The 72089-nt window shown below is 35.6% G+C and overlaps 1 protein-coding gene across 1 annotated transcript; it reads left to right on the forward strand.

The window, feature by feature from the left end:
* The first annotated feature begins 14649 nt into the window (after positions 1 to 14649).
* LOC150099995 (synaptotagmin-4-like) lies at positions 14650 to 50813 on the forward strand. Its single transcript, XM_090402778.1, has 4 exons — positions 14650 to 14771; positions 26435 to 27234; positions 44574 to 44715; positions 47192 to 50813. The coding sequence occupies exons 1-4, from the start codon at positions 14765 to 14767 to the stop codon at positions 47503 to 47505; spliced, it is 1263 nt and encodes a 420-aa protein (XP_090258904.1). The 5' UTR covers positions 14650 to 14764; the 3' UTR covers positions 47506 to 50813.
* Positions 50814 to 72089: the final 21276 nt, after the last annotated feature.

Here is a 72089-nt window from a genome sequence, read left to right on the forward strand (position 1 = left end):
CTCTGTGTACGTGAGAGCAGCATGGCCACTTCGATCCCTGGACATCACTCCATGTGACTTTTGGCTGTGGGGGTATTTGAAATCCGTTGTGTATGTTGGTGGCGTTCCCAACTTGCATGTCTTGAAAGAGAACATAAAACAGGCTGTTATGTTCTTTATGCTCAGCTGTAGAGCATGTCGCACACCGGATGCAATTTGTTGCACACAAGAAAGGTCAGCACATTGAAAATCGTGTATATGGTCCAGAGGACCCTGATTCATTTAATTCTGATGAATAAAACATTATTTCCTCTGAGTTCAATAACTACATTAATCTCTGTCTCTCGCAAATTGTTGTTTTAGTTTAATTATTATTATTATTATTATTATTATTATTATTATTATTATTATTATCATCATCATTGTAACGCGCCACATATCCAGCTGGAAAGAGTGACGCGGCTGTCGCTTACACCGTCGAAATGTAATTATTCCATTTTATCTGCCTTTAATGTAATTATCCGCTTGTTTTCGGCTTCACTAGCGCCAAAATTTCCCCTATCGGCGACTTTTCGTACGAAATTTTTTTTTCGCGGAAATTATCTCTACATGCCTTCAAAAGTCTCAATATAAAATTTGGTCTCATTCCCTTTGTTGGTTTTAGCTACATGTGCCTCCAAAGAGGGAAAGTTATTTTATGGCCACCCTGTATGTAGCATAATAGAAGAAAAATCGCACATACCTTATCTGGATGTTGTTGCCTTTCTTCTTTCTGTGGAGTGCATACTTCTGCTGTTATGGTGTTGAAAGAGGAGTGGGGGGGGAGGTTGGCAATGTGGGAGAATTAATTTGAAAAAACCCGGGTTTTTTTATATAATATATACATATATTATATTTAAGGGTGGGCGGAGCATTTTTTGTAGTGTTATCCATTTTTGGCTTTGAAGTGTTCGTGTTATCGCCTATTGGTCGGGGTTGTGACCTAATTTTTATGTTACGGAGCTTCCAACACTCGGAGATTATGTAGAGTCGGTGGACGTTGATTGAGTTCTTGTCACATTTTAAAACATCGTTGAATTTAAAACATTCTTGTCACATTTTAAAAAATGATTTATCATGTTTGTTACTAATGCCAGAAGCATTCGGAATAACGGTAACGAAAATGTTGCTTTCATTGAGTTTATTTGCCCCAAAATTTTTGGTATAAGCGAGACATGGTTAAACGAGGATAACATCCTGACAGGAATAGAGATGGACTGATATGATAGTTTTTGCGAAGACAGACAGGGAAGAAAGGGCAGGAGTACTGTTAATGGTAGCAGATGAGTTCTGCCTATCTAAGGTGGATTTGCAAGGGGAAACTAGTGGCAGCTGTTTTGAGCAGTATAGTATGAAGTGAAGGTCAACAGGTTGAAATATTTTGTTGGGTGTTGCCATAGACGTGGTGATATGAAGGATAACGAGAAGGAAATGCATAGGCAAATTAACCTGATTAGCAAGAAATGAGTGATCATTATGAGTGACTTTAATTATGGTAATATAAACTAAAATCAAGAGACTGCATCTGGGGCAAAGAAAATGAATTTCCTGGAGTTTTGGCGAAATAGTTACCTGAGGTAGTACATAACAGAGGGTACACGAGGATGATGAAGAGTACTGGATTTGACCAATCATCTCATCAGACGATGTTAAAAATGGGGTGTAAAATCTTCCTCCAGTTGGTGAGAGTGACCATGAGGTAATCACTTGCAAGATGGCCAGCCACATGAAGACTTCTTAGAAAAGGATATATATATATATATATGGAGAATTATAAGGTCGATAATTATGAAAAGCTCTGAAAATAGCTTGTGGAAATAAATTGGAAAGATGAACTGGATGTAAAAAATATCAATGCTTTGTGAAGGAGTAACGTTGCATAATTCAATGTCTTGTAATGTCTCAATGACATCACCTAGATAGTTTCATATGCATTGCTCGAGATCGCGATGAGTGCGGAAACAGTGAACATATTTAAGGCATGGCATGATAAGCTCCGCGCGCGCGCGCGCGTGCGTGCGTGCGTGTGCGTGTGCGTGACGGTGGGTGTGACAGTAGGACCCACTGTGATGAGTATTTTGACTCCACGGTGGTTTGATAATAATAATAATTGCACTGTCTCCGTCCACCAAATATGGTTCTAATATTAATAAATGCTTTGAAATAATGTTTTAGGTATAAGGATTTCTCTTTTCCTCCCGAAAATGTGACATCACTTGAAAATAACCTCTCAGATGCTAAAGCAGTAATCCAATCTGTCTTCAATTTCTAACAAACCTATACGAAGTTAGGCGCAAATTCTATCAATGCATATAAATTATGTTTCTTTACTATTATTATTATTATTCAATAGACTATGTTGTTATTTATAAGATCGTTTTTTTTTTTTAAGTTGTGGAATTTACAAACCTGAGTTTTCTGGAAAAAATCATATTTTTCCTGTGCCAAAGATTGACTAACTCGGGAATTGGCTGTATTAAAAAAAAAAAAAAAAAAAAAAAAAAAAAAAAAAAAAGGCCTAGAAAGAGTTCTTATAGCAGGCGATTAGTGTCGAATTTATACATTCTTTCTTCTGTGGTCTAGTACCATGGAAGTAAACCCATTTCCACAGGGATATATACAGTAGTGAGCTATAAGGGGCTCGCGCGAGCACTTTGTTAAATTTTTCTCAAATTTGCGAGCCTCTTATTCTTCTTGTTTACTTTTTTATTTTTTCAAAAAAATAAAAATTTTTTTTGAACCATATTAAGCGACAAACTCATACGGTAACCCAACAAAAATCACTCTATTCGGCAGTGTATAGAGTGGAATTATTGTTTCAACTCCTCTATAACGAATGCGCCCAAGTTTGAAAATAAAATAAGCGCATGCGCTATCTTTACCCTTCTCCCTTCTGGTAGCCAATCGTATGGTAAAACCAGTAGCCAATCAAATGTTTGATAAAAGATTATAAAATCGATTTCATTCTCATTATATTTTGATAGTTAAAAAATGTTTTCCTTATGTAAGATAAATTAACACAGTTGATTGTGTGCAAATATCATGTTTAGATCATGAAATATTTGTTTAAAAATGGTAGCCTTTAGAGGTTGATCGTCCTCTCATACTTTTTGATTGGAATTTGTACATAAACTGTATTAATTAAAGTTTTTGTGTGAAATATGGCTTTTTTTTTTTTTTTTTTTTTTTTTGCTCGACGATGCGAGCCCTTTGTTAAAATTTCCATAGCTCACCACTGATTGTGCGTACATATATTATTAATGATGTCATTCCTTCTTCCTTTTATTCTCTTTTACCTTGCAGTGTCGAGGGTTTATTAATCATCGGACCTCAAACCGTTCACAGGATAAGGTAGTCAGCCCTACGCCACGGTGTGTCCTATATCTGTAGTGTTGAGTTCTTAAGACCGGTTTGCCTGCTTTCGGGATGATAAACCCAAGAAAAACTGGGGAAAAACCCTACTTCCCACGCCCAAGACCGGCTAACTTGGCTATGGCTGAGGAAGATACTTCAGCTACTCACATCTCCGACGAAATCGAACCTAGGACACCCCTTCCCCAGCATATGGTTGCGAAGTCCACAAGGATAACTGCGCGGATATAGTTCTCGGCTTCAACCATAAATGCAACACTAACGGCAAGATTTTTTTTTTCTAAGTTGGTAGATCTTTCATAAGCATCGATGTGAAATTGCAAGTCATTCTATCAAACAGTTTTTTTTATATACAGCTGTCGGAAGCCAAAGTGTTGTCTGTATCCCTTGAAATTGATAAAATTGCGTATCGTGCGGTTATAAAATCCTTTGTAAAAGAAGTATCAACGCCAAAAGAAATTCATTCGAAGCTCACTCATCTCCTTCGTTTTCGAAAATTAAGAAATGGGCTGCCGAGTTTGAATGCGGCCGTACTAGCCTTGAAGATGATCCATGTGAAGGACGTCCAAAAAGCGTAACAACAGACATCCTGATCAGTTCACGATATTGTATTGGATGACCGGCGAGTCAAAGTGCGTGAAATTGCTGAGACTATGGGCATTGCAAAAGAACGTGCAGGATATATTTTGCATGAAGAATTGCAAATAAAAAGGTTTTGGCAAGATGGTTGCGTTGCCGCACAGATCAAAAACGCACTCACATGAAAATCTCTGAACAGTGCTTGGAGCATTTTAACAAGAATAAAATTGATTTTGGGCGTCGATTTATTACTATGGATAACATTTGGATTCACCATTACACACCAGAATCCAAACAGCAGTCAAAACAGTGGACAGAAGCCGGTTGTTCAGCACCAAAGAAGACAAGGCCATGGCATCGGTGTTTTGGGATGCTAAAGGCGTTTTGTTTATTAATTATCTCGAAAAGGGCAAAACAATAACCGGGGAATATTATTCGGATTTTTTTTAGCCAGACTAGACGAAAAAAATCGTGAGAAAAAACCCGGTTTGCAAAATTAAAAAATCATCTCTCATCAGGACAATGCACCTGCCCACAAAGGTGTTTTGACAATGGAAAAATTAAGGGTCTGCATTATGAATTGTTGAATCATCCACTCTATTCCCCAGATTTGGTTCCCTCTGACTTCTATCCCTTCCCAAAACTAAAACTCATCCTCGCTGGTCAGCGTTTTTCTTCGAATCAAGAGGTGATTGCAGCTGTCGAGGGGTATTTTGCAGATCTTACTGAGAGACACTACAGGGACGGGATAATGGCGCTGGCGCATCGATGGAATGAATGTATTAGTCTTAAGCGAGATTATGTTGAAAAATAAAAATAATTTTGAAATTATAAATTCGTTTTTTCATTGCTTGGCCGATCCGTTTTCAGAGCCCCTCCACCCACGTATGTTAAAGATGCCAAGAAATTTTATAATTGGTTTTAATCCTTATTGCAAGGAAGGAAAACAATGTTTTGCGCATGAAATATATTCACGTCTGAGCTACTTGTATATAGTGGCTAATGAGTTCATATCATTTGCCTTAGTATGTATCCCATAATGCAAAGTATACACGCCTGAAAAAGGGGGGGGGGAGAGCCATTGCATAATGGCTCTTCCCATTATGCAAGGCATAATGGAAGGAGCCACTACCCAGACCGGTTCTACCTTTATTGAGGTACCATCAGTGGGAGCCAGACCCGGGAAAGATACCAACGTTGAAGTAATGTGGAAGGAGCGGCCCTTCTCATTATGCGTTGCATTATACACGCCCGAAAAGATGGGAGGTGCTATATTCAAGTAGTTCAGACGTAAATATATTTCACGCGCAAAACATTGTTTTGCTTCCTTTGGATAAGGATTAAAACCAATTATAAAATTTTTTGGTATCTTTAACGTATAATAAACCCAAAGTAAAAAACGTTCTGAACTAGCAAAGACATCAAAGTTGAAGATGAGATGATGAGACGCAAATAAAGGTCGAAAACCTTCTGGGTAGTGACCCTTCCCATTATCCATTGCATTATACACGCCCTATAATGCCTTGCAATATGGGATACATACCCAAGAAAGTGATATGAATCATTAGCCTCTATATAAAAGTACCTCATACACAAATATATTTCATGTGCAAACATTGTTTTGCTTCCTTGGGATAAGGATTAAAATCAAGAATAAATTTTCTTGGTGTCTTTAACGTATAATAAATCCAAAGTTTAAATATATAATAATAAAAATCACCTAACGCCTTTTTGCCATTATACCCTATTTAACTTTTGAAGACTGAGTGGGCAGTTCAATCTCCACCGATTTCCAGCCAATCAGAGATAGCTGGCCCATGTCTATCACTAATTATAGGTAGCCACCGATGAGGAAGCTGGAAAACAAGGGCTGCTGTCTCTTAGTACCTAACCCTCACAGGATATGTTATTGTCTGAAATAATGTGGGGTACTACGGTCGATTTTCTTGAGTTTAAGGGACAAAACACCCGAGTTTCTGGGAGAAAAAACCGCTTGCTCGTGCTAGAGATCTATTAACTCCAGAACCGGTCAAAAAGAGGCTTAGAAAAAGTTTCTCCAGTCGGCGATTAGACGCAAGCACCACTTTCACTAAGCTACACTGGCCTCGCCCAAAGTTTGTTAACCCAAAGACCAAATCCCCTCTGAAGGAAAGTAAATAACTTTAAAATTCCTTACCACACTTTTCAGCAAAATCATTAAATCAAGAAAAATACCAGAAGATTGGAGAACAGGAATTATCATACCAATTTACAAGAAAGGTGATAAGAAAAATTCATACCAATCATATTACTCAGCCATGCTTACAAAATATTTACAAGAGTATTACAGAACAAAATAAAGAACATACATGAGATCATTCTTATTGAAGAACAGGCAGGCTTCAGAAAAATAGCTCCACATTGGATCAGATCTTCGTAACACAAAGACTAGCAGAATTATACTGGGAACAGAACAAAAATATCTATTACTGTTTTATAGATTTTGAACAGGCATTCGACTCAATAAACGGATAACTTTATTAAGAATATTAAAACAGAAACAAATCGATAAAGATACCCTAGACTTCTTAGAAAATATTATAGCCTCACAGAAGCAATAATTAAATTCAACAGTATAACAACAGATAAAATAAACATCAGTAAAGGAATAGCCCCAAGGATACTCCATCTCCCCATACCTTTTTCAACATCTACTTAGAGGATATGGTTAACCAAGCCTCGGAAGGGGAAAAAAGGGTCAACCTAAATGGTTATAACCTTAATAACAGAAAATATGCAGATGACATTGTAATAATAGCAGTATAGCTAAAGAATGCAGCATGACCATAAATACAGACAAAACAAAAATCTTGATAATTGGAAAAAACGAAGTAAAAGTAAACTTCTGAATGGATCAACAATTGAACAAGTAAAACAATTCAACTATTTAGGAACAGGAATAACAGAACACTTAGATACCATGACAACTATTAAACATAGAATATCGACTGCATGGTCATCATTTAATAAGCTAGAGAAATCTGGAAAAATAATAAAATCTCCAAACCTCTAAAAATAAAATTATATAATGCAATTATAATACCCACTGTGCTATATGCTTCAGGAACTTGGACACTCAAGAAGACAGAGATAAGAAAACTGGAAGCTTTCGAGATGAAATGTCTCAGAAAAATAAATCAAACAAAATGGACAGAAAAGAAAACAAATGAAACTGTAAGATAAGATCTAAAATATAGACTCATTAATAGAAAAGATCAAAAGAAGACAACTTCAATGGTACGGACATTTTGAGAGAATGCCATCAAAAAGGCTACCCAACCTCATTCTGTATGCAAGATTAGAAGAAAAGAGAAAAAAAGGAAGACCAAGAACTAAATAGATAACACCTATAAAGGTCAACTCCGGATTACAAACATATAGACAGCTCACCAGCCATGCAAGAAACCGAGACTCCTGGAGGTTGTTGTGGAGACATGAAAGACTCAACCCGTCCCGGACGAAAGAGGGCAGTAAGTAAGTAAGTAAGTAAGTAAACCCAAAGTAAAAACTCTCTCTCTCTCACTCTCTCTCTCTATATATATATATATATGTTGCACTTGTAAATGTTCTTCCCCAAGCATACGCCCTTCTTCTACTGGTACCAAGAGTTGGCCCTGAGTGAGTTTTATTTTTATCCTCTGTCTTTTCTCCATATTGAAACCTATTTCATTAGATTAGCTGTTTCCTTATCAGATATTACATCAGTTTCACGGTGTTACGAATTTGATCACTATCATTCATTCTTCCTGTATAAATGGATGACGATATGCTGAAATATCCGTTTATGGTACTATTTCACTTCCCGTGAACTACCACTGTAGCCTTATATTAAATTTCTTATATGCTTGGCACGATTGTATCGAATAGAAAGTAATATTACAAACGAATATTGTACTACCATTCGACAATCATAAATCACTTTGCATGAAATCGAGTTTTCTAGATATATCACGTATTACATACCTCCATGGTATTTCGTGAGTTATAATAATTACTATTATAACTCACGCCCTCTATATGAACAAACGTTGTTTTTCAGTTACATCTATAAATGAGAGAAGAAAAAAAAAAGCCTCGTGACATACGTAATACATACGGAAATAAACTGAGATATGATGCACTAACAAACTGTGAACGGAACTTTTACAGGATATACTGAATTACAACAGATCATGGATCCTGAACAGTTCCGGATGTTATACTGAGGCGATTAACCCATCTGTATTAAGGCAACCCGAAAGTAAAGTCAAGAGCTTGGTATAATAAATAGCAGAAGACGAAAAAATATTTTAATCGTTTTTATCACATTAATTTAATTAATATTATTATTATGTTTTTCACGACTATGCATGAGTAATCAAACACTGCATAGACTATATATTCATTAATAAAAAGTGAAAACAGCTCAATTTAAAATGTAAAAAAAAAATAAATAAATAAAAAAACTCAACAAAATATATATTGATATAGATCATGAATCCCTTACAGCGAAAATAAACATCCATTTTCCAAGAAAAAATAGCACCCAAAGCAAAAATAATACACTTAAAAAAAAAAAAACAGTATACAGCCATCAGTATGGAAAACTGATTACAGGAAAATGTGAAGCAATAACAAAAGAAGAAAAGGAAATTTCTGGAATCGACTTAAACAATTACTAGACACAGCAGCAAAAATCCTGCGTTATTCCAAAAAGAGAACAATGAATAGATTATAGGAGACATTTTCGAACTAATAGAGAAGAGACAGATGAAAAGCAAGATATCACTAAAAAAAAAACTGAAAATAGAATCTCTTATACTGTAATTTTATAATTTACTCAAGAAATAAGTAGACAGAAAATGCAGAGAAAAAAAAACCAGTAGTTGAATGCAAAGTTGTATTTGAAAAAAAAAAAAAATTAAGCCAGAACTTTGCACAAAACAAGCAATCAAATTTCAAAGAGCTGCTTCCATTATCCAGTCAATATGCTTAATGGAAACAAGGTGACAGGAAACCTGACAGAAATAAAAACAACCTGGACAATATAATTTTCGCAGGTATTCAAAAATAAGAGATTGGGGCTAATCTGGGGCTAATCTCATTGGGCTATCATACTGTACAGACAGATCAAATAAAAGTCAACCTAAAACATCTAGAAGAAGAAATTATCAGGACAATAAAATCAATGAAGAATGAAGTCACCTCGATTGGACAACATCCCAAAAGAACTGTGGGAGGGAGGGAGGGAGGAGAAGGGACTATACAATATCTGAATCATTTAAATAACCTAATATTAGAAAAATAAAATCTCCGATCACTAGCGACTCAATAAAATCATTCCAATACATAAAAAAGCAGATAAAAGAAAATGCGACAACCATAGCCTCATTCATTGCTGAGTCATGCTTACAATATTTTTATTAGAATTATTCAGAATTGGATAAAAAAACATATGAAGTAATGGAAAAAAAAACAATGGGATTCAGAGATAGAAGAGGACCAGTGAAACAATCTTCTTTTGATAGAGACTTGCAGATTTCTCTAGGGAAAAGTAAAAAAGTCTTTATGTATGCTTTATGGACTACAAGTAAGTCTTTGATTGAGTTGATAAACGTGTATGACAAAAACTTTGCATGAAAAATGATTGAAACAATCCTATCTGAAAGTGCTATAACGACACATAGAAAATAGTCAAATTCAGAATATTGAAACCACAGAAGAGAGTCATGTAGTGATGCCTCTTCTCTCCCTACATATTCAACATGTTCCTCAGAGAGCTGGTTCGAGAATCCTTGGAAAAATGCCAAAGAAGTGTCACCCACTTAAAATATGCAGATGATGATCTGATAGCTGATAATTTACCGAACCTAAAATCAAGTATTTATATTCTAAATATAACCAGTTATAAATACAAATTGAAGATAAATGTCGATAAAACAAATATTATGGTAATAGGCAAAGTGAAACAATATATCAATATAAAAAACGGTATTAGGGGAAGCCGTTTTAGTTCAATCGCCCACTGGTAGCCAACTGTAGATAGCTGATCCAAGGCTATCACTTAAGCAATACGTAGTGAATTGATGGCTGGCAAATGCCGCCATCTCTTGATCCCTAACCCTAACAAAATATTTTTCATGTCTGAAATAGCGTGGGTTCTACAGTCTATTTTCTTGAGTTTATGGGACAATAAACCCGCTTGCTCGTGTCAGAGATCGACTAACTCGGGAACCGATCGAAAAAAAAAAGTTCAGAAAACCTTCCTCTAGCCGGCGACTAGAATCCAACTCACGACGCTCTTTCTTTAGGCGCTCTAGCGCAAAGGAGTGCAAACACCATTCCCACTGAACTCCACAGGTCCTCCTAGTGTCAATTATCTCGTATCATTAATCACTGAAGATCTAAGTTATATGAAAACTATCAAGCATAGAATAAATCTAGGATGGTCACTAATCAAAAAGTGAGATAAAATATGGAGAAAAAACAAACAAAAATTAGCCATAGCCTAATGACAAAACTCTTCAACTCAGTGATCCTTCTGATGGTACTATATTGAGTAGAGAGGCAAACAAGAAAAGGACAGATTAAAAGGTTTTGAATCAAAGTGCTTAAGAAGAATCAATGGCACAAAGTGGACTAACTCGGGAACCGGTCAAAAATAGGCTTAGAAAAAGTTCCTCCAGTCGGCGACTAGACTTGAAGCTAAGTCTAATTTCGGGCGACCAAGTGCAGAGGATGCAAGTGTCACTTTCGCTGAACTACACAAGCATCTAAGTTCTATCTGTAGTATAAATCAAGACAAACAAAGGCTCAGGAATCGACGGTCTAAGACCTAAGGATATCAAGCAACATGCGACTACCGTGGGCCCTATCCTACTAAAATTAATAAATAAAATATTTAAAACTGGGAAAATACCAAGTATGTTAAAGACAGTCATAATCACAAACATGGAAAAAGAAATTTAATCAATAAATACAGACCCATAGCAACACGACCAATTCTCAATCAAATTATGGAGGGATCGTACTAAGGAAACTCGCAACATATACAGAGAACTTTCATATTATCTCCAAAGTGCAATACGGTTTTCAGAAAAAATAAGGGAACAATATCTCTCTTGGAACATTTTACGGACGTAATTAATATCACCTTAGATAAAATAAAATTGTCATGGTAGTCTTTATCGATTTGACTAAAGCATTTGACACACTCACACATCAAACCTTATTAGAAAAGTTAAGACATGTTGGAATAGATGGGCCTCTGCACACGTGGTTTAGAATCTACCTTCAAAATAGAAAACATATCACACGTATGCTGTCAAACCGCAGTAGAGAGCTACCAGTAACCTGTGGAGTGCCACAGGGAGCTGTGTTCTCCCCAACTCTATTCAACATTTATACACACGATATTAATCAGCTACCTCTCACAGGTAAGATCTTCCAATACGCAGACGATACAGCAATAATATCCATCCATAATAACGCAAGAATAGCCAAACAAATATGCAACATGACATAAATCTGCTCAGAGACTAGCTCACCAAAAACTCCATACACCTAAACTGAGATAAGACAAAATTAATGATATTCAGAAATCCACTGGCTCGACCAGTTGATAACAAATATATAACCAGCCAACATCCACTCTCCAACACAAAAAAACACACAGACCAGTAAAACTACTACCATCACTCAGGTTGAAACAATACAATACCTTGAAAATTTACCTCGATGCAGATATGAACTGGAATAGCCACATAAACCATCTACAAAACAAACTCCAAACAATAACTGGCAAACTCTACAGGTTAAAAGACATAGTTCCCACACACCTGAAAACACTACTATACAAAGCACTATGCCAAAATATACTAAGATACGCAATAACAACTTGTGTGTTCTGTGCACCCTACAAACTAAATAAATTAATATCATTACAATACAAAATGATAAAACTTATATTTTGGGAATAAAGAGACAATACCGGCTTTATATACACCACAATGTCAGAAGACAAAATACTAACAGCAAAACACTTATGCCACTATGCAGCTATGCTAAAATATTATTTCCATGCCAACTAACTACAGGGCATGGAAATAATATAAATATAATAATAATCATATATAAATATAAACATATAAATATAATAATCATTACGGAAAATCCACTCGAAGCTTCTACATCCCAGACATGCTAACAAAACCACATTTTGAATACACTAACCTTACAATAGCCTGAAAGGAGCCTTAGGACATAGTATCAACAAGAAATACGCACCTTACACACCTTACAAACCTAATGAAACACAAATATTAGTTCAGACTTTCCAGTTCAGTGGCGCACCATGATATATCAAATGATTGTGTGTGTGTGTGTGTGTGTGTGTGTGTGTGTGTGTGTGTGTGTGTGTGTGTGTGTGTGTGTGTGTGTGTGTGTGTGTGTGTGTGTGTGTGTGTGCGCGCGCGCGCGCGCGTGCGTGCGTGCGTGCGTGCGTGTCCATGTAAATGAATTTCTGAACCTACGGCTGTAGTGGATATCAGACCTATCAAACATCAGCTTATTTCCAACACAGTAATCAAATCAATAAACAATAACTAACCGGTGTCATCCTCAGATAAGATTACTAAAAAGCTACGAGAATGCAAGCTGAGACATTACAACCCGACCGAGATCAACATTTTTTACACTTAAGTGCTGTAGTTAGAGCGCTTAAATACATTAAAGCAAAAATTGTAAATATATATAATTTATTGCTACTGTACAGATAACGTACTTTAAAAAATGTAACCTTATTCAACCGCAACTATAAATTTCGAACTATAGTAACTATTATTAATACATTATGCAAAAACATGAAAATTTGTATGAATTTTATTCAGAAACAAACCAGAATAATATGTTTTGTAAATGCATAATATATAATCATAATTTAATAATAAAAATTATTGATTTTTTTTTTGTTTTTTTATAGAAATCTAATCTGCAGCACTTTGTTCCTGTACTTTGTAAAATAACACGTGCCAGCAAAGGTTGGTCGATTGGTTGAGCCTCTGCTACTAATGGCTCACGCAAAAAGTTAAGCAAGTTTGAGCGCGGTTAGTAGTTGGAAGGTGTTCAATCGTTCGATGCTGTTGGCACACTCTCCCTCGATGAGTCTTTGGACTCCCTGGAGGTATCACATATAATAATAACATGTCGGATTGTCACTTAAGACGATTATTGTATATATGTAAATATCTCATTATATTTTTTTAATTCATAAAAAATTCTGCATAATCTTATTTGTTAATATTAAAAGAACATGTGTTGTAAATACAAACTATAGAGGTAAAAAAAGTATTATTAAAAACTTCAATTGAAATCCAATGTAGAAAATGAACCATATATGCAGCACACTTAGTGCTGAATTTTATAAAATTATAAGTTGAAATGTCACTCAAGATGATTATTGTATATTGTGTAAATATTTTAGAAATCAATAAAAAAATAAAAATAAAAATAAAAATTATCATTTTATTATTATTATTTTAAACACAAGCCTTGTTAAATCAAAGAGCTGTTAAGCTCGTCCGGAGCAGGATTTTAGAAACATTCATGCCCAAGATGGGATTGGAATTTATTATTATTATTGGTATACATCAGCTTCGTTCTATCTATCATGACACTAGACCGTAAAAAAAAAAGAAGAAAAACTCCAGTTTAACACGAGGTGTCGGTAGTTGCTTGCTGTACTCTCGTTATTTCTAAATCGACAAATATCAATAAATATTAAATCGATTGGTAGTAAATTAGCGAATATGAACTCATGGGGGGGGGGGGGGGAGTGAGTGCTAAAAGGGTTTTGCATTCTGTCTTTGGAAAATGAAAAATAACGTATAGGATTTATTTATTTTATGTTATTATTTTAATCGTTTGTTTATTTAATTTATTTTATAGAATTGTTCATTTTGTTAGAAATGTCTGAATTTACACTGTAACATATCGTCCAAACTATTTTTAATTCGGATATTTGGGTATTTTTCATTTCCAAATGATAGCTAAAGAAATTTATCTATCATTTTTGTAAATTAACAGTAAATCAAATTATTGCTTAAATAATGGGAACATTATTTAAGCAATAATTTGAACTAATGTTCAGTTTTATGCCTTTAACCAAACAAGTTCATTTTGTAATTGACTTTACATTGATAGCAGTGGTGCAAAACATTCTAGTAACAATTATAAGTAAACAAATTCCAGATCAATTGATTAATATATCGAAAGATTAATTCATTACATTAACAACGACTACAATTTCCCCCCCCCCCCCTGAGAATCCAAAGTCAGAAACGGTAGATTTGTTTTTTCAATGTAGAGATTCATTTGCACTTTTTAATTTTATTTATGCTTCTACTACGGCTGCCATTTGAGTTTACAAATTGTATCGAAAGAAGTTAGCACACAAAGGGATGAGGAAGTCGTGTCGACGGAAGCAGGCCGTTCAGTGAAATCAACTTCTTATCTCATTCTATCACGAGGCAAAGCTTTCAGAAAGAAACATCTCGTCTCTTAAAGCAGCCGCGCGCCTGTTTTAAGTCTTTTTTATAACCTCGTTCAGTTAACCAATTCCAGGTATTGCAAATCGCGAATGACGTTACGAAAGTTGCCGAGCCGAGGCGCAACAAACGCGTACTTGAGTACGTCAAAACATAAATATGAAATGTGCACGATGGCGTACGTGTTTTTGAGTTTCTAAGAGGCGAAGAAAGATACGAATAAAAATAAAGGAATGGCAGGTAAGATTTTGAAACTTTATAAATAAATATTTAACTTCCGACATTAGCAACAAATTTTTTCTCTTTGAAAAATCGGTTTAAATGCAGTAATTGTATAGTAAGTTATTTCTTTAATAGCTTTCTTTAAATAGATTTGGTCCTGTTATCCAGTTTCATATATATTATATATTATATTATGAACATCGGGAGAATTATACATTTATTACCTATAGGTGTGATTTTTATAAAATTATAAAAATATTAATACTTATAAACAACTTGTTACAAAGTATGAAATATATATATATATATATATTATAACCCAAAGTGAGTAAGCGAACACGTTTAGTCTTAACGTTGGGAAATCGGCAGGCAGCCGGTCTACACCCTTTGCCATTGCTACCATGAGTTTATTTTTACCTGCATTTTTGATGCCGAAAATGGCGAGAATACATCTCGCCATCACATGAGATGCTGACAGCTGATTCGAAAGTCTGTTTTCTGGATTGTGGGTTCCCCCTCATCCTCATCTCGCTTTCACTTGCAAAACTTGTAAAGATCTTCGTGTACTAGACGGGGTTTGAACCTAGGCCTTACCCATCAAAGTGGCATCTTCAATATAGACCATCGCAGGGTGCATATTTTACAGATAATTAACATTTGCATTTTCGTAATCTCAGTGGCTTAAGAATATTTACGGACCCTACTGCGAAAAGCATTCGATGGGCTCCTTAAGATCAGATCTTTGCTGGATCTCTCATACCTTCTTATGCCTAGTGTATGCGGTATAAGTTAGATTCTGTATGTTAGTAGGTAGCAGCAATGTCTCCATCAGTGAGTCCTTCCTGTGAGGATTTTACAAAGATGCCAATAATAATTTTTATCAATATCAAAGTTTATTATTATACAGCGTAATTATATATATATATACAATTAAAATATTAATATTACATTTTTATCAGTACAAATATTCAAAATAGTGAGTATACTCAGTTTTGAAAAACAAATCAGCTAATGCCTTTTATTTCCCTATAGAAAAAGGCAAGGATGTTTTAGCCCTATCTAACTGTTGGAGACAGAAGGAAATTCAATCACCACTGGTAGCCAATCAGAGATAGCTGGCTGAAGACTATCATTAATTATACAAGCACCGGTAAAGAGAGAGATGGTTGGAAAGTGCTGCCATCTCATGGTCCCTAATCCTAATACTATATTTTATTATCTGGAAATAGTGTGGCGATTTTCTTGATTACGGGACAAAAACCCTGAGTTTCCAGGAGAAAAAACTAACTTATCCATGCCAGAGATCGACTAACTCGGAAAAACAGGTCGAAAAGGGGCTTAGTATATTTCTGGTGTATTCCTCTAGGCGGCAACTAAGATTGAACTTACGACGCTCTTTCTTCAGGCGGTCTAGCGCTATGGATGGCACATGCCACTTCTACTGAGCTACACAGGCACCATTTATTCTTGATAAATAATTATTTTTAAATTTTACATATGTACAGTTAAAACGTAGAGCCTGTGTAGCTCAGTAGAAGGCATTTGCACTCTACAGTGCTTGACCGCACGAAGAAAGGATTTGGTGGTTCAAATCTAGTCGCCGACTAGAGGAACTTTTTCTGAGCATTTTTTCGGCCGGTTCCCGAGTTAGTCGACCTCTGGCACGGGCTAGCGGGTTTTTCTCCCAGAAACTCGGGTTTTTCGTCCCGTAAACTCAAGAAAATCGACCGTAGAACGCACACTATTTTCAGACATTAAAAATATTGTGTTAGGGTTAGAGACCACGAGATGGCGGCACTAGTTTGCCGCCTTCTTCTCTGCGTACTGATGAATCAGTGATAGCCTTGGGCCAGCTATCTCTCTGATTGGCTACCAGTGGAGATTGAACTGTCCACTCAGTCTCCAAAAGTTAGTAGGGTAAACGGCCCCGCCTACTCCCTATACGGGAACAACATAGGCGTTAGCTTAGCTGACCGTTACAACGTTATTATTACATATACTCTTCAATACAGAATACCGAGAACGTTCGTTTTTAATAAATATCCATGATTTTTTTTTTTTTTTTTGTCACTGCTGTGGCATAAAGTGTGCCTAATATTTTGCCTTAAATATTTTGAGTTCTGTCATTGCGGCCCGTATGAGTGTGGGAACCTGTCTTGTTTCCAGAATTCAGTTTTATTTTACATTGCAACGATAATAATAATAATTTTTTTGTTTGTTTTTGTTTTATTAGTATTATTCATGTATTACCTTCACCACGATAGGGACAAACAGTATATCTCAATTTAATAAATATGGTTAATACTGTGCCATTGAATTTACTCTATAATTTCTCATTCTACTAACTTTAAAATTCAAAACTATTAACATCTCTGTTATGTTGTTGAAATATTCGTCCCGCATCTGAAACTCATGAGAACAATTCACTTAATGTTGTGTTTCATGCTCTGTAATAATAAATGAATACCGTTGGCAAAGCGTGAATTTAATTAACTAAAAACTTTTGGGTTTGGGGATATTTTCCTCTAGGAGTGTAGAAGACAGCGAAAGCCGCTTCCGTGAACAGTTTCCTCTTCACGGAAAGTGAATAAGCATTTTGATTCATGAGTCACTGAAACCACTTTGCTTATGTTGGAATACACAGTCATATTGTTGCTGTGTATTTGCACAGCAGTTAGCTTTTGAGAGTTTTTTCCGGCTGTAGATTTAGGAAAAGTAGTACTGCTGTATTACTAACACTGCGAGTTTCAGTAAATTGATGTTTTGTTGACGATATATTTTTCTTAAAGACTTAATTTTTTTTTTTAAACTTAAAGACAGTTCTTTAATGAAACAATTGTTGATTAGTATGGGTAACATGCAAATGTATTTTCCTGTGGTTTAGTATTTCAAATATTAGTTCTGAAAATCATTTAAGTATATAAAATTTTTATACCAATAGCAAGCTTGTATATTATATTCTCGTTTTCCCAAAGCTTTAACTTTTTGTAATTATACGTGCATTTATCGGTTGTGCAGTTATTTTAATTACAGGTATCTTCTGCTTGTCAGATCTTGCAAATTTCACGAGCGCTTATATAAACAAGCAAATAAATTTATTTTTTCAAATGATGAAATACTGTCTACAGTAAAATTTAGGATATGTAAACAGGTATAATGAAGTTAAATTATATATTTTCAATGAAAACTTAAGCCAGTGAAACCAAAGCAGCAGCAAAAACTCAACAGAATAATTTTAAAAAACTATTAATAACATACGATACCAAAGATATTTAAATAAGCCTTGAAGTCATACAAAGAGAGTTAGGCGATGTTGTTTAGATGATGAGGCAGCTAAGACTATAAGAAAGGATTTTATGTCCATCTTTTTTATTAATTTATTGTTGTATATAAGCACTGTTCACGATGGGCCACAAGACATGTGCAGGGAATATGTTTATAATGTGTGTTTTCTGGGCCAGTTCGATCAAAGAGACGATGCAAGAATCGTTATGAATCAATTAAAATCAATGAATCAAAATTATAACCAATGTGGTTTTCAGGAACAAAACCCTAATTTCTTGTAAGAAAACTATCCCCGTTTGAGATCGAATATCTTACTTTCGATTGAAAAGGTCTTATAAACATTACCTGCATCCTAGATGAGTTTTGAACCGAGGTTTTTCCACTGATGTTACTTGTTATTCTTCCGACTTCTCCCGCAATTCCCTTATGTTAAAAAAAAAAAAAAGAAGAAGTGTTGTTAACTTCCGTAAGTTGCGATAAAGAACATTACAAAGAAGCGATCAATCATACCACTCAGCTGTCCCCAAAGCAAATTCTATGCATATTAGACAAAAACATCAACTAAAGATGAGCCCAAGCCGTTGCTTCAGCTGCAAACACAGTTAATAAACTAATCTTTTAGCTTACTTTTTAAGAAAGATTTATTTATTTATTTTTATGCATGCGATCATTATTATTATTATTTATTTATTTTTATTTTTATTTTTTCATTCCTTTTACGAGTTAATGCCTCAATCATTGGCGGCTGGCTTGAAATCGGGGGGGGGGGGGTGCTGCAACTTTCGAAATATACATACACACTATAAGTGCGGTGTGTATATATATATATATATATATATATATATATACATACACACTATAAGTGCGGTGTATATATATATATATATATATATATATATATATTAGGATAACCAAGCAATTTTATATGCTTGGTTATTTTAGCTCCTAATCCCAAGTGTGCAAACAATTAAGTTTGCGCCTGAAACAAAGTTCAAGTCTAAAGATGGTACAACACCAGGGCAGCTCATTGTAAAGGTGGTTAAAGCTTTGATCACTATTCTTAGTATTTTCCCATAATGTAAAGCACATCTCACTAGAAGATGTATACTGCAATGCATTATGGGTGGGGTCACTACCCAGACCGGTTTCGACCTTTTTTGAGGTCTCCTCAGTGAGTAGCTAGACCCTAAATACCAAGGTTTTAGTAATACAAAGCCTTATCAACTTTAATTATATAAGTTGCAACAAGGTGTATTAAGAGATTTTTATTAAAACTTAATACACCTTGTTGCAACTTATATAATTAAAGTTGATAAGGCTTTGTATTACTAAAACCTTGGTATTTAGGGTCTAGCTACTCACTGAGGAGACCTCAAAAAAGGTCGAAACCGGTCTGGGTAGTGACCCCACCCATAATGCATTGCAGTATACATCTTCTAGTGAGATGTGCTTTACATTATGGGAAAATACTAAGAATAGTGATCAAAGCTTTAACCACCTTTACAATGAGCTGCCCTGGTGTTGTACCATCTTTAGACTTGAACTTTGTTTCAGGCGCAAACTTAATTGTTTGCACACTTGGGATTAGGAGCTAAAATAACCAAGCATATAAAATTGCTTGGTTATCCTAATATACAATATACCCAAGTTAAAAATTTATTCCCATCCCATATATATATATATATATATATATATGAATAAAATATCAAAAATTATGGTAAAAATTTAAGAAAAAATTAAACATGAAATAATATTGTTTGTTATCGATAAAATTACAGTTGGGTATAATTCAAAATTGCTTAAAAATAAAATATATTCTTCTTGTTTTGTTTCATGGAAAAAATATTGTTTATTATCGATACAATTATATAGTTTAGTATAACTCAAAATTACTTAAAAATAAAAGCCATTATCGTAACCCCAATACTGTTCTAAAATAAAAACTATAACACATGTTATGTCTTTAATTGTAATGTCCAAATATTTAAAGAGGCGGAGTAAACACGATAAGCCAGTGGCGCACTCAGGATTTAATCTTGGAGGGGGCCGAGCACTCCAGATTTAATCTTAAAGGGGGGGGGGGGGGGAGTTCAGTAGACGATTTGAGAATACACACTACGCATTGCATACGAAATAGACTGGGCAATTGCAGTGATCGCCAATACATGATACCTGTGATCTCCTCTGGCCCGGCTCGTGCAAATGAAGTAGCGCCCAAACACTACTTCGTTCGCCTTGCGTTCACAGCGGCCAGATTTCCCGAGCGCTATAAGGTATTCCCGCCTTATGGAACCGCTAATTCATAAGTAGCATAGAAATAGAGAACACGACACAACATAAATTTAAAAAAATAAATAAATAAAATTTTAATTAGGAAAAGATTTTTGGAAATTATTCTAGTGTTTTTGTTTTTTTCCTTATTCTTTTGGAGGGGGCCAGGGCCCCTTGTCCCCCTCCCTGGGTGCGCCAATGCGATAAGCACTACAAACATTCTGCCTGGCGCAAACTGCATATAAACAACAGTGGAACTGGCGACGAACAGTGCCGTATTACGCTAATATCTCGCATTCATTATGACGTGCTTATGCTTTTGCGCGTCCTTCGCCCTCCTAAGTGCTACAAGATGGATTTTTATTATTTTTTATACAAAATAAGAGAATTGTATAGGATTGTTGATGATAAAATTAAATATTACAAGCAAATATAAATAAATTAATAAATATATTTATATAGGGCTAATGGCCTCGCCTACTCCCTGTATACGGGAATAAAAAGGCGTTAGCTGGTTTTTTTTTTTTTTTGATATATTTATATATCGAGAAAAATTGGGCAGTCCCACAGTGCCTATGCATGAGTCGCCCCTTAATCAAAAATCAGTCCCTCTATTTACTTCTTTTTCCTACCTTTTACTTCTTTTTTCTACCTTCTTCTTCTTCTTCTTCTACCTTCCTCTTCCATTTTGTTTAAATAACTTAACTTAAATGAGCTCTCCATACACATTCTTGAATATTAATATCAATTTTCTTTTTAATTTTTTTATTTTTTAAAAAATAAGAACTAAATTAATATGGTTTTACAAGTAGCGCCATCTATCACCGGCTCATTTCCTTAAGAAATGTCGTATCCATAGCCTCAATTGTTTTATTTCTAAACTAGCGTTCAGATCCATCTGCTAAGGACTCGATAGATTGGCGATGTCGGATAGCGGCACTGTGTAGTCGGATAACCAGTCTCTAAAGTCTAAAGGCTCATTGTCATTCAATTTTCTTTGTTTTCGTCCTTTTATGTGGTACGCAGACTCCAAAACCCAAGCATATCCGTCTCTTATTCCAGACAGTATTGTTTCGAACTTTCATTATCATTCATTTGTTATTTATTTATTAATTATTACCATTATTATTTATTTATTAATTATTATCATTATTTATTTATTTTTATCTTATTTTTTTTTAGTGTTGTCAAAAATGTACTATTCGGAAATCGGAGATGTTAGCAGCATTACGTGTTTAGATTTAATAAAAGGTCATTGTCAGAGCAAAGATAGAAGGTATAGATGACAAAGTGGAATAATGCATAATATTCTAATGAGATAAAATTTGTCGTCCGTTTTAGCTTTGCTCTATGGCCTGGGGTTTTAAGTAGAAAAGCAGAGCCACCCGTAGGTCAGTCGGTATAGACGAAGTCCTTTGGTCGGAAAGAAATGAGTTCGATTCTCGTCAATGAAGTGAGGAACCTTTATCTGGTCTCTTTCGACTAAAGCTGAGTTAGCCAGTCTCATACGGCGGTAGATGGTTTTTCACCCGCGAACTCTGGCTTTACATTCTTCAAAACAGACAAACCAGCTCGTGAATACACACGCGGATCTACAGTCATAAAATACATACTTAATCCCTCCTTGGGAGGGCTCAACCAGTCCTAAGGAACGGGAAGGGGGGGGTGGAACCTCATACAAATAAATAAAGTACAAAAGATAGGCAGTAGCGTGTTCTATCCAAATTAGAAATGAGCATGACCAGGAAACTACAATATCAAAAACGCAAGCTCAATGATCGCTCATAAATGTTTTATCGTCTACCATTGTCTCTCAAATCTCATCTTGTTGGTTTTGTTTTGAAATGTTAAAGGTCATCTTATCGTGATATCATCTCAGAGATCTCGATTCTATTCTTTAAATCGTTTAAAGACTTCGAAACAAGGGTACATCATGAAGTAACATCCCACTTATTATTATTATGTTATCCTCCAAGAAATTCACGGACATATCGCAGGAAGGCACTCCACTCCACAGTACCGTTTACAATATTTAATCTTGCATCTGTAGTATTCAATCTTCCATCTACATCACTATTTCATCACCATCTACACAAAACGCTATCTCCTATCCACTAACAGTATTTTTTGTTTGCTTTTTGTCTGTAAATTACATGTTGTCTCTGGCCCATTTATCCTATGCGGGATAAAAAAAAAAAACCTAAATAATAATAATAATATCATCTTACAAGGTTTTGCATTTTGCTTAAACAATCAATCTATTATCTAGCTTTGCATTCAGGAAATCGTTGAAAAACAAAATGCCATCACATAGTCGCGTGGTGTTTCTTAGTGTTTTCGAGCTATCTAGACTCTGCAAACCAGAAGAAAATTAAAGTAATAATAAAAATATGAGCATCCACTTCCTCCATGTGTTCAGACGACGACCAAGAATAGTCGAAACAGACGGCACCCCGTCAACCCCTTCCCCCCCTCTAAAAATACAACAACAACAAACTACAACACCCAGAAAAAGGTATATGCAAATTTCTTGTCCTCTATGCAACATATATTTATTGATAAATATACATCTACAATGCCCTAAGGATCCGTGAGATAAGAGCCAATGGCATTTAAACTGGGGCACTCCTAAACAGAAGCAGGCAAATAGCCGTAAATATAATAATAAAAAAATGGTATTAACTTTACGTTTACTAAGAGAGGAAATAATCAATGCACTTTCTTAGCCCTTTTTATACACTATGCATTCTGTGCCATTTCGTTAGGTGTATTGGCTGTACTTCAATGATGATTACAATCGCTCCACTTCAACGGATAGAAAACTTCCTGTCCTACATAGATAGGTAAATAGTCCGACAATTAAGTAATTAAAATAAGGAAAGGACCACCCCAAGGAAATTACTTCATCAGGAAGTACAGTAGGGCGATTGTGAAGGTTTGTAGGTGGAGTCTCCAAATTAGTTCAGGAGCTGGTTCAAACTTCCTTTTGATTTTCGTGTCCCAAATGCTGAAGGCTACACAAACCATTGGATGGTTTATAAAAGGAATTGTTTAGAAAAAGTTATTTAGAACAGCGACACTTATTCTTTTAGTTTGGCCCCATAGGTTTTTCTCAAACCCATTACATGCCTCAAATAGCTAGTAACTCTATTGAAAAATATTAAATATTTATAGCAGATTGTAAGCTTAGCTGTCGTGTAATACCTATGTACGAGGGTGGTCTGAAAAGTTCTTGGCTAACAATGAAAAAACGAATTTATAATTTTAAAATTATTTTTATTTTTCAACATAATCTCGCTTAAGACTAACACATTTATTCCAGAGATGCTGTAGCTCCATTATCTTGTTCCTGTAGTGCAGGAACGGGATAATGGAGCAAAATACCCCTCTACAGCTGCAATCACCTCTTGATTCGAAGAAAAACGCTGAAAAGTGAGGAAGAGTTTTAGTTTTTGGACGAGATAGAAGTCAGAGGGAGCCAAATCTGGGGAATAGGGTGGATGTTCCAACAATCCATAGTGCAGATCCCTTAATTTTTCCATTGCCAAAACACTTTTGTGGGCAGGTGCATTGTCCTGATGAAAGACGATTTTTTTTCTTCTGCAAACCGGGTCTTTTCTGAAGAATGTTTTCGTCTAGTCTGGTTAAAAGATCAGAATAATATTCCCCAGTTTTTACCCTTTTCAAGATAATTAATAAACAAAATGCCTTTAGCATTCGAAAACACCGATGCCATGACCTTGTCTTCTTTGGTGGTGAACAACCGGTTTCTATCCACTGTTACTGATGTTTGGATTCTGGTATGTAAAGGTGAATCCAAGTCTCATCCATAGTAATAAATCGACGCACAAAATCAGTTTTATTCTTGTTAAAATGCTCCAAGTACTGTTCAGATTTTCATGCGAGTGCATTTTTGATCTGCTGTGAGCAAGCTTTTTCATTTGAAATTCTTCATGCAAAATATATCCTACACGTTGTTTTGAAATGTCTATAGCAGGGGTCGCCAAACTTGTCGACCTCTTCAAGAGTTTCCTGACTTTTTATCGACCGCCCTCTATTTTACTATTAAGTAATTATAATAGGACAAGCAAAAAAGACGCTCATGTGAGTTTTTAGTTGTTTATTTTACAGTTACAGTGTTTATTGTATGTATAATATAGTGTATATTATTATATTGGCTTAACGTCAAAGGGATACGTTTTTGTTTTTGACGTCCTTCTTAACATTACATATTTGATAGGAGGAATAAATAATTTATAAAATATAAAATTTAATTTAGATAACAAAATAACAATAATACAATTTTCCTTATATATAAGACTTAAATATAAAAGAGCCAGTAGGCTTCACTTCGGCGATGTAACACTATTTAAATGTTAATAATAATAATAATAATAATAATAATAATAATAAATGAAGGGGATATTAAATCCCAGATTCGGCATGAAACTCTTTGATTCCGATCTTCGAGTTTCTTATTCTGCTTTGAAATAATGTGGGATTTAATATCCCCTTCATTTAAATAGAGAAAATAAGACTTTTATTAACTTAGCATACAATTTACTGACGTTGTCAATGTGAAGGGTGACTCTAGACAAGATTAGAAATGTTGAGTTCAAAATTAGTTCAAAGTTTCGGCCTTAAATCGCCACGCAATTCTATAACTAGCTTGTTTCTTTGTTTTTGTTAAAATGGAATTAACATGACTAAAACCAGCAGTGGCGCACTTAGGATTTAATCTTGGAGGGGGCCGAGCGCTCAGGATTTAACCTTTGGGGGGAGACGTTTTGCGAATACGCACTGCATCGCATACGACCTATAACTGAGCATCTGCAGTGATCGCTAATTCATAAGTAGCACACAACATTAATTAAAAAAAAAAAGAATTTTAATTAGGAAAATATTTTTGGAAATTTTTCTAGTGTTTTTTTCCTTTTCTTTGGGGGGTGCCCGGGCCCCTTGGCCCCCTCTGGGTGCGCCACTGAAAACCAGCTTCAACCATGTACGCGTCGGCCGGACAGGAACCACCGACATCTGTTTATTGGTAAATACGTCATTTTGGCCTACTTGATTGGCCTCTGTAACTATTTTCATGACCTTGCTCCATCTTATAGGTCCTATTCATGTCACTGTTCCCACGATTCACTCTTAATTGCGTTGCCATTCAGGATGGAGGTAATCCAAGTTAACTGAATTAAATATTACCTGTACAATGATTCTTATATTTTTCTATCGACCACTTTGGCGACCACTGGTCTATAGTCTCAGCAATTTCACGCACTTTGATTCACCGGTCATTCAATACCATATCGTGCACTTGATCAATGATTTCTGGTGTTGTTACACTTTTTGGACGTGCTTCACGTCCTCATCTCATGGCCATGTCATTGGAAACACACAGGTGAGAAAGCATCATAAGATAGTTCTATGGTGTGTGTGTGTGTGTGTACCATATATTTGAGAACTTACCAATATCCATATACTTCTATATTTTTTGCATGTTGGAGAGGAAGAAAAGATATTACTGTAGGATTTTGAAGAGCAATATGATAAAATCCTCTCCAAGAGATTCAGCTATGTTTTTGCAATATTGCAGTTGCACTACCTGGAAGTTTTGAACTCTTTGGCTTTCCAAAAATGAGACGTTTGCTAGTTATTTTTTGCAACTATTTTTAATTATAAACCGCTTTTTACCCGGTTAGAAAATTAAGTCTTGGATAAACTATGAGAATTCAAAGGGGAATAATAGACAGTGTGTTGATAAGGGTTATCAAGGCAGCGTGTTCGAGAATAGTATTTAAATAGTGCATGTCAAGCATTTTGAAATTTATATATGTAAAATTATAGCGACTTTTTTTTCTTGCACTTATTTTTCTGCATTTTCGCTATAAATTTAACACACGAAGTAGACCGGATGATTGAAAGATGTTATCACATAATTATCATCATAAAAATAAATAAATAAAATCAGCTAACGCCTTTTGTTTCCCTATAAGGAAGTGGAAATACTCCTCCTCGTAAAAAGGCATTAGCTGAATTAGCACCATCATATCTATGATTAAATAGTTAAAATCAGTTCTGTACCTTACTGAATAAATTCGAATTTGTATTTTATTTTCTTCCAGAATGGTCAAAAATACTTATAGCTATCGGAACCGCAGTGATATCCCTTTTCCTAGTAATTCTTGTATTTGTAATATGGAAACGTTACGTAACACGCTGCCGAAAGAAATCAGACAGTGAGCTACAGAAATCTCACCGAGTGATACTTTATAACCATGCTAACATTCTTCCAAAGACATACGAAGAGAGCATTTGTGTTAATGAACTGCCTAATACGGTACGTAATCAAAGTAAAGAAATTTCAACTAAGTCACATTTTCCACACATGGAACTTTTGAAGAGACAAAATCTATGTGATAGTTCAGATACCGATTACGATCCTTCTGGTGGTGAGGATGTTGATTCATCAGTGGAAATGGTTTATGAAGAAATGAAAGACGACAGTCCAACTTTAAACAAAGAAAAACCTGTTATAGAGTTTAGTTTATTTTACAAATCCAAGACACAAACACTTATGGTTCACGTCACTAGAGTTGCAAATATTCCAGCAAGATATCGTAAACATTGTTCATCCTTTGTTAAGGTCTCACTTCTTGCCAGGAAGAAGTCATCGCATCAGAGCCATGTGTTCAAGAAATCTTTGAATCCAGAATATGAAGAAAACTTTATATTTCCCGGATACAAACTTGAAGAACTTCAGTGTTTTATACTACGTCTGTGTGTATATATAAAAAAGTTCCGTTTACTTAAAGATCATCTCATTGGAGAATATCGATTCCCCTTGATTGAATCTGAACTTGAATGTGATGTACCAAAGATCTTTTCGAAGAAATTATCTCCAAAGAATCGTCCTCCACACTTGGTAAGTCATAATCTACTATGATTTTAGACCAGTAAAATTATATAATAATAATGATAATAAATGGGGTGATAACTTCTTTTCTTTATGCATTCAGATTATACTAATCTTAAGTGCAGTATGTCATGCAGTTCACAAAAAATTTACATGTAGAAATAAAATGTGTGTAAAACTCATTTGTATATTTTTCAAAACAGAGGACGTGTATTTCATTCTGACTGCACCACAGAGAAGTCTATGAAAGCCATTTTTGTGTTTATATGCACAAGTATTTCATTTCAGTAAATTAAAAAAAAAAAAAAAAATCAGACCAATGCAGTCATCTCTTCTAAAAACTACTATATATCGAACTCGATCGGTTAAGTTGGAAAAAAAGCTGGTTTTTTCGCGGTTTAATAATTAATACAAAAGGAAATTGCTGTAACAAACTATTCCTCGAGTCCCTAATAGTTTTTTTTGTGAGTGTACTGTATATTTAAGGCGAACTAAGATCACTTAAAAGAAATAATTTTTGAAATTCTTAGACCGTCAAGTATATTTAATAAATGAGAAAATAAATCTTCAAAGAAAGAGGGCAACCTTTATAAAGGACTAATATACATGACCGTGTGTGTGTGGGGGGGGAGTTAATATTAAAAATAAATAAAAGTAGACGTACGGGGTTCTTAGCAAGTTAGGGTATACAGTAACCACAGTTCTACTCCCTCACATAAATAAATAATGATCTGTGTAATCTTCCACTCCTCCAACCTTCCGAATTCTAAACTTCAAGCTCACTCCTTTCATTATTAAATTCATTTGCATTTCATTTACTCGTATTAAGCCAAATATCCTCTTACTAACGAATTTAGATGGAATTTTCCTAAATGTACTATGAAAGATGAGTTATTCAATTTCCAATTTGCTGTTAACCCCTTCTGCTTATAACGCCTGTGTAGCTCGGTGGAAGTGACGTTTGCATTCACGGCTCACGCCACCTGAAGAATGGCAAACTTGTTCAGTTCTAGTCGCTGACCAGAGGAATCTTTTTCTAAGCCTTTTTTTTTTTCGACGAGTTTCTTCGGAAGAAGAGATCGGATCTCTTCTCCTGGAAACTCAGGACTTTCATCCTGTAAACTCAAGAAAATCGACCATAGAAAGCACACTATTTCCAGATAGTAATTATAGTGTTAGGATTAGGGACCACTAGATGGCGGCATAGTTGTCAGCAGCCTTCTTTCACCTGATGCTCTGTATAATCAGTGATAATCTTGAGTCAGTTGTCTCTGAATGGCTACCGGTGAAGATGGAACTGTCCCCTCGATCTCCAAGCGTTATATAGGGCTAAAATGGTCTTGCCAATTCCTATAAGGGAATGAAAAGCATAAGCGGATTTACATTCACCTTATAATATATATGAAACTGGCTGATCAACCTTCATTTAAAAAGTCCTTATACTGTATATATGTTCTGATCTGAATCATAGCCATGTTTTTTTTTTACCAAAGGACACATCATTTCAAATGCCTTATGGGGTCTTTTTTGTTGTTGTTTCATTGTAAGTATTCGATTGTCATCTTTCTGAACGTGTTAGGCTCAATGGTCTGTCAAGGTCAAGTGACTTGGTTTCAACCTAAGTAATACGAAGATAGGAGAGTTAATCCTATCTGCTTAGTCTGTCTGTTAATTGTGCCCTTCTGACTGGCTTGTCTACATTGTGGGATGAAATACCGTAGGAAGGAAACTCTCCTACCTTCATATCAGACCGGGGTTAACTCGCCTTCATTTGAAAATCCTTTACAGATTCTTCGTGTTCTACGGGATTCCAACCCAGTTTTTCTAGCCAAAGGTCAGTCTTTACCAACTGAGCTATGGAGAATACCAAGATAAATTTCACGTATCCGTTGAATTTCATCGGAAATCGCAACTAGTATCTTTTCTTGACCAAACTCGAAAAAACATTCAAACTTTCCAAGGCTAACTATAGGATTTTGGAGTAGTTACATTCTTCAATTTTACAACTTCTTATAACCTGCTTTAGAGTACATTATCCAATTAAAGACTAATTTGTCATATTATTTCATGAGCCAAGTAGCTTTAATTTATATGAAAGCTGTATATCGTTCGACAACTTACATACGAGAGAGAGAATCCAGCATACCAGGATGGCTTCATTCGCCAATTCTGGTGACTAGTTTGTGGATCAGTTGTTCAATAAGTTCTCAATATGAGGGAAAAAAACTGAAATAATCAGTTATGAAAAGGAATAAAGAAGAAACGATTAGTTAAAATGAAAGAAATGAAATGTTAAGTAACATATTACAACATAACTTGAAATTTAATTTTCACTAATTTGAATATACAGCTTATTCCAGGAATGACTTCATGTTCATTCTTAGAAACTTGAAAACTGGAGCAGAATATTTGTTATAATTTCCGTTCTGGACTGCGAACTCGACCATCCAATAGAAATTCTTCTAGGACTTAACATGTTCTCACACAATGCAAATTACTCACGCACACCAGGTTTAAAATTGCTTGGTATTTTTAACATATATATATATATATAACAATTTGTAGTATTAATACTGGGATGTGTTCATATTTATATATATTGACTATAACCGAGACTAGAATAACAATTAAATTTATTCAAAACGCAACATATTTCATCGGATTGTCCGACTTCTTCAGGCGTGGGAAAATAGAAAGCAAATAAACACTATAAGAAACATCATATCACTATAAAACGACTATTATAAAATTCAGTTAGCTTTGAATTGTAACTACAGTCCGTGTTGAAGTTCTATTGTTAAGTAACTGCGTGCGTCTGATTTCACGCGTGTGCTAATATCGGATAGCAGAGCAGAAAGAGTCCGGAAGATTATAGCTAAGGTTATTATTTATGTGATGAGGGTCCATAACAATTTCCTTAGACTCGACTATGCGTCGCTCTACCTCGTCATGACATATATGAAGGTTTGAGGTTGTTGTCCAGTTTATCTCATGTTGACGGCCTTCATCATTTGTGTTTACTGAAAACAGTACATGGCTTGACAGGGCATTTGCTCTAGTTCTTTTGTAGGCAATGTCTCTCTGGTGTTCTTCCAGACGTAGGAGGATGGATTTTTCAGTTTGGCCATAATTCTGACGGGTATAATTTCCATCATACGAAAGCTTATGAGAAGACACTTAAGAGTATTGGACTCGCTATCAACAGACTTATCTTCATGAAACGTTGTAAGTTCTCTTCTATTATTCCTAAATTGTTACAATTCAGAGAAGCCATTACCAGTGAAAAGCACATATAATCTACCAAAAAGCAAAACTAGAACTTTTAGGAGAGAGGATTAACGATACCAAACGTAATTTAGCTCATCTTTTCTCAAAAATCATCCTTAGAAAACCATTTAGCGACCTCCTTAGACTGCGTGTCATGGAATCGCGTTCAAGAAATAAGTACACGTCGGGCATTATCATCTCAAAACTTAAACAAACATGCTTATCAGAAAGTTTAATTCGCTAAAAACACAAGAACAATCAACCCCTAATAATCTTCATGGAAGAAATAAAAAATTAGTGATACACCATCCGTCATGTTCTAAATCATAACGAAGAACAAATTCTTAAAAAAAGTCTCAATTTTGTCCTTGCACCTAAAACTATTCCCAAGGAAATGTTTTTAACTAAGATGGAGAAAGCTGCATCACTTCCTCCTGCAGACGCCAGTTTACTTCGCATGGAAGCAATACTTGCGATTAATAATGCAAGACCTCCACCTGATAACATCTCCCTTGGCGAAAGGCTAGCCATAAAAAGTCTTAAGAATAACAAAGACATCGTTATCACACAAGCTGACAAGGGCAACGCAACTGTAGTGCTAAATAAAATAGATTACCATGAAAATATCTTGGCATTATTAGAGTCAGATACATACTTGGAAATTGAGATAGATCCAACGAGGTAGATACATAACAAAACAACCTCTTACAAAAAGCCACAGAACTTCCACGAAACATACGCCTTGCCGTTCGCTGTTTACATCCACTCATCCCAAGGTCATATGGTCTCCCAAAGATACACAAGGAAAACTGCCCACTGAGACCAATTGTAGATAGTATTGACGTGCCTACCTACAACTTATCTAAGTTTCTGGCTTCATCTTTAAAAGGTTTTACAGGAAATTCTTCTTCATATATAAAGAACTCAACAGATTTCGTCTCGAAAATCAAAAATTTCAAAACTCCAGCCTTCAGATATCATGGTGAGCTTTGACGTGGTGGCGCTCTTTACAAACGTACCAATTCAAGAGGTTCTCGATATTTTAAAGAACAAGATTTCAAAAAGATGTTTTCCATGCTATCACATTGCGTTCACTCCGGCTACTTTCAATATTAGAAGAAAATCTACAAACAAAATAAAGGACTGGCAATGGGAAGCCCCCTGTCTCCTATATTAGCTAACATCTTTTTTGAAGATTTCGAACAAAAGGCAATCTTCTCAGCTACTCTTAAACCAAAAATTTGGCTGAGATTTGTAGATGACATATTTCTTATCTGGGAACATGGCACCGATAACCTTCAGTCTTTTTTAAATCATTTAAACAACTTCCACCAAGATATCAAATTAACAATGGAGGTTGAAGAAAATGGATCTCTTCCCTTCCTGGACGTAAGACTTACTAAGACATCTGATTATATTAAAATATCAATCTTTAGAAAATCTACACACACAGATAGATACCTGCATGTATCCTCACATCACTATCCTGCACAGAAAGTGGGTATCATCTCAACCCTAGCACATCGTGCCAATCTATACTGTCAGATGATGAAGATCTAAATCCACCACTGTCAGGTCTGTTTAGCCGTTGGGGAGTATGTCAAACATATTTTCAAGCATAGTGTGTTAACTTTTGTAAGGTGATCTTTATGGTACTTCTCACATACACCAAGTCCCATATACCTTTCTGACATTTTTCGCTCTCTTCATTTCATTGTCCTCCTCTTCTACACACCATCACATCAAATTTTATCCTGTCTCACAGGGCCATTGTTAGGATATATGATACTTCTATGCAAGCACTTTTTTGCCACCCTTAAATTTAAGAAAATATGTAAAATTAAAAACAAACAAAAAAAAAAGTAATGTGTTTATGATGTAGATTCGATTTTGTTTCCCTCCAAACTTGTACTCCTAGCATTGCCTTAGCTGTTTAGTGGCTTATGATGGCACTGATGCCTCATCGATTTTTATTGATGAGTGTATTAATAATCAAGTCAAAAATAATGTGCTAAACACTACAATGCAGTTCTGAAATATGCACTACCTCAATGGACGCATGGATTCGATTCAATTTGGAAAGCAGGGCCGTGCTTATGCAAGGTACACGAGGCTCTAGCTGGAGCTCTGAAATGTTAGGGCAAATTTATGGGTCCTGAACAGTGGCATGTAAAGGGAGCTTTTAGATCTATACCATTTACAAAATGTGCAACACTTTATAAAAGCCAGTTATGAGCTGTAAACTTGTAAACAATTCTTGATTGCATATAACTTATTCACTGATGGAACGAACCCCCCTCCCCCTTAATGTAAGAGAGAGAGAGAGAATACTTGTAACAATAACTTATGGGCGCTTATGACGGTTTTCATTAAACAGTTGAAAAAATTTCCATTGCAGGTTTTCCATAAATGCACAGTATGGAGTTCATGGAATCCAATAGTTGGAACCACGTGGATCACTTCAGTTCGAGTGGGCATCTGTGTGTATATCATAATTATTATACCTGCGGAGCTTCTACTTTTTTTTTCTTTCCCGATTATCTGATTCTACTCTTTTTCTTTCCCGATTATCTGGTTCTACTCTTTTTTCTTTCCCGATTATCTGATTATTGCTTCTACTCTTCTAATACCAGCTCTTAGAAAGTCACTGAAATTACATTCATCAGCATGAAATTGCAGTTCTTGCCCACTCTCCAAGTCCTGGTTCAGCAGAAAGTGAAACAAAATGGTAGAATTAAAAAAAAAAAAAAAAAAACTCAGCTTACCACAGATGGCTGCAAACAAGAACCTCAACCTCATACTCAGCTTATGCTGAAACATGCAATACATATAAAGCAACCATCATGAAATCCGAATATATATGACTTCATAAAGGCCAAAAGCACGAAACTTCTCTCCTGTCCAAATGGAAGCCATGCCTTCTGGTTCCTTCCAAAGAAAGTTAACGAAACCTTTACTCATTACCTGTGCTTCCAACACTTTCTCAACCAAATGATTCACTGTTACAACACTGAAAGATAAACCTTACCTCAGGGCATCTTTCTTATCCTCAAATACCTGCATAGATGACCAAGACAAATCACCTCCTGGTGGTAGCTTATCCTTTCAGTCGTTTCCGCCCCTAGGTGACTTCGTAGACTTCTCCACAAAGTGTTCTTGCTGAGACTTTTACAGCGTAGTTCACCATTTCTTCCCCCCCCCCCCCAATTTTGTCCGGGCTCGCGATTGGCATATGGCTGGGACGTATTCATGCCTGTAATACGTGTGTTCGTGGGACCGGTTTGTCTGTTCTGGGGGTCGAAAAACCTGAGTTTCAGGGTGAAAAAAATCCCTGCTTCTGTATGAGACTGGCTAACTCACCTTCAATCGAGAAATCAGATAAAGATTCCTCGACACTGACAGAAATCGAAGTTCTTTGGTATTTCCGACCAAAGGGCTTCGTCTATACTGACTGAGCTACGGAGACTCTAAATCATCTCCTACCATACCAGAAACTGACCACCTTATGCCTCCTGTGGGGAAAAAAAAAAAAAAAAACTCCAACACAAATAAGTCTTTTGGTGTTGATGGTATCACCTCCAATTGTACTCAAATATTCTCCAGAGGAAGCTCCTGTCTTCAATTGTCCTTACAATCTTCTATACTGGACTGACACTTATCGAAATGTATGGAAGCAAGCATACATCCAACCTATTCTAAAAAAGATATAAAAATCTGCAAACTACCGAACAATTGGTATCACCTCAAGAAACACAAAGTAATTCAACACAACAAGCAAACTAACAGAAAACAAAAATAGAATATCTATCTAAAAAATGATAATGGAGACAGTGCTTATGACTTGTGTATTAAGATGGCTAGCTATGTGATGGGAAGAATTTCCCAGTTCTCCATGCATCTTAGGCTTTAATATTTTTGATGACTCTTTGAATGTTCTAACAAAGAAATTGCAGTCAATGTAGCCAATTTTGTATGTTGCCATAGTATTTGCTATTTAGTGTCTATTGTATGTGCTGCTAATCCTGATCTGTTTTCTTTCCCCCCCATGTACTTGATGCCATCTCTCATGATCAAACTATTTGTTCAACATAGCAAATTTGACATCAATGAGTGAGATACTACTGGTTTTGAGTGGTGAGTAGGTAGGTTTTCGAGGTTGAAGGAGATCTGAGAAGTAGTTTGGTGAGGAGAAACAAATTTTTTCCTTTATTGAAATAATAATATTATCATTTAGGCCTCCAAGGAGTAAAAATACTCATCGCAGGAGGTCCTTACTAGGAAACACAAGTCTATCAAGACTCAACGTGGGAGGTCCCTCCACAAAGTCTATCATACCACTCCTGACAGTTCTCGCTCTCACCACGCTATGAGGCAATGCATTCCAAGAGTCAACCACCCTCCAAGCAAAGAAACCACTCCTCACCCTCTTGCTCACAGTTTCCTTTTGTAACTTCTAGGGATGGCCCCTTGTCATCACTCCTTCCCATTGTTCAACAAGTGAAAGAACTCCCCAGTGTCAACCCTGTAACTACCTCTCAACAGTTTAAAAGTCTCAATCATATCAACTCTCCTTCTTCTATACACCAAACTCTGCAGTCCACATTCCCTCAGCCAATCCTCATAACTTTGTACAGTCCTGAAACTGTCTTTGTTATCCGCCTTTGTACCCTTTTCACAGTTAATTTATTCCCTTCAAATCCTGCAGACCAAATCTGAGAACAGTAGTCTAAGTGTGGTCTGATTATGGTCTTATACAATGGAATGATAACTCTTTTATCTCTGCATGTCAGCATCCTTCTCATTATTGCAGCAATCCTCTGTGTTACCTTCACCACCTTTGCAATGTCCCTTGAATTTCAGGTTTCTATCAATCATCCCCAGATCTCTTGTTTCCCCTACTTCCTCCAGTATATCTCCTCCAATAGAGTATGCAGCATACCATCGATGTGTCCCAAACCTCAAGACCTTACATTTTGCTGCATTAAACCGACACCCCATTCATTTGCCCATCTATCTAGCTTATTCAAGTCCTCTTGCATGATTACATCTGCACTATTACTAATAACCCTTCCCAGCTTCACATCACCTCCTGCAATCCACTGACAATGTCATTGATAGGTTAAACAATATAGGTCCCAGTATTGAGCCCTGTGGGACCACACTTGTAACCCTCTGCCTCCTTGAAATTGCCCCACCATACACAACTCTCTGATACCTATCAGACAGTCAATCCTGAATCCAGTTGACCAATCTGACATCCAAACCCATGTGCTGCAACTTAAATATCAGCTTATCATGTGGCACCCTGTCAAATGCCTTCGCTAAATCCAAGAAAATGGCAGCATATGCCTTTCCCTCATCTACTGCTCTTGTAACTTTATTATAAAACGCTAGCATATTACTAAAACAAGAGCGCCCCCCTCACAAATCCATGTTGACTCTCACAGATAACATTACCCTCATCTGCCCAATGTTGTATATGGTCCCTAACTAATTTCTCCAGGATCTTAACTACTTATGACACACAAACTGGCCTATAATTAGACACTTCCAATCTGCTACTGCCCTTATGCAATGGCACTATCTTACCTTCCTTACATTCCCTGGGCACCTTTCCTGTAGCTAGACTTACATTGAAAAATCAGGTCAAAGGAGCTGTCAGTTCCCCAGCACACTCTCTCAAAACTCTTGGTGAAATACCATCCAGTCCTACAGCTTTACTGACATCCAGAGTAGTCAGTATTTGGAACACGTTCTCCTCCTGCACCTCTAAACCTCGAACCTGCCCTATCTCTCTAGTATTATCCTTGTTATATTGTCTGTAATAGATAAAGAAGGGATACTGCTCCTCTAGATTTCCTATTTTTGGGAGGGCTTTCTTAGAATGCTGAAAACCATTTATCAATTACATCAATTTTTTGAAGGATTTGATGGACGTATTTGAGGTCTTGGATTTTTTTCTGCAGGACAGGGTTTTATAACACCTATTTTTTGTGGTGAATAATGGATGAGACTTTGCATTGAGCAATGTAACCCCACTATCCACAGGAAAAATGGGTATTATAAAACCCTTTGAGATAGGACATATAACATTTCCAGCAGTATAAAGATGAGAAGCCAAACATATGAACATCTTGCAAATACCTGGTTTTAATTCTTCCAAGCTAGAGGAGCAGTGTATCAACAAAAAAATAAAAATAAATAAAAGTTGCTTTCTCCTTGCTAAACAAGATCTCAAATCTCCTTTGCCTCTGAACCCACACCACTCAAAAAAATCAGAAGTATTAAATTCCATGTAAACAAGTGATACTTGTTTACATGGAATTTACTATTTCTAACAGAAGGGCCAATCGGGAGTGATTACAAGCTCTTGAACATCATGGACATAGAGGGAAAAAAGGAAAACACAATCAGGATTAGCAGCTCATACAACTGACACTAAACATTGAAAAACCCACATCGCAACAAGAAATATGGTGTAGTCCTACATCAAGTTTTGTCATCTTTCATCAAAGGTGAAAGATTTGCCCGAGGAATGCCGATCTTGAACTTTCTTCTCATCATAATACGAGTCATGAGTCCATCGTTACTCATTTTCAAAGATTCTATGTTCATGTTTTCCATTAATTATTATTATTAACATCCAACCTCCATGGAGTCAGACTCATTGTGGGAGGTATGCACTATTGCGCACAATACTCATCTAACCGCATCTAAAACTGATTCAATGTGTCTACATTCACAACACACTCAGGCAATGCATTCCACTCACCAACTCCTCAAATCCTCTTTAATACAATTTCCAGTAATGGCCTCTTGTTCAACTCTCCTCTTCCATTCTATGAAAAATCTCTTCGCAACCTGATAACAACTCCTGATTAGCTCATATGTCTCAATCATATCCCCCCCTCTCCTCATGAGGCAATACAATTTACATTCTCTCAATCTGTTCTCATACTCCACATTCCAAAGACCACTTACAATCTTTATGAATCTTCTCTGGATACTTTCCAACATATCCTCATCACCATGAAAACCTGGCAACCAGATCTGTGCACAATAATCCATATGAGGCCTGATCAAGGCCTTATACAATGGCATCATTACCATTATCCGATGTGTTGTCTTCACAACTTGTGCAATGTGGTCCCTGAATTTCAGGTCCTTGTCTACCACCAGTTCCAGATCCCTCATTTAAAGTTTCCCCACCAAGTGTATACTTGGCATTCCATTGTTGCTTGCCAAATTTCAAAACCTTACACTTTGCAACATAATCGTTTCATATTTTTTTCATTTCACTCTCCAGGTAATATGTACTATACTCTATGCAGAATTAGTAGAGATTCATATTCAATTAAATTCGACAATGAACAGTTTACATGTGGAATTTATACCAGACATAAAACTGGTTAATAAACTTCATTTACAACCCTCACCTCTGTTACTGTTATGGCTACCTCTCACAATAAAATCAATAAGAGATGAATAAAAAAAATAAAAATAAACTTATAAGCTAGTTTTAAGGATGACAGTATAAATTATTTTCTAGCTTGCTTGCTTTTAGCAGGCATTTCCACTTGTCAGCAGCTGCCTATTATCAGATTCCATCCTTGGTGATTTTTCTAGTTGGCCTCCTGTAAGCCTCTTGTCTCCATCCACTGTGACAATGGTTCCTCTCCATGTAACCCTTGATCTTTCTCCTTCTGGGCATGACCAATTCTTAATTCTTAAAGGCCACTGTTCTCTCAATTTCTGGTACTGTCCATATCATTTCAAAATGTGCCACTTCTTGGTGACACATTCTTTGACTTCTATCTCTGTTCGAATATATACAGGGTGGCCCATAAGTCATGAAGGGGTTTAAATATTTAGTACCTTTTTAATTTATTATTTTTATTCTCTTTTTTGTTCTCTCAATCAGTACTGGAGATTTTAAAAAAAATTTTTTTATTAGTTATGAAACCACATCACGTAAATGCTATTTTCAACTTTGCAAAGACAGGCTCTTTCTACAGTATGTCTCATGATAGCTGTTAATGTTTCTGGTTGCAGAGCCCTAATTTCCTGCAAGAATGTTCTCCTTCAGCTATTGGATTGTCTGGAAGTTCACATACCCCTTTTCCTTCAGGTAACCCCAATGGAAGAGGTGGGGAACCGTTAGATCTGGAGAAAATGATGGCCAATTAATTGCAGATCTTCATGTTCTACTGAAGTTACTGCAATAACTTCAGTAGAACACGAAGATCTGCAATTATCTGCAGATAATAGCAAAATTGCTTTGATGTTGGGTTGTGAACTTTTCCATGATTAATTTCCCAAATTAATCTCCTCAGGAGATCTGAAAAAATTAATAATCATAAAACTTATTCACATTTTAAATCCCTTTGTGACTTATGGGCCACCCTGTACATTCCTCAGATGAATAAGTTCATACTGGATGAACTTATTCATCTTGGAAGCCAGATACTTGATGGTATCCAGTGATTTTATAGTTCTCACCTCTAACTCAATATCTGGTGCACTATCACCTCCAACTACTAGGTACTTCAGGCCCAATGCTATGTATGCAACAATTTTCTCATCTAGTAATTTACGTCTTCCTTGTCCTATGCAAAGATCACCTGATCATCATCATCAGAAAAAAAAAAAAGAGAAAGAGAGTGTGTGTGTGTGTGTAAGAATTGTTTGCTTATGGGTATATGCCATTCCAAAGCACTGTCTGTTCCAATGCTTTAAGACTACATCTATGTAGATCTTAAATGAATGACGCTGGTGATATACACATTCCTTTATGAGCCCCTTGTTAGTATTTTATGTTGGTCCTGAAAGTCAATTTCCAAGCACCAAGTAGGTAGAGGTGATAGTGCTTGTCACCAATCTTTATAGCATATCTAGATCCTTGGTACATCCTATGTGCCATTGCTATCATTCCACCTTGTACACCTGCACTCTTCAATGCCTGCTACATGTTCTTCCTTTGGACAGTACTGTAAGCTTTTTCCAGATTCACACAAAATCAGGTCTTTATTCTTAGCAAACATTTTTTGGGGGATATTTGTCATAAGGAAAATATATTATCCATACAAGACCTTTCTGATATAAGACACTGTTCTACTGACCTTATTATAATACATATCTTGAATTCAATTCTGTCCTTCACAATCTGATTACAGAGCATGACAATTATTCCTTTATAATTCTTAGGGCCTCTCTTACTGCATTTCCTATAAATGCCTGATTTATATGAGAAATTCCACTCATCTCTCTTAAAATCTTGAAGGAAAATTACACCAAATACTGCTCAAGATCTATAAGGGACACTTACCTATTGCACATACCACCAGGCATCAGTAACATGACTATATCCTACTAGGTGTTAAATTTCACAGTACTTTCTTTCTTGCACTTCTTCTTTAGCCTTAATCACCATTATCATAATATTACAATTCTTTTTACTGCTTAATCACCTCTTATATGCCTCTTCATTGCTTCTATCTTCTTCACTTACTCGTCGTTTGCTCATCTCTTAACGTTCTTCGAAGGCCCTCTTCAGCTGCCTCACATATACGTTTATTTTAATGAACATACAACTCAGATGCAGTTTTTTCTCTGATTAAAGACAATTTCTACTCAAGAAATTGTCGTCTACATAATCCCATATGTTATAGTCCCGTAACGGCCTTATTCTGTATCTAGGCTTCTGAATAGTTCTACCAATGCGAAGCATTTGGCCTCCTACGTGAATATGAATAAGTTTCATATTCACGATTTTACTTATTGCAATACAACAATATGTCCCACATCCAGCTCCATGAAAAACACTCACATCTTGCCCTACTGCAATTCTCAGTGGTCTGGCTATCATCACATGAATTATTAATTTCATGCCTTTAGTTGGTTGGGTCTTTGTAAATCTTCATGTGGATAATAGCCATTTAGGCACCTGACACCTGAATCAACCTGTGTCCATTGCCATTAACATGATCTTCACCACGACTTCTCACCACACAATAATAATTAAAGTCTCCTCTCCTAGTACTAATAATTCATTGTGTCTACCTACTGATTCAATAATTTCTCTTAGATTTTCAAAATATTCATCCAGTGAAGTCATCTTCATATGGGGGGGGGGGGACATAAGTACCAAGAATTCCAATCTATGAACTTCAAAAAGTTAGATACTCCTTTAGCCCTTTTGCTTTTATCCACTCCATTCCATATATGTAGATATTTACTTAGTATAAAAAACTGTCACCTTTCTTCTTTGTGTAAGAACCATAACATTTATTTTTTGTTTTTCTATATCCTGAATCACCACACTGCATTTAGTATTTAGATTGCATATATTCCTTGTCCATAAGGATTGTTTGTTTCTTGCCAAGTCATCACAAAGAAGATCTATCAGTACTTCCTTTTTTTCTGAAATTTAGAGCAATATTATATTTAGTCAGACAGGTGGCTGGACTATTGTGGAACCCCAATGTGTTGGATCAGGATTTGATTTCAGCATTATCTTCTCTTGGGCATGTCAACAACCTAGACTATTTTGTAACTCATCATCATCATCATCATCAAATTCCTGCCATGTACCCTCAAGGGGTGTACAGGATATGACAGTACTACATGAAAAAATTACTTCATTACTAACTTCCTATCTACAATTTTCCTCCAAATCAGTCTGTTACTTGTCAAGACTCCAACATTATCAGATCTTATATTTCTATCGTCTAAGGCACTTTGTACCGTATCAATCCATCTATATCTTGGTCTTCCTCTGGGTCGTTTTCCTGCCAACCTGGCAGAGAACACTTGTTTTGCTAATCTTTCCTCTCCCATTCTATTTAAGTGACCATACCATCTGAGATTAGCTCTGCTAACACATTCCTGGATGCTGACAATGTCAAGTTCTTTCCTAATATCCTCATTTTTAATATGATATTGCCATTGATGCCATCTGTTCACGCCTCTAATCTTTCTCAGGACTCTCATATCTGCGGTCTCTAGTCTTTGGTCAAGTGTTTTACTTCTGACCCAGCTCTCAGATCCATAAGTTAAAATTGGTTTGAACACAGTCTTGTATACAGCTAATTTAGTGTTCCGACTAATTTCTTTCTTATTCCATATGAATTTATTCAATTGACTTCCCATGATACCAGCTTTGCTGATTCTGTTGTCTATTTCTATATTTAGTTTACCATCTTCAGTAAAAATTGTGCCTAAGTAGCTGAAATGTTTTACTTGTTCCACAGGTTCTCCATTCACAACACAGTTGACATTTTCAATGATTCTGCCTATTTTCATTGTCTTTGTCATTTTATTGCTGACCTTCATACCATATCTATTACAACAGCTATTCAATTTAGTCAGAGAATCTTGCAGACTTGTAGCGGATTTATTTAGAAGTATAACATCATCCGCATAAAGCAAAGAGCTGACATTAACATCTCCAATTTTGATATCAGGTATAATACCACATTCCTTCATAATGTGATCCATATAGATAATGAATAACAGAGGGGATAATGTACATCCTTGTCTCACACCAGATTTAACATTAAACCATCTTCCTGTACTTCCTTCAATTCTAACTGCTGACTCACAACTCAAATAAAGACTAAGTATTGCTTGATATAATGCCCCATTGACACCATATAACTGCAGCGTATTGAATAGCTTCTCTCTTGGCACCTTGTCATATGCCTTTTCCAAATCGACAAAACTTAAATACAGATCTTTGTTATATTCCCATGCTTTCTCGACTATTTGTCGTAAAGTGAAGATCTGATCCTGACAGCCTCTATTTGGCCTGAATCCAGCTTGTTCCTCACCAAGCTTTTCTTCCACAATTCTTCTCAACCGTTTCTCAAGTATACTTGCATAGATCTTGCCAGGAACACTCAGTAGGGAAATACCTCTGTAATTCTCACATTCAGTTTTATTTCCCTTTTTATATATGGGTACTATGAGAGCTCTACTCCAATCATCGGGAATTCGTCCCTCTGTCCAGGCTTTCTGAACTATGCAGTGCAGCCACTGTAAGACTCTTATACCACCATACTTCAGCATTTCTGGTCGAATATCATCTACTCCTGCTGCCTTTCCACATTTCAAGCCTTTCATGGCTTTTTCTACTTCAAGTATGGATATGTATTCCTGACTCCATGCCTGGTCAGTGTTTTTTATCACTGTGCTGTCATCACTGCTTGTTTCATTTAGCAGTTTTTCAAAGTAATTACTCCATACTTCAAGGATATCTTTTTCTCCTGTTTTCATTTCACCTTTATCATCTCTAATTCCTTTTACAGCACTCTTTCCTCCATTCCTAAGCTTCTTCAACAACCTCCAGAATATTTTGCCACCTTCTTGATATTTATTTTCTATATTCTTGCCAAAGTCCTCCCATGACTTTTGTTTAGCTAGTTTTACACACTGTTTAGCTTTCTTACATTTGTCTCTGTATTCTGTAAGAGTAAAAGCTGACTTATTTGCCAGGAACTTTTGATATGCTTTCTTCTTTTCCTTCACTGCCTCTTTAACTTCCTGTGTCCACCAGGGAGTTCTGATTTTTTTATCTTTGCACACAACCTCACCACATGCCTCTCTGGCAGAATCAATCAATGTTTCCTTCAGAGTTTGCCACTGAATCTCCAAGGTTTGATTCATGTTCTCAAACTCTTTCGTTTTCTTTTCAATAATATTTCTGTATTTTAGTCTACAGTTTACATCTGAGAGCTGCTCAATTTTTATTCGCTTTAAAACTTTCTTACATGTTATTCTTTTCAATATGAAATTCAATTTTATCCTGCTCAAGACTAAATAGTGATCACTTCCAATTTCAAATCCTCTGTACACTCTGGTGTCCTGCACCAGGGAGAAAACATCACTATCAACAATAACATAGTCAATGAGACTTTTCTTATTCCTAGCCTCTTCTCTCCATGTGAATTTGTGCACATTTTTATGTTGGAACATGGTGTTAGTAATAACCAGTCCATGTCCTGAGCAGAAATCCAACACATATTTGCCATTATTATTAGCTTTGCTCTTTTCTCCAAATTTTCCCAAAATATTTTTGTATGTCTCACAATCATTTCCTACTCTACTATTTAGATCCCCAACAAGGACCAACTTTTCCTTTTTCATTGTGTCAGTTGCTTTTTCTAAAGCGTCAAAAAATTCCTCCACTTCTACCTTAGTAGAACCTTCTGTGGGACCATAGGCACAAATAAGTCTCATTGTCCAGTTCCCCATTCTCATATTTGCCCACATTACTCTACTTGAGACTGACTGCCATTCAAGAAGATTAGCCTTGTATTTTGTGTTGAATACTATGGCTACTCCTTCTTTTCCTTGATTGTTATTGCCTGAATATAACATTTTGTATTTATTGCTCAGAAAGATCTCACCAGTTTTGGTCTTTTTTGTTTCAGTCACCCCTATTATGTCGATCTGGTACCTATCTAATTCCTCAGCTAGCTCCATTTCTTTGCCATTCAGGCTTCTTACGTTGATAGTACCGATCTTTAACTCTGGTGATGTTGAGTTGGGGTTTGTTTTCAGATTTGTTCCAGTAGCTGACTTTTCGCTGTTCGCCCTGGTTCCCTGGCGAAAACAACGGGGGCCTTGTTTAACCGGGCGACACCCCAGCCGGCATGAAATTTTGTCATGTTGTACCATCATTTTTTATTTTGGTTTAACCAATAGGAATACAATTTGGTCGGCTAAATCCCAAATTGCCAGCCCATCCTCGTTCGTTCAGTATCAAAGTAGATACCCAACAGGGTGCACCACGAGAAGGTGAGGATTGGACATTAGGTCAGAAGCCCTGGTCGGTTCTCCGCATTCCTTTAAAGGCTATGTGGAGGTCTCCTCTCAGTTATACAGCTTTGACCCTTAAGCACCCCTATTTTGTAACTTCTAGTTCTAAAAAAAAATTTTTTTTTCTTAAAATCACTGAAGGAATCAAACCTTGAACTTTGGCAGTACATTAATATATTTAAATGTTTGATTCTACATTTTAAAAGTATACATAATTAAACGGCATTCCTAGAAGTCAATTTATAAATAAACTATAATTTCAGAAAAAGAAGGAATCAGAACATGGAAACTTTGGCCAACTCTTTCTTCTTCTTCAGTATCAAGCATCTGCTGATAGATTAAAGGTTCTGGTCAGAAAAGCTGAAAATATTCCTAAACCTAGTGGAATGTCTCTAGTTCAACCAGGTGAGTGGCAGTGCATGATATTAAAACAAAACGGAATAAAACTATTCAATATTGGGTTTGTAATGGGAGAAGAATTTTGGGGAGATGTATCATTTTTTTATCAGAACATGAACCATAAATTAATATCAGAATCTAATAATATTTTTTTTAAAAGTTTAAGCAACTAATAACTAGCTTTCTAAGAAGCAGAATGCAAATTCCAATTATGGGATGCTTAATTTGCTTGCTGAGTAAATTATAAACATTTCAACAGATCTCAGATTTTCATCACAATCAGGGAACAGTTTAAATATTAGACAACATAGAAAGAAACAGTTTTGTGTATTTGTGTGACCATTAATAATTCCTGGTTGTTATCATTCTTAATCCGTCCATGTATAAAATCAAGAGTTGGGAGATAGATAACAATGTCTCTCAATGTTTGTTTTTGCAAGTTGTAATGATGTCCTATAATCGAGGGATAGATTGGACATTTATAATGCCAAGCACTATCGATCTTTCTCAAAGGTTCATCAATTTATGCATCGTTAACCCATACTAATGGGCTAATGATGCATAACATAGTCTCTCCCATCTTCTGCAAGGCAGCCTCTTTATGCAACAGAAGCTCCAGTGTAAATACTAAGACAACCGATGTGAAGTCACTAGCCTCTATATATAAGAAGCTCAGTTGTGAAGATACTTCACAAGCAAAATCTGTTTGCCTGCACTTGGATAAAGGGTTAAACCAAGAATATAATAGATTGGGATGATGAGATGGCATCCAGAAGTAACAAAAATAAATTTCTTGAGTTTTTGAAGGACAACTACTTTAGGCAGAGGATTCAAAAGTGAGTGACAAAGATGGTAAGTGGTCTGTGGAATGTGCTCTGTGATGAGACTGAGGGTGTTACGGAATGCAGAAGTTGGTTGATAGGCATAAAAGAGAGGATATGATAGAAACATTTTAGTTACTTAAAGGATTTTATAGGATTGATGCAGGAGAAATGTTTCAGCACTTGGCTAGAGGAGGCAGAACAGGAGGTCATTCCTGGAAGTTGAGTAAAAGTGCAGTTAGTAGGAGTGTGTGAGGGCTAGATTTCTTGCTTGGAGATTTGTGAATGAATGGAATGGGATGCCAGAGTCAGCTGTGAGCACTTTGTCTGTTAATGAGTTCATGGAGAGAATGACAGATAGTTTGAGCCTCCCACAATGAGCCTTAGGACTCCATAGAGGTGCCTGTATAATAATATTCATAATAATAAACTTACATCCCTCTCTCTAAGTCAATCTCCCTACGACTGAGGACTTGTGACCTGATGTATTAGTCTTCGACCTCTGAGTGCATCCTCCAACTTTAGTCCAATATGAGCAGGAATTTGATCCCACCATCTCCCATGGGCCTGCCTCATTCTCTAGCTCCTGGCATCTTACCCTGCATGAAGAATTTTTCGATGTTCTCTCCCTCTCTTCTTAAGATGTATCCAAAATACCAAAGGATTCACCTCTCCACCATGTTGTGGAGGCTCATTTCAAGATTCAACTGACCTCATGCTCAAATTGGTTCTTTTCTCTGTCAAAGGAAGAATCAAAGCATCCCTCTCCAGGCCCATATCAGAAAATCATTGATTAAAAAAAAAAAAAAAAAAAAAATTAATTGCCTTGCTCCGTGTCCAAAAAGACTCTGGGCCATAAAGGACCGGAAAATCCCAAGGTCAAACCAGTATGATCTTTATGTTAATAGATATTTTCTATTCCTCCAGATCTTTGTGAGCTGAGTCACTGTAGATCTTTCATTGTAATTCAATTTCTTATTTCCTCCATATGATTCCCATTGGCAGAGAGAGAGAGAGAAATGAACCCACATAAATTGATCCACTTTATTTTTAACAAGCTGTCCTTAAGTTTTTTTCCATTATGATTCTTAGCTAGGATCATCAACTTTGTTTTATGCCATCAATCTTGAGTCTGTATGTCAAGCTATGCCATTGTATTCTTCCAAGATGTTCGCTCAAGTTATTTTCATTTTCTGTTATCAGTACTACATTTAAAATAAACAAACAAATAAAACTTGCTTATAGTTGTGGAAAGCTTTGTAAATAAAGTCAATTTTCAGTCATGGAAAACACAAATTCATATCCGGACTAATCACTAGAGGTAAATTTTGAATTCATTTTCTGTTGTTGTGTTGTGGTTTATAGGCCAAGTTCACTACTTTCTAGAGACAAACTAAAAGCTAAGTGAAACTACTTTTGGAATTAACATACCCAAGTAATAAATCCTTTCAAATTCTAAAGAAAAGATTTATAAACTACAGTTGAATTGATATCAGTATGCTGCATGCACATACAATTGATATCAATGACACATATACAATGGTATGAAACAATTTAATGTAAAATTTTACCAATAATTGAAAATAATTATGAATAACAATCAATTCAGTTTTACTTACTGATTTTGTGGACTTATTTATTCATTTTTTTCTCTTCCCTAGATTATTATATCATTGTCAGTCTGCTAAGAGATATTGAAGCTATAACATATAAAGAAACTCGACCAGCACCTGGGCCAAATCCGGTTTGGAATCAGCCATTCTTATTTGATATTCCTTCAAGTGATGTGAGTAACTATTGGTTACAGTTTTTGATCATGCATGGGAAAATTTATTCCAGAGATGGTGTTGTGGGACATGTACTGGTTGGTCCCAATACTACACCTACAGGTGCCATTCACTGGCAAGAGGCAATGGAACCAAGATCTCTGGAGTCTGCCAAGTGGCATAACATATATCCTTTGGACAAACTTTGAACACTCTTCAATGCATTCTTTACATAAAAAGGGTATTGCAGAAGTCAAATGGATAGTGTAAAATTACATAATTGTGTACTATGTATTATATAAGCTGTAATTATGGAGGGAGGGATCTCAGAAAATGTTACCACATCCTGACATGTTCCATATGATGGAGACCATCTTAATGGTTTAAAATTCACAATATTCCACTGTTCACATGCTATTTGTGAGTTGTTTCATAGCAAACATTTTAGCTTTTACTGTATCTCATATCTCACAAGCAGAAATCCATAAAAAGTTGGGAATGCAGATTTCCTTCCTAATTTAATCTATTAAAGTGCTGGATAATATTTAGTAACAGGAACAAAGATGATGAATTGGCATGCTCTCACTCAGAAGGTTAAAAATACGGCTGAAACTTAGCTTAAACATTACCAGTTAATGATCAGTCTCACAGCAATGGTATTGTAAATGCAGTAATCTGCATTTTGTTAATTAATTAATGTCTGAATTGCAATCTGATCCATTTAGTCAACAGACGATCTGGTTAGCTAGTGTTTCTGCTCTCCAGTAAGTGATGAGCTTGAATCCCAGTGCAGGCATAAATTTTTGTTAATACCTAAATTGAGGTAGTAGAAGAATTTTAGTCTAGGACCTGCATACTGGAGACTTGAAATGATTTTGAAAGAGTTCTATGCTTGATTTCTAGAATAGACTTCCTAGATTATCCTTAGACACTAACAACAGGTTTATAACCTTTTCAACATCACAAATAAATGAAAATATCAAGATGGCTAAAAAAAAAAAAAAGTTGTATAGTATTAATTACCCACTTCCCATCCTAAAAATGTATAGCATTCTCCTAGGACACAGTGTGTATGTATTTTATACACGTGTCCCAGCAGAATGTGTATAAATACAAACATAAGGAAAAGCTATTTCTCTTTGAAATGCACTGTTTCAAAAAATAATGAAATGCTGAAATGAAATTCAGATAATTATAATTAAATGGATTATATGCAAATACCACATGTATAACTAATATAACTGAGTTAGAAACAAAAGCATGTCATCTCAAAGCACATTTAAAAACTGGGAAAAAATGACAAGCTTATGAAAGCAAAGAACTGTTCTTGGAATTGTGGTCAAAATATTACTGTTGCTATTTATAGAATAGCAAATCTTATAAAACATGTCTTTCTGCACTGCTTTTACAGAAACATTCATACCACTCCTTGAACTCATTCACTGTTTGTGCTCTCACCACCTTATCAGGCAATGCATTCTATGGTTCAATCACCCTCCATGCAAAGAAACCACTCCTCACGCTCCTTCTCATTCCTTCCTTTCACAACTTCCAGGGATGGCCTCTTGTCCTCACTCCTTTCCCTCTATTCCACTAAACAAAAGAACTCCCCAGTATCAGCTCTATAACTACCTCTCAACAGTTTAAATGACTCAATCATATTACCTCTTCTTCTATCTACCAAACTTTGCAGTCCACATTCCATCAGTCTCTCCTCATAACTAACAATGTACAGTCCTAATATTATTTTTGTTATATGCCTCTTCACTCTTTACAACGTTAATTTATCTCCTTCAAATTCTGGGACCAAATTTGAGCACAATAGTCCAGATGCGGTCTCATCAGGGCTTTATGAAATAGAATGACAACTCTTTCATCTGTTGTTCAGAGTCCTCAGTATTACCCACTCCCAGTCAACCTCTGGGTTACCTTCTTCAACTTTGCAATATGTTCCCTGTGCTTTTACTAATAACCCTTCCCAGCTTCACATTATCTGCAAACAACTGAATACCCCCTGAAATCTATTGATTATTATTATCATTATTGCATGGGCACTTCCAATGAGTCACAAACTATCAACACAATCTCTATTGTACCTTTCCTTGAAACCAGTAATACACAAAGGATATTACAACTGATTCAGGCAAGCACTCCATTCAGTCACTACTCTCTCTCTCTCTCTCCAAGTGAATAAACTAGTCCTTAAACCCTTGCTAGCCCTACTCTTACCCAACTTCCAGGAATGACTTTCTGTTCTCTACCCCCCCCCCCCCTCTAGCCAAGTGCTGAAACATTTCCCTTGCATCAATCCTATAAAATTCTTTAAGTAACTTAAATGTTTCCATCATGTCTTGGTCATATCAAGACTTTATAAAGAGGAATGACTCCCTTATCTCTGCTTGATAGTGTATCCATCTATAATCAAGTAATCCTGTGAGCTACCTTTGCTACTTTAGAATATGCCTGCTAAACTGCAGTTCTCTATCTACTACTACCTCGAAATCTCTGGCATCGTGAATTTCCTGGAGTACAGTTACCTCATTGTGATACAGAGCTTGTGATATTTGTATTCCAACATGCATTACTTTACACTTTTCCACATTAAAGTGACATCCATTATGATTTTCTCATACTGTCAGCCTATTTAAATCATACTGCAAGCTCTCTACATCATCTTGATTAACTATTACCCAACTTTGCCTCATCATCAGCAAACAACTGAATATCTCCCTTCAAATTATTTCCTATATCGTTTATGTGCAAATGAAAAAGCAGTGGCCCAAGAACAGAGCTCACCTGCCCTCTCCTGAATTCTGCTCCTCCATATACTATTTTTTTGGTATCTGTCCATCAGCTACTCTGTTATCCATATCATAAGAGAGAGTTCCATGTGATATCCAGTTAAATGCCTTTCCAAAATCCAGCAGTATCATTATGTAGCCATTCCCTTTATCCAACTCAGTTGTCACTGTATTATAAAATGATAGTAGATAGTAAGGAATAACCGACTGTTCACAAATCCATGCTGTCCCTCATAGAGTATCATATTCTTATCCACTCATTCCTGAATTCTCTTCTTGACCAACTTTTCCAGATTTTACTACCACTACTGATATAATAATTAGTCAATAATTTGCTACCACAAACTTAGATCTTCCTTTATACAAAGGATTATTTTGCTCTCCTTCTACTCTCTTTGCTAGAGCTGAGACTTAAATTAACCAGCCTAGTCAAGGACAGGGGTTTGCCAGTTTCCCCTGCACATTCTCATAAAATGTAAGCTGATATCCCATCCAATACCACAGCTGTATTTGCATTCAGATTCTTCAATATACTAAGTATCTCCAATTCTTCAACCTCTGTTCTCACATCAGTCCCTGTCATCAATGTCATAACAATATCTTCACTTGGATGATAAACCCTTGCAAAATGATCACTCAATAGCTCAACAATTTAAAGTTAAATTATTGAGCTACTGAGTGTTTAAATCCCAAAGAGTTTTTTAATGTGTGGCAAATAGGAGGAAGAATGACTATAGTTATCCATCTATAGTCATTCTTCCTCCTATTTGCCACACATAAAAAACTCTTTGGGATTACCTTTTGCCTATTCAGCTAATTTCTTCTCATAAACTCCATGGCCTATAACAGCAACTAATTTTATATTTTGTTGCATTGGCCTCGATCTCACACTAGATTGACTCAAAGGAACTGCCATTCTGCATGACTGACTCCTACTCTTGTTGGCTACAATTCATCTGCTATCATCAGTGGTACCCCCCCACACACATCCTGTCTACTCTATCCTTCCTCTAAATACCAAATCTATCATATTTTATCCTTGTAACTATATCATCTGCTGTTAGTCGTCTCACTAATGCCTATAACATTTGGAGAGGTTGCACCAATCAATGCCAAAAACTTCTCCCTGTAATTCCTGATACTTCTGGCATTAATATATAAAGGTTGTTGTTATAAAGGTCAACTCCAGATTACAAACATATAGAGAGCTCACCAGCCATGCAAGAAACTGAGACTCCTGCAAGTTGTTGTGGAAACACAGAAGACTCACCCCGTCCCCGACGGAAGAGGACAGTAAGTAAGATATAAAGGTTAAATAATACAGGTCCTAGTACTGAACCCTGTGGGATCACACATGTAATCTTCTACTTCCTTGATACAGCTTCCTCATACATAACTCTCTGACATCTATCAGACAGCCACTCCACAATTCAATTCACTAATATATCTCAACTCTTATGCTATAACTTAAATATCAGCTGATCATTTGGTACTCTGTCAAATGGCTTTTGTAAAAAAAAAAAAAAAAGAGCAGAATATGCCTTTCCTTCATCTACCACTCTTGTTCGTTTATTATAAAAGTCTATAAGATTACTAAAACAAGAGCACCCTTTAACAAATCCATGATAACTCTCACATATAACATTACCCTCATTTGCCCAGTGCTGTAAACAATCACTCACTAATTTCTCCAAAATCTTAACAACTAATGAAATACAAACTGGTCTATAGTCTAACACTTCCGATCTACTACTACTCTTATGAAACGCTACTATCTTACCATCCTTGGGCACCTTTCCCATGGCCAGACTCACTGAAAAGCTAGGTCAATGGAGCTGTCATTTCTTAAGCAGAGTCTCTCAAAACCCGTGGTGAAATCCCATCCAGTCCCATTGCTTTATTGACATCGACACACTCGTCTTGCACTTCTAAACCTCAAACGTACCCCATTTCTATAGTATTAAAACCTACTTCTGCAGAATGAAATACCTGAATAAAGTATTCACAACTCCATTATGTTCTTTTCATCAGTATACAAAGTATCAATCAGTATGCGCTCTACTCCTATTTTTATCTAACAATGTCATTTTTCCACAATCATTCCTCCTCTTATTGACTATATAACAAAAGAATTCTTTAGGATTTTTCTTGGATCTCATAGAAAACCTCTTTTCATATTCCAGTTTTGCCTTCCTTATCATACTAGTCACTCTCCTGGGCTGTAAATTTGTTAAAAAGGAAATCAGAAAAATGTTTCTTTAAAAATATGTCTTTTTTTCTTTGAGTAAAAACTTTTTTTGGAGTCATTTATAGTACTTCCAAAGAATACGCAAAATGTATAAATATATGAAATATTATTAGTTAGTGGTAATACAAATGGTCCATCGAAAATAGTGAGATATAGATTTTCTTAAATTATTTTTTTACTATGATATTTAGATTGTACATATGAATACTTGCAGCAATTAAGTTAAAAAAAACAACTAAATATCTGTAATCAGAAAAATATAGCTGACCAAGTCATTTTCATAATTCAACAATGCTGTTCACATACATATTATTCAAAAAAGAGTAAGCATAGATATAATACAATTAAGCTAAAGAGGAGATACGTGATGCTGTCAAAAAGAAACTGGACTGTGCTGGATACTCAACAACAAACTGAGATACAGTCTCATGCCACATGGCTGTGCGCACTACATTCTTACCACATGTTTGTGACATTCTGTGATTTTGCCATGAACATGAAATTAGAACAAAGGACAAAATTTTGTAAAATTTTGCATAAAACTAGAAAATCAGCCACAGAGTCCCTTGAATTTCTTCATATGACATATGAAAATGAAGCCATGAATTGAACTCAGTGTTTGGAGTGACACTCATGTTTTAAGGACAGAACCACCTTGGAGGATGATGAGAAGCCGGGACAACCGTCCAACATCACAACCTGTAAAAATGTCAAAAAAATCCGACAGATCACCTGTGCAGATCGACATATCACCATCCAGAAAGTTGCTGACAGAGTTGAGATTTCGTGTGGAGCAGCTCAAGTTATCATCATGAGAGATTTGAAGGTATGTCACATCGTTGCCAAGTTCGTTCCCAATCTCTTGACTTCTGACCAGAAGGAGCACCGTGTGAATGTCTGTCAAGATCTTCGTCAAAATGTCATTGATGACCCAACCTTCATCTCGCGGGTCATCACAGGGGGACAAGACTTCGGTTTACAACCTGAAGACAAAACAGCAATCGTCACGGTGGAAGAGTCCATATTCCCCAAGACTGAGAAGGCAAGGAAAGTCAGAAGTGTGAGAAAGAGCATGTTGATCGTCTTTTTCAACATTAAGGGGATTGTGCACCAAGAATTAATTTGTCCCACCCAGTCAGACAGTTAAAACGTTGCAGTAGAATTTAAGGCAGTTGAAAGAAGACGTTCATCGAAAAGACTGGAACTGTGATGAAGATGCAACTGGTTCCTGCACCACGACAACATGCTCTCCCAGGGCCTTAACAATGTCATGCTATTGCCCAACAAAACTCTTTGCTGGTCAATAGCATGACATTCATTCCACATCCTCCTTACTCATCATATATGGCCTCTTGTGACTTCTTTTTCTTTCCAAAAATGAAACTCAAGTTGAAGGGAGAAGCAGTTCGACACCGTTAAGGAAATCCAAGATGAATCGCAAGAGGTGCTTGATGCACTTCAACAAAAAGACTTCCAGGAAGTGTTTGGAGCATGGTGAAAGTGGTGCGATCACTGCATGATCCCAACAAGGGGACTACTTTGAAGGGGGGTTGATTTAAATTGGGTAAGTTCTAAAGATTTTATTAGTCTAGTCTGGTTTCTTTTTGATGGTACCTCATATATTTCAAAATAAAAGATGAAGAATAGTTTTAAGTATAAGACTACTATTAATTTTCATATTTTTATTTAAGACAGTTTTATGTTTGAATGAAATGACTTGAAACTTAAATTAACCTGAAACATACACATTCAGCTCTCACTACAGAACTAGTAGGGACTAAACAAATTATTTGTTACAGTGAATATCCTTTAAAAAAAAAGCATAACTATATAGTTTTGGCTAGTACGTTCAGTATTTTGTAACAGTAAGGGCATTCACTATAATGGTATTTGCTATAGTGAGAGCAGAGTGGCTGTTTTTAATAGCTACAAATCACAATGCGTTAATCCCAACTGAAGACATGATGTACTTTATGTAACATCTGTAAAGTGAATGAGAAGAGCAATTTGCTGTTAATTGGATTCTTCTGCTGTTAATTGGATTTAAGTACTAAACTTTTTCATGTAAAAAGGTATATGTTATCATCAAATAAGCAACAAGCCAGCAGTGACTTAAAATTGCTATCTTTAGTGTTACTCATTATGAATGAGAATGAGTAACTACTCATGACAATCTGAAATATTATTGTCTCCTTGCAGGGTTGCACTTTTTTGTTCCCAGTTGATAACAGACATACTGTATTTGTCAACAGTGTACAATAATGTTTGACTAACCATTTGTATACAATTTCATTAAAAGAACTTATGCATCCTGATGTTATTTTGACATGACCTCTTTCAGCTCAATTATTTCTCCTAAAAAGGAGAAAGTTAATATCCTGAAAGTTAATATCCTGAATACTTACCATGGTAAGTATTCAGGATATTAACTTTTTAAAGGAAAAGCAATATTTATATTCCCAATCTTTACTTACCTGAAGGCTAGTTTATTTTTCAGTATAATTTTTTCAGCCACTTACATGTATGTATGTATATAGTTTACTGAATTAAATAAATAGAACTATACCACAGTATCGAAAAAAAAAAAAATTCTATTTTACTATTCATTCACTCTTTACTGTGCATACATTAACTTTTAAATAAGAAGAGAAGCTTTTCTTTTTTATGTACCTCTCAACCATGAAAAGCTTTTATAAGCATATGGTGCAATTGTACCATGGTGTGCTAAGGATTTATTTTCTATTTTTTTATTAATTTCATATATCATCATCATCAAATTCCTGCCATGTACCGTCAAGGGATGTACAGGATATGATAGTACTACATGAAAAAAATTACATCATTACTAACTTCCTATCAACAATTTTCCTCCAAATCAGTCTGTTACTTGTCAAGACTCCAACATTACCAGATCTTATATTTCTATTGTCTAAAGCACTTTGACAGTATCAATCCACCTATATCCTGGTCTTCCTCTGGGTCTTTTTCCTGCCAACCTGGCAGAGAACACTTGTTTTGCTAATCTTTCCTTGCCCATTCTGTTCAAGTGACCATACCACCTGAGATTAGATCTGCTAACGCATTCCTGAATGCTGACAATGTCAAGTTCTTTCCTAATATCCTCATTTTTAATATGATATTGCCATTGATGCCATATGTTCACGCCAATAATCTTTCTCAGGACTCTCATATCTGCGGTCTCTAGTCTTTGGTCAAGTGTTTTACTTCTGACCCAGCTCTCAGATCCATAAGTTAAAACTGGTTTGAATACTGTCTCGTATACAGCTAATTTAGTGTTCTAAGTAATTTCTCTCTTATTCCATATGAATTTATTGAATTGACTTTCCACCATACCAGCTTTGCTGATTCAGTTGTTAACTTCTATATTTAATTTACCATCTTCACTAAAAATCGTGCCTAAGTAACTGAAATGTTTTACTTGTTCCACAGGTTCTCCATTTACAACACTGTTGACATTTTCAATGATTCTGCCTATTTTCATTGTCTTTGCCTTTTTAATGTTGACCTTCATACCATATCTATTACAACAGTTATTCAATTTATTCAGAGAATCTTGCAGACTTGTAGTGGATTTATTTAGAAGTATAACATCATCCGCATAAAGCGAAGAGCTGACATTAACATCTCCAATTTTGATATCATGTTTAATACCACTTTCCTTCATAATGTGATCCATATAGATAATGAACAACAGAGGAGATAATGTACATCTCCTTGTCTCACACCAGATTTAACATTAAACCATCTTCGTGTACTTCCTTCAATTCTAACTGCTGATTTACAACTCAAATAAATACTACGTATTGCTTGATATAATGCCCCATTGACACCATATAACTGCAGCGTATTGAATAGCTTCTCTCTTGGCACCTTGTCATATGCCTTTTCCAGATCGACAAAACTTAAATACAGATCTTTGTTATATTCCCATGCTTTCTCAGCAGTTTGTCTTAAAGTGAAGATCTGATCCTGACAGCCTCTATTTGGCCTGAATCCAGCTTGTTCTTCACCAAGCTTTTCTTCCACAATTCTTCTCAACTGTTTCTCAAGTATACTTGCATAGATCTTGTTAGGAACACTCAGTAGGGAAATACCTCTGTAATTCTCAGATTCAGTTTTATTTCCCTTTTTATATATGGGTACTATGAGAGCTCTACTCCAATCATCAGAAATTCATCCCTCTGTCCAGGCTTTCTGAACTATGCAGTGCAGCCACTGTAAACTTTTATACCACCAGCATTTCTGGTCGAATATCATCTACTCCTGTGGCCTTTCCACATTTTAAGCCTTTGATGGCTTTTTCTACTTCAAGTATTGATGTGTATTCCTGACTGCATGCCTGGTCAGTGTTTTTTTACCACCGTGCTGTCATCACTGCTTGTTTCATTTAGCAATTTTTCAAAGTAATTACTCCATACTCCAAGGATATCTTTTTTTCCCATTTCCATGTCACCTTTATTATCTCTAACTCCTTTTACAGCATTCTTTCCTCCATTCTTAAGCTTCTTCAACAACCTCCTGAATATTTTGCCACCTTCTTGATATTTATTTTCTATATTCTTGCAAAGAATATTTGCTATATTCTTACAAAAGTCATGGAAGTCCAAAGTCCTCCCATGACTTTTGTTTAGCTAGTTTTACACAGTGTTTAGCTTTCTTACATTTGTCTCTGTATTCTCTAAGAGCACAACCTGACTTATTTGCCAGGAACTTTTGATATGCTTTCTTCTTTTCCTTCACTGCCTCTTTAACTTACTGTGTCTACCATGGAGTTCAATTTTTCTATCCTTGCAGACAACTCCACCACATGCCTCTCTTCAAGGCTTGTATCTGAATCTCCAAGATTTGATTCCTGTTCTCAAACCCTTTCATTTTTTCTTCAATAATCTTTGAGCATTTTAGTCTACAGTTCACATCTGAGAGCTGCTCAACTTTTTTTCGCTTTAAAACTTTATTACATGTTATTCTTTTCAATATGAAATTCAATTTTATCATGCTCAAGACTAAATAGCGATCACTTCCAATTTCAAATCCTCTGTACATTCTGGTGTCCTGCACCAGGGAGAAAACATCACTATCAACAATAACATAGTCAATGACACTTTTCTTATTCCTTGCCTCCTCTCTCCATGTGAATTTGTGCACATTTTTATGTTGGAACATGGTGTTAGTAATAACCGGTCCATGTACTGAGCAAAAATCCAACAGATATTTGCCATTATTATTAGCTTTGCTCTTTTCTCCAAATTTTCCCAAAATATTTCTGTGTGTCTCACAATCATTTCTTACTCTGCTATTTAGATCTCCAACAAGGACCAACTTTTCCTTTTTCATTGTGTCAGTTGCTTTTTCTAAAGCCTCAAAAAATTTCTCCACTTCTACCTTAGTAGAAGAACCTTCTGCGGGACCACGGGCACAAATAAGTCTCACTGTCCAGTTCCCCATTCTCATATTTGCCGACATTACTCTACTTTAAACTGACTGCCATTTAAGAAGATTAGCCTCGTATTTTGTGTTCAATACTATGGCTACTCCTTCTTTTCCTTGATTATCATTGCCTGAATATAGCATTTTGTATTTATTGCTCAGAAAGATCTCACTAGTTTTTGTCTATTTTTTTTTCAGTCACCACTATTATGTCTATCAGGTACTTATCTAATTCCTCAGCTAGCTCTATTTCTTTGCCATTCAGGCTTCTTATGTTGATAGTACCAATCTTTAACTCTGGTGATTTTGAGTTGGGGTGTGTTTTCAGATTTGTTCCAGTAGCTGACTTTTCATTGTTCGCACTGTTCCCTGGCGAAAAAAACGGGGGCCCTTGTTTAACCGGGCGATGCCCCAGCCGGCATGAAATTTTGTTATGTACGATCACTTTTTTTTTTTTTAATGGATCAAAAATTGGTTTCAAATGAGTATTCACAAGTATTTGAAAATATTCATAATTAGTTGCATTCCTAATGCTTTTCATCACAACACATAAGCATGCAACTGGCTTCTCTGCTTTTGTATTCTTAAAAAATAAGTACAGAAAAGGATTGGACTGTTTGGCTTAGTGGTTTATTCACTCTCCAACCAACAGATGCTGGTTTGAATCCCACCATGAGCATGGATGTTTGTAATTGTCTTTAGCTGGGAGATTAATTTCATCACTCAGTATGAGACTGCTGCCTTACTTATTGGAGGCTTGAAGTGGCTTGAAAAATGGTCATGTTTAGTATCTAGAGCAGAGTTTCTATATTACCTAAAAATAAATAAAAATGCAATATATATGTGAAATTATTATTTTTTTATTTTGGTTTAACCAATAAGAATACAATTAGCCGACCAAATTGTATTCTTATTGGTTAAACCAAAATAAAAAAATAATAATTTCACATATATATTGCATTTTTATTTATTTTTAGATAATATGGAAACTCTGCTCTAGATACTAAACATGACCATTTTTCAAGCCACTTCAAGCCTCCAATAAGCCAGGCAGCAGTCTCATACTGAGTGATGAAATTCATTTCCCAGCTAAAGACAATTACAAACATCCATGCTCATGGTGGGATTCAAACCAGCATCTGTTGGTTGGAGAGTGAATAAACCACTAAGCCAAACAGTCCAATCCATTTCTGTACTTCTTTTTTAAGAATACGAAAGCAGAGAAGCCAGTTGCATGCTTATATGTTGTAATGAAAAGCATTAGGAATGTAACTAATTATGAGTATTTTCAAATACTTGTGAATACTCGTTTTAAAACAATTTTTGATCCATTTTTGATTCATTCGATTTGTGAAATTTCTTGTTTCCATATTAATAAAGAGGATTTTGACTCCCAAAGGGGAGGTTGGGAAAACAAAACGAAACAAACAAACAAAAAAAACAATAAACAATTTCTTCTTTGAACTTAATGTGTGCCCACAAAACAAAGATTTTTAATTGTCGCTTTACTCTTTTCCTACCACTTTAAAAATATTTATCCTGAATATATATTTATTTATTTAAAATATTTACCTGATCTGAAACTGACCCATCCCCATCATTACTCAAACCAACACATTATTTCTCATGCTATGGCCAGCTTGGTTAGCACACCTGCTCTTCAACAGGTTGAGGGTTTGATTCCCACTGTGGGCATGGATGTTTGTGATCATCTTACCTTGTGTGCTGTTATAACCTTTAATGTGGTGCAGTATGACAGTATGAGCCATCATCTATTCAATGCCACTCTGAATTCAATTATAAAATCATTGATTAAATAGAAAACTATCATCAACCCTTGTTCTTGTTGGAAATGATTTACAAAACAAGAAAAATTTTCCTGAAAGTACTAGTAATTTAATTGTAATGTTACAAAACTACATTAAATTGGCAATCTCATCCACTTAAAAAACTGACTGTTTTGTATTTGATGTGAACTTTAGAGATATCTTCCAGTTCTATGTTTCAACATATTGTTATTGAATAGAGATGGTGCATGGTGACAAGTATAGTAAGGAAAGAGAAATTGGTATATGAAAAGAGGCTGAAGCAGCAAAGGAAAACCTTGAGAATTCCATAGTTATGTTGATAGTAGAAGAAAGGTTGAATATGAACGACTATGAATATGACTTTAGTTGCTGGAGATGGAATGTGAGTCACATCTGATGATGATATAGTGGAAATGTTCAATGACTATTTCATTAGTATATTTCATGTGTGTGGGTGGTGATACGAGTAACGGTGAATAACAACAGGAAGATGAAGGACAGAAGACCAACAGTTTAAGAATGGAAAGTGTTTAGAATATTAAGCAACCTTGATATTAATAAGTTTGTGGGACTAGATAGGATATCACCAAAGTATATTACAGGTATGTGAAAAAGAGCTGGCAATGACCTTAACTTGGTTGTTCAAGAGAAGTCTAACAACAGGAATAGTCCCAAAAGAGTGGAAGAAAGAAAAATATTGCTACTGCCTAAGGGAGAATCTGAGTTAGTAGTACCCAACTATAGGGCAGCATGTATAACAAGTGTAGTGGTGAAAGTGTTAGAGAGGCTGGTTAGAGACAAGTATAAACCTGGACTGATGAAAATGGAAATCTTTTAAGAGAAACATGGGTTTGTTTAGAAGTAAGGCTTTAATAACATGGTTCATTTTATAATAGGATGATTAGTGTATTGGACAGAGAAGACACTTATACAGTGATTTGTATGGATTCTGCTCAATTTCAGTGGTACTAAACTACCACTGAAATTGAGCAGGATGAAAACTCCAAACTCAATTACAGATGACCATAATTTTATCCTGATCATGAAACTTGTTTATGTTCATGTTAATATGAGTTATTTCCACATAAAGTGGAAAAGGCTGTCTCTTTCTTAAGATTGCCTTCCCTTATCATCTTGTCTCTTGTAGTGCAACTATATTATCATATCTTTAAATCATGGGTGAGTTAAGTTTGCACTACAAGGAGAATTATTTTTAAACAGAGGACTAATAATCATAAGAAAATAAGATATATAATGCTAGCATTACTTTTTTTTCTTTCTTATTTATTTTTAATCAATCCTGCTCATTGAGAGGCTGAAGAACCTATAAACACATTAGCATGAGTTTAATGTGGATGAATGGATGGACTTAAGAGCAAAGAAATCCACTGATGCTCTTTTTTTTTCTTCTGAATAGCAAGTTGCAGTCTTCAGTGAGCAACATGTCAGGAAGGTTGTTCCAGAAAATGCAGATAGACATAATAAAGGAGGATAAGGAGGTTCACGAAGTTCTGTTGCTATTGCAGACAGTGAAAGTAGAGGAATGACAGATGCAGTTCAGTGGAAGATGCCCATGAAAATAGCTACAGAAAAGACAAAGTAGAAACACCATGTGTAAGCAGCTAGAGTGAATCTGTGAGGATAATCAATCACTAAAACTGTTTTCTTTCCACCACCATTAAGAATATTTTGGGAAATTTCTGATACACCATCCCAAACACAATGCGGTATTCAAAGGTTGAGCAGATCTGGAATTTGTACAACAGTTTAAAAAGTAGCATTTTGGAGATTTCTGGAAGCTGAGATAATGTATATAATGGATTTATGCAAGGAAGGAAACACTAGAGGTAAACATTAGTTAAAGAGAAATCTGATCTTGTCTGGTGATCAGAATATTATCAAAGATGAGGAAAGGTTGTAATTATGGTCAAAAACAAAAACAATGAGGCTAGTACATTATGTTTGTTAATTGCATCTTCACTGGCTGGTTTAGTTTATAATATGAAAATGTGAGAAACAAGGTTTTTGATAATGTTGCAGCTGACTAGTTTGGCCTCGGTGTAGTGAAGAATAGTGGAATCAGTATTTAAGACATTGGTTATAGAAGAAGACGAAGAATTATAGACATGATTTCAGGACAGTGAGATAAGGTCATATGTACGAGTATATGAGAAAAAGGGTGGGCAGTAGAACAGAACTCAACATTCCTGCACTGGTGGAGATATTTGAAAGGGAGGATGCTATCCACCTACAACATGCAATGAGCAACCAAAAACAACCTGGCTATTTAATTCCTGAGTTAATCAAAGAATGACAATTTAGTTTCTAGTACTGAAGGAATACATCTTTATGAAAGACCTGATCAAGCATCCTAGAAACGTGAAGAGGAATAGCACAGAGTTTCCAAATATTTCCATGACGTGTTCAGAAGTGGATAAGCAGATCAAGTGAGGGCAAAGGATTGATAGTTTGAAACTGTTATTGCAGTTGAACATAGGCTCTTGCTTACATGCAGTGCACAGATGCCAGCTGAATTTAAAATAATGTAGAGATAATAAATTATTGATGCTATTTGTAGAGCACAACTCTGAAATATAATTTGAAAGCTGTGTTCTAGAAAGGGGTTAGAGAAGAGTAAACCATTAGGGACCACAAGATTTTTTTATAAATCTGCTAATACTTATATAGGTTATTTAATATCATTCTGATGTCTTTCTGGTGAAAGATCATAATAGAGAAAAAGATGCACAATTTTTAACACAGAAAGAGATGATTATGTTAGTAATTTTGGTAAGAGTTGGAGGAGAGAAAATAGTGTAAGGAGTCAACTTTGTTTTCAGGTATTTGCTATAGTGGCACTATCTGGATGAGAAAGAGAGAGAGCTAGAAGCAGAAATAAGTAGGATTTGTGCCTAATTATGACTATCATTTATACACTAGGAGTGCTTAAGGGTTAAAGCTGTATAACTGAGAGGAGACCTGCATATAGTCTTTAATGGAATGTGGAGAACCGACCACGGCTTCTGACCTAATGTCCAAATCTCACTCCTCTCATGGTGCACCCTGTTAGATATCTACCTGAATACTGAACGAACGAGGATGGGCTAGCAATTTGGCATTTAGTGGACCAAATTGTATTCTTATTGGCTTAAACCACAGTATAAAATGATTCTACAACATGATAGAATTTCATGCCGGCTGGGGCTTCGCCCAGTTAAAGAAGGCCCCCATTGTTTTTGCCATGAACCAGGATGAACAGCGAAAAGTCAGCTACTGGAACAAGATTTGGTGAGATTTGTGACATTAGGTCAGCTTCTGACCTAATGTCCAAATCTCACTCCTCTCATGGTGCACCCTGTTAGATATCTACCTGAATACTGAACGAACGAGGATGGGCTAGCAATTTGGCATTTAGTGGACCAAATTGTATTCTTATTGGCTTAAACCACAGTATAAAATGATTCTACAACATGATAGAATTTCATGCCGGCTGGGGCTTCGCCCAGTTAAACAAGGCCCCCATTGTTTTTGCCATGAACCAGGATGAACAGCGAAAAGTCAGCTACTGGAACAAATCCTACAACACATCCCAACTCAATATCGCCAGAGTTGAAGTGGATGCGAAAGTGATTTTTTTTGGTAAGTATTATGTATTTTTGTGTAATTATCTTAAAAGTAATCATTTGCTCACCTGGTTGGCTGTGTGGACAATGTATCTTCTTTCCAGCCAACTGGCTGAACATCTGAATCCAGGTGTCGGTATGGATGTTTTGTGAAAGTCTTTTAGGTGGGAAACTGAAATTGAAAACTGAAAAAGTTCCATATTTGTCTTTAGGGTTTCTAGATTAAGTAAAAAAAAAAATTATAGATAAATAAAAATCATAAAACAAAATAATAGGTTTACAAGCTTTCATCAGTGGGAGTCACAAATATATGTGTGTATATATATATATATGTATTTGTGACTCCCATATATATATATATATATATATATGGGAGTCACAAATAAGGGGGTGCTTAAGGGTCAAAGCTGTATAACTGAGAGGAGACCTCCCATAGCCTTTAAAGGAATGCGGAGAACCGACCAGGGCTTCTGACCTAATGTCCAATCCTCACCTTCTCGTGGCGCACCCTATTCGGTATCTACTTTGATATTAAACGAACGAGAATCGGCTGGCAATTTGGGATTTAGCCGACCAAATTGTATTCTTATTGGTTAAACCAAAATAAAAAATGATGGTACAAAATGACAAAATTTCATGCCGGTTGGGGCGTCGCTCGGTTAAACAAGGCCCCCCCATTGTTTTCGCCAGGAAACCAGGGCGAACAGCGAAAAGTCAGCTACTGGAACAAATCTGAACACAAACCCCAACTCAACATCACCAGAGTTAAAGATCGGTACTATCAACGTAAGAAGCCTGAATGGCAAAGAAATGGAGCTAGCTGAGGAATTAGATAAGTACCAGATCGACATAATAGGGGTGACTGAAACAAACAAGACCAAAACTGGTGAGATCTTTCTGAGCAATAAATACAAAATGTTATATTCAGGCAATGCCAATAAAGGAAAAGAAGGAGTAGCCATAGTATTCAACACAAAATATGAGGCTCATCTTCTTGAATGGCAGTCAGTCTCAAGTAGAGTAATGTGGGCAAATATGAGAATGGGGAACTGGACAATGAGACTTATTTGTGCCTATGGTCCCACAGAAGGTTCTACTAAGGTAGAAGTGGAGGAATTTTTTGACACTTTAGAAAAAGCAACTGACACAATGAAAAAGGAAAAGTTGGTCCTTGTTGGGGATCTAAATAGCAGAGTAGGAAATGATTGTGAGACATATAAAAATATTTTGGGAAAATTTGGAGAAAAGAGCAAAGCTAATAATAATGGCAAATATGTGTTGGATTTCTGCTCAGGACATGGACTGGTTATTACTAACACCATGTTCCAACATAAAAATGTGCACAAATTCACATGGAGAGAAGAGGCTAGGAATAACAAAAGTTTCATTGACTATGTTATTGTTGATAGTGATGTTTTCTCCCTGGTGTAGGACATCAGAGTGTACAGAGGATTTGAAATTGGAAGCGATCACTATTTAGTCTTGAGCAGGATAAAATTGAATTTCATATTGAAAAGAATAACAAGCCAGAATGCAAAATTTACTACCTTACCCCAGTCCTGAAGATACTTTCAGGCGCAAACTTTGTTTGCTCACACTTGGATAAAGGATTAAACTAAATTTATTATACTCTAACCAAGTGAAAAATAAACTTTCAACATCTTTCTCTAAATCCAGAGTAAATTATTAAAAAAAGGGTGGCACACCAATTGGCAATTCCTATAGGTAGAGATGACCTGCTAATGCTTCTGCCTGATATCTCCACTTGGGCCTGGCTCCCACTGAAGAGACCTCAATAAAGGTCGAAACTAGTCTGGGTAGTGGCCCTTCCCTTAATGCATAACATTAGACATATCCGCAAGGAGATGTGTTTTGCATTATAGGAGATACTGAGATAGGAGTGTTGGTAGCTTGCTCCACCTTTGCAACGAGTTGCCCTGGTGTGTACCACCTTAACCCAGTCCTGAAGATACTTTCAGGCGCAAACTTTGTTTGCTCACACTTGGATAAAGGATTAAACTAAATTTATTATACTCTAACCAAGTGAAAAATAAACTTTCAACATCTTTCTCTAAATCCAGAGTAAATTATTAAAAAAACGGTGGCACACCAATTGGCAATTCCTATAGGTAGAGATGACCTGCTAATGCTTCTGCCTGATATCTCCACTTGGGCCTGGCTCCCACTGAAGAGACCTCAATAAAGGTCGAAACTAGTCTGGGTAGTGGCCCTTCCCTTAATGCATAACATTAGACATATCCGCAAGGGGATGTGTTTTGCATTATAGGAGATACTGAGATAGGAGTGTTGGTAGCTTGCTCCACCTTTGCAACGAGTTGCCCTGGTGTGTACCACCTTAACCCAGTCCTGAAGATACTTTCAGGCGCAAACTTTGTTTGCTCACACTTGGATAAAGGATTAAACTAAATTTATTATACTCTAACCAAGTGAAAAATAAACTTTCAACAAGCCATGTCCTGAATTCTGCTGATGTTAATGAGGAAAACTTCATTCATCCAGTCTTATGGGACAAATCTGAAAATCACATGGTATATTCCAGTAATTGGAACACATTTTCTTTTTTTTTAAATTGTATAAAACACAATGAATTAATAAAAGACCCGACAAGTTTCGTAAGTCGTTTGACTTACATCTTCAGGAGTAAGAAGTAACTTAAAGTTTAAAACACAAAGAAAAGAGAAATTATTAATAACAGTTCATGCTATACAGTTGTAGCCATCTGACTATTCATAAAATTAAAAATCAGAATGCAGATTCAAAGCAGTGCTGAATTTAAACAATGCTGGATGTTGCCACGTTCTGTTGTTCATGTTCATAATGTCCGAGGTCTGACTGAGGTATATTTTTTTATTAAATATACCTCAGTCAGCTGACCAAACTTGGTGGAGAATTAATCCTTGATTTTTATTGCATTGTGTTGGTATTTCAAGCATGTTTGCAGCTTCTTTAAATTTCCTTATGTAACAGTTTTTTTCTATGTATGACACGTTTGTTTCCTGCCAAAGTATATTGTGGACGGTGGAAATGGTATGGAAAACTAGACCTGATTTGTGTTCTCTTCTGTTTTGCACATCCTTTTGGTGTTCGTTCATGCGAATTTCCCCTGATCTTCCTGTCTGTCCTACGTAGAAGATGCTGCAAGAACAATACATTTTGTAAACACCTGTTTTTTTTAAAGGATTATGAGGAGGTTTCGGGGGATGTAGAAATCTCGAAATTTTTTCCAGCGGCAGAAAGGCTACTTTGATGTTATATTTGTTAAGTAATTTAGCCATCTTGTCTGTAAGATTTTTAATACATGGAAGCATGATAGCATTTTTAAAATCTTGTTTCTGAGAGATGCTTGTAGGAGTTGTGTAGAGGATTTTTTTTATAGCCTTGGTTTCATAACCATTCTTTTGGAAGATCTGTGTTAGATATTCTAATTCTTCATTTCTCTGTTTTTCTGTGCTGGAAATGTTGTACGCTCTGTCCCTTAGGGTTTATTAGACCTATTTTTTGTGAAGGGTGGTGGTAGTGTGAGGCCGCATTAAGAAATCTTCCTGTGTTGGTAGTTTTCTATATATTGAGAAAAAGTTTATTATCCTTTTCATTGACTTCTAATATAATGTCTAGAAAAGGCAGTTTCCTAAGTTCTTCTTGTTCTAAAGTAAATTTTATATTATTATGGAAATTATTTAGGTAATCTTTGAAAGCAATGAGTTCATCTGTTAGACTATTACGCTTTTTTTATATAATCTTTGTCAAGTAGCTTTATTTTATCCTCCTACATGTTTTGCCAATTTTTCTATTGGCATCCTCAGGGAATACAAACTAGTAAGCTAAAATGAAGGTTACAGACTAGGTTATAACTGATGGTTCTAATTCATACAAAAAATTGGTATTGTCTGTGTATCTCTCCATTGAATTAGAACCATCAGTTATAACCTAGTCTGTAACCTTCATTTTAGCTTACTAGTTTGTATTCCATGAGGATGCCAATAGAAAAATTGGCGAAACATGTAGGAGGATAAAATAAAGCTACTTGACAAAGATTACATAAAAAAAGTGTAATAGTCTTATGAATAATTGTCAAGAAAAAATTCCACATAATGAGTTCATCTGTTGTTCCTGGCCATATGATGAATATATCGTCTACATAGCATAGCCACATTTTTGGTTTTTAATGATAATTGTTTAAAGCATTATTTTCAAAGTTTTCCATAAATAGGTTAGCTAAAGCCAGAGAGAGGGAAGAGCCCATAGCCAATCCTTCTTTTTGTTCCCAAAATTTGTCTTGATACATGAAAAAAAGTATTATTTATACAATGTTTATAAAGATCTACGATGTCCGGAGGAAAAAGGTCTTCCAGGAGGTTCACGGTTTCGTTTCTTGGAACATTTGTAAATAGGCTGATAATATCCAAACTTGCTAAGATGTCTGAAGGTCCAATATAAATATCTTTTATTTTTTTCAATAAAATGTGTACTGTTCTTGATGAAAGATGTTTTTTCTGTATGAGGTAAAATCATGTTGGTAAGATGTTTTGCTAAATTAGAGGACGGAGAGTCTCTACCATCTACTATTAGTCTTGGAAGGAAGGTTGATAACTACTTTGGGATAATCTAGGTGTTTTCTTTGTTTTTTGATTTTCGTGAAGAAGAAGTAAGTTGAATTTTCTGATTAAAGTATGCTTCTTCTGATCAGAGATTGCCGTAGCCTTGTTATATGTGATAATGTCAATATTGTTCCATAGGTTGGATGGAAGAGATGTGGCTAACTCACTATGTAGAGAAAATGTATCCCGGCTTATTTGTGCTAATTCAGATCTAGTGGCTGCAATCCTTTCTCTCAGAATAGCTAGTTCCATTCTTCGGTAAATTCTGTTGGCTTTATTTGTATGGAATGCACGCTTGATTTGGATGAACTTAGGAACAATTTTGTTATCTCTGCATCAGATTAAGAATATAAGATGGCTGATGAAATTAAGATGTTCAATACATAATTTCTCTAGTTGCGTAACTTTATACCAAAAGCACTCACCGTAAGTGGAGGTTTCTGTGATTTATAAGATATCTGATAAAATTTTTTGATGCTATGATGAACTGGAAAGAAGAATTGTGGAAAAAAAAAAAGAAATTGTCCTCAATTCAATACATCTCAACACCAACCTCAGCTATAATCTCTCAGACTGCCATCCAACTTTGGCATTCATGAATGTCTATCCATGTGTCTGATTGTTATGAGCATGTACATTGTTTTATATCAAAAGGCTTAAGCGAGAATTGCTAATCTAATCAAGTGGAGAACCAGACACGTGTTTTACTTTGTTCCCATTGTTATTTAGATGAGTTAATCAGAGATAGATATTTTGATATGTGTAGATTTAATCTTTGTAATTACCTTGATTTAGAATGAATAAACAGTTTTGTTCATTAATAGCTTACTTGATTCTACTTTGCCAATGCACTGTCTCATAAAGCATAGAACCTGTTTGGCTGGAAGATAGAATAGCCACAACTGACTGATTTTTAGTTTTAAACGTTGCTTGAATTAGAATTAAACTAGAGATATTTCTGTGTTGAGCTGGACATTTCTCTTGCATGTATGGAAAAGACACAATTCCTCTATGTGATATTCAATGGTGCAGTCGAAAAAACAAAATAAATTTTTAAAGATCAGTGCAAGAGAAAGTCAGCAAGATAGATAAAGGAACTGGTTCCAGCCCGAAGCACTTCTTGAATCTAGACTAAGAACATGTAAAAATTAGCCTACTTGCGACCTTGAGAAGGGGGGGGGAAAGCAAATTATAGCCAGAGAGGATTAAGAGTGATTGAACTAGCTCAACAATGACTACAAACTCGGTATTATGACTAATAGGGAAATGAATATAAAGGCGCAGTTAGAAAGTTTGATGATAACTAAATAAATAATAATTACAAGTACATAATTATACATATATATAAAAGTAAAAGAAAAGAGATAATATTAATATTATTATAAGGCAGTCCTAGTTTTGAAATACTTATAAAATATGTGTTTAGGGACCATTAAAGTCCTAAAAGTTTACCAGAACACATCCCGCACCATTTTCCAGGTGATAAAAAAGCCCTGTATAGCAATCCCTCAATTAGTGTGCCTAATGCGTTCTTTAAAAGAGGTGAATTAATCGAATATAATAACCTATGGGAAAATGCATAATTCGTTCCTCAGATTTCTTTTTTGACTCTTAATTTTTTTTTATAAAAGAATTAGGGTATGTCTCAGGGTCTAGTTAAAGGAAAACCATGAAGCTGAAAGACAATAAAACATATTCAGAATATAAATTTATTATTCTACTTCTTAACAAAGAATTGAGCTAACATAGTTTGATGGGCATTTTGTTTCTTCTTTTTTTCATACAACCGATGGTATGGCCCTATTACCTCTTCTGCAAATTTTACTGCTTCTCTCTTCATCAGGATCAGCCTCTAAGCACTGCTGCTTAAAAACTTTGATTGTACGAAAAATATTTTCAAATTGTTTCTGTGAAATCTCTTTTGACTGACTATCAGTGATTAAATTTTCTTCACATTCTTCGGGATCTTCCCACATCTAAATTTAACAGATCGTTAAATTTTTCAGAATGAGATTTCATTAACTCTTGGAGAAATTATTATTGAAGGGGAGAAAGAAATGAAGGACATACGAATTGGTCGCCAACACGCGAAATCACGTACTTTATAGATAAAATTTCCCGACTGTTATACAAGCAAAATAGTTACCACTTTAAAAACTACCATGATCATAAAAGAGAAGTTAATTTTCCAACGTGTAATAATAAACAACTCATCCCAGAAGACAGATTGTTTACCCTATCATTGGAATGGATTCTCCTTTTTGTGACATGTGCAGAAGTGTCGAAGAGTCTCAAATCTGTGGGCATACTATAGCAGACGACATAAATTTTGGCGGTAAAAATTTGGAACATAGTGTACATGGAAGTAGTGTAGTATGCCATTAAAAATAACTTTGTAAAATGTTTTAAATCGGTAACTAAATTATTTCATTCTGGTGAGTGATTTTTTAAAATAGTCAGCCATAAAAATGTATAGGTAAAAAATTTTTAAATTCTGTTCCATTTATTTTTAAGATGTATATAGGTGCACTAATTGAATTGGGTATTAAAAAAAATGAAGCACTAATCGAAAACACACTAATCAGGGGTGCATTAATCGAGGGATTACTGTATATATATATATATTACATATATATATGTGTGTGTGTAATATATATATATATTACACACACACATATATATATGTAATATATATATATATACATATACACACACAAAGAAAAAAAAAGGTGGGTTTAAAGCAAGCAAAGATCGAGTAACGTTGTTACTTTGTAGCAATGCATCAGGGAATCGAATTTGAAATCCCTCCTAGTAAATTGATCTCTAACACCACGTGCTCTGAAAGACAAAGATCTAAAACAGCTGCGGTACATTGGATGGCAAATACAAAGCCATGTTTCAATGAATTGTTGTCTGTGAATTTTCATACTGTAACTAAAATGTGTAAGTCAATAATACAAAAAATGTTTTATTTGATTTAGATTTCCTTTCAGATATTATTTGTCAGTAGAACTGCTGTATTTACTGAATGGTTCAATAATCGCTTTGTACCAGAAGTGGAAACATATATGAAGCAAAAATCTCTTGATTTTAAACTTTTATTAATTGTTGACAATGCACCAAGTCATCCACAAAAAAACACTACCTGCACATCCAAATGTGCAGATAGTGATTTTTTCACCCAATAAAGGTGAATGAAACAAGCATTATATCAAGGCATAATTGCTACTTTCAAAAAATATTACATTAAGAACACTTTTCAATTTATACTGGATAAACTAGAAAATGAATCATTAACAGCAACTGACGTTTGGAAAAAGAATTCTATTTTGGACTGTTTAAATGATGTTGCATCTGCTATCACTGAAATAAGACCACAAACTTTAAATGCCTGCTGAAAAGCAGCTTGGCTCGGATGTATTGCAAACAGTGTGACCATTCAAACATCTACATTATCAGCTGAAATCATTACTTTGGCACATGAAATTGGTGGAGAAGGTTTTGATATATTTAGCCAGCATGATGTGGACGAATTGCTTGTGGATAATGCCTTAAGTGACAACATTATTGGATATCTATTAACTTTAGATATCGTCGAAGATCCAGAAAACGATAGTGAGCAGAAGAAAAACCTGTCCCCCTCACTGCAAATATAATTCAAGAAGTTCTTGAACTGTGCAAGAAATTGGAAAATCATTTTCTTGTTAATGACACAAATTCTGAACGAGCCTTTAAATTCCAACGTGAGCTGAAGAACTATATGTCTGGATATCACAAGATATATAAAATATTAGTAAAATCATTATTAGTAAAATCATTAGTAAAATCATTATTGCAAAGTTTAATCACTGATTACATTGTCAGAAGAAAAAAATTAACACAGGAGGGTGAAGCTAATTCTGTTTGTGAAGAATCATTGCCTTTACCATACAGATTTCATGTGCTGACTATCTCTTCTGGTGTTTCACACCAGTTCGCAAATGTTACCAAATATTGTCTAATAGTGACAATAATTCTGATGAAAAAAATGTAAAAAAAATTGTAATTTTTCAATAAAATTAAATGAATAAAGCTTTAAAACAAACTTAGGCATTCTTATTTTCCTGAATTTCTATAAACTTTTTTAATGTGATTTTAGGTTTATTTTAATTCATTGCTTTGGTTTTATGGGGTTTTAGAAAATTATGGAATGTATCCCTAATTTTTCAACATAAGTTAGGTCTTTTTTGTGCGATTTTTTATATGT

The sequence above is a fragment of the Typopeltis vanoorti genome, chromosome 13 (assembly GCF_054136105.1).
Source record: "Typopeltis vanoorti isolate ZY-2024b chromosome 13, IOZ_Tvanoo_1.0, whole genome shotgun sequence".
Lineage (NCBI taxonomy): Eukaryota > Metazoa > Arthropoda > Arachnida > Uropygi > Thelyphonidae > Typopeltis > Typopeltis vanoorti.

Coding starts and splice junctions, on each gene's coding strand:
- LOC150099995 (XM_090402778.1), top strand. Junction 27,235..44,573: donor AGAATCGTCCTCCACACTTG/GTAAGTCATAAT, acceptor CTATAATTTCAG/AAAAAGAAGGAATCAGAACA. Junction 44,716..47,191: donor AATGTCTCTAGTTCAACCAG/GTGAGTGGCAGT, acceptor TCTCTTCCCTAG/ATTATTATATCATTGTCAGT.